The 72,089-nt window shown below is 43.6% G+C and overlaps 3 protein-coding genes across 3 annotated transcripts; 2 read left to right on the top strand and 1 right to left on the bottom strand.

The window, feature by feature from the left end:
* Positions 1 to 37,503: 37,503 nt before the first annotated feature.
* On the bottom strand, positions 37,504 to 38,442 carry LOC308467115 (olfactory receptor 2A12-like; the record flags this gene model as incomplete). Its single annotated transcript, XM_080988537.1, has 1 exon — positions 37,504 to 38,442. One exon carries the CDS (start codon positions 38,440 to 38,442, stop codon positions 37,504 to 37,506), a length of 939 nt encoding a protein of 312 aa, XP_080844663.1.
* Positions 38,443 to 50,307: 11,865 nt separating this feature from the next.
* Positions 50,308 to 55,924, top strand: LOC308466239 (olfactory receptor 2A5-like). The gene is made up of 2 exons (XM_080986968.1): positions 50,308 to 50,390; positions 54,943 to 55,924. Exon 2 carries the CDS (start codon positions 54,965 to 54,967, stop codon positions 55,892 to 55,894), a length of 930 nt encoding a protein of 309 aa, XP_080843094.1. The 5' UTR covers positions 50,308 to 50,390; positions 54,943 to 54,964; the 3' UTR covers positions 55,895 to 55,924.
* A 6,039-nt stretch (positions 55,925 to 61,963) lies between these two features.
* LOC308467114 (olfactory receptor 2A5-like) lies at positions 61,964 to 63,419 on the top strand (the record flags this gene model as incomplete). The annotated part of the gene is made up of 2 exons (XM_080988536.1): positions 61,964 to 62,010; positions 62,465 to 63,419. The coding sequence occupies exon 2, from the start codon at positions 62,487 to 62,489 to the stop codon at positions 63,417 to 63,419; it is 933 nt and encodes a 310-aa protein (XP_080844662.1). The 5' UTR covers positions 61,964 to 62,010; positions 62,465 to 62,486.
* Positions 63,420 to 72,089: the final 8,670 nt, after the last annotated feature.

Below are 72,089 nucleotides of genomic sequence, written 5' to 3'. Positions count from 1 at the left end.
ACAACAAAATGCTATATTTTAGTTGCATTGTATTCAAGAATGTAGGCAGTATTTTCCCAGATGGCTGGTGTTTGTCCACTCAAGGCTTCTTGTACGTCTGGATCATGAGTTATATCACAAGGCAGTGGTGAGAGAAGCTATATGTCTTTGCTAGCGTTTATATATACAGATGAAGCTGCTTGCATTACACAGACACACATAGAATGGCGCGTGGTGGTTGGTCATTGAGTGTTGGCTGGTATGCGGCAAGAGGAAGAGGGAGAAATAATATTTTGATTTTATTTTTAGTTGGAAAGCTACTTTTTAGTAAAAGAGGTTTAAAGGCTCACACTGGCACCAGATACAGATAGGTAGCCGTGTTGGTCTGCCATAGTCAAAATAAAAAAAATCCTTCCAGTAGCACCTTTAAGACCAACTAAGTTAGTTCTTGGTATGAGCTTTCGTGTGCAAGCACACTTCTTCAGATACACTGAAACAGAAGTTGCCAGATCCTTCTATATAGTGAGAAGGTGGGGAGGGGTATTACTCAGAAGGGTGGTGGGAATGGGAGATAGGCAGATAGCTGGGATGAGCCTGCTGACGACTCTTAACGACTGTAATGGGTCTTACAGGAAAAGGCAAGGGGTGAGAAGGTGAGAAATGGCTTAGTCATGTATAATGGGATAAGAATCCAATGTCTTTGTTCAAACCAGGTTTCTCCATGGTTTTAAGTTTGGTAATGAGTTGCAATTCAGCAGCTTCTCTTTCCAGTCTATTTCTGAAATTCCTTTGTAGTAAAACAGCTACTTTGAGATCTTGTATAGAATGTCCTGGGAGATTAAAGTGTTCTCCTACTGGTTTCTCTGTTTTGTGATTCTTGATGTCAGATTTATGTCCATTTATTCTTTGGCGTAAGGTTTGGCCTGTTTGTCCAATATAGAGAGCTGAAGGACACTGTTGGCATTTGATGCCATACACAATGTTAGATGATGAGCAATTGAATAGTCCCGAGATGGTATGTGTGATGTTGTTGGGGCCAGTAATGGTGTTGTCCGGGTGTATGTGGCAGCAAAGTTGGCATCTGGGTTTATTGCAGGCTCTGGTGCCAGTGTCCGTGTTGAGTCTGGTTGTAGTATTATTGTGGGTTAGGAGTTGTTTAAGATTGGGTGGCTGTCTGTAGGCAATGAAAGGTCTTCCTCCCAGAGCTTGAGAAAGAGAACTGTCATTGTCCAGGAGAGGTTGTAGATCTCTGATGATGCGTTGTACTGTTTTAACTTGGGAGCTGTATGTGATGACTAGAGGTGTTCTGTTATTTTCTTTTTTGGGTCTGTCTTGCAGCAAGTTCTCTCTGGGTATAAGTCTGGCTCTGTTGATCTGTTGTCTAACTTCATCTGCTGGGTATTTTAGTTCTGAAAAGGTTTGCTGTAGATCTCTTAGGTGAGAGTCTCTGTCTGTAGAATTGGAACAGATGCGGCTGTAACGTAGTGCCTGGCTATATACAATGGACTGTTTGGTATGTTTGGGATGGTAGCTAGAGGCATGTAGATATGTTTGTCGGTCAGTTGGTTTACGGTATAAGGTGGTGTCCATGCGCCCATCCTGTATTTTTATAGTAGTGTCCAAAAAATGTATTTCTTGCATAGATTGATTCATTGTAAGGTTGATTGTGGGGTGAAAATCATTAAATTTCTGGTGAAAGGTGTTCAGGGTCTGTTGACCATGTGTCCAGATGTGGCAGTTTGTGAGACAGAAACCAATGTCTTTTGTAATGTAAACATTTAAAACTAAGTCCTGCAAGTAAAGCCTTATTATTACTTGTGTTAAATAAGTTTGATTAATATTTCTTTAACACTTGTAATTGGCTCTTCAATTGTTAATACCAAGGCATCGGCAAAGGCTTTCACTTTATATTCATTTCAACCGACTGAAATTCTTTTTATTAACTCATTCTTCCTTATTGATCTTAAGAAGACTTCCAGTACCGATATGAATAATAATGGTGATAAAGGACACCCTTCTCTTGTGCCTTTGGTAATTTCAATGTTTTCTATTACTATATTATTCACAATCAATTTTGCTCTCTGTTCCGAATATATCACTTTTATTCCATTTAGGAAGAATTGACCCGTATCCATTAATTCCAAATTTTTTAGCAAAAATTCCCAGGATGAGGAGCAAGCTATTTTCAATTGTTTATTGCATTCAGATACAAATCATATCTGGAAAGATTGTATTATTAAACTGATATCATAAGATATACAAAGATATATAAAATATACAAGATACACACATATATGAAAGAAGGAATACACCCGTTCAAAACCATCCAAATAATTAAAAAAAAGAAAAGTGTTTACAACATTATTAAACAACTAAAATGTTAAAGCAGGCATTGGTCATCCACCTCATTTTGCTATTCCTTTAATTTTATTGTTATGGGCCACCCCAATCTCTGCTGAGCTGTAGCAAGAGATTTCAGGGGTCTTGGAACTTAACCAGAGTTTGTGTTTTCTTGGGGGTCGGGGAAGGGCACAGGGGAGACAGCAGTGTCTTATAAATATGGTTTATTCACACATGTTTACACCTGAAGTCTTCAATGGAGGTGGAGTTCATAGCATTAACATCTCAAGAAGGCCATGTCCTTCCCAGCATTGGATTCAGAGGCATCCAAAGCACCACCCACATGTGTAACAACCTGCTCCAGCCAGCCAACATGGCAGCTACCCTTCAGTCCCCACCTGGAGTTCTCCTCACTTCCTGACTCTTCTTCCCAGAAACTCCTGCTCTCAAAACCTCTCTTGTAAGACAACAACCCCTCTTCCTGTGGTTACCCTGGCAACCTCCCTGTGTGCCTGGCAGAGCCTTCTGTCTGGTTGATGCCTTCCCTTGAGGGTCTAGTGGCTGACCATCAGCTGCATTGTTTCTTCAATGTCCCACCATCACCAGCCTGGCCAGATGAGAAAGATAGCCGGTGTAATTCCTTGCTTAGTCCAGGAGTCCATGAACAGCTGAGGCAACCTCAGCTTCTTCTGACGGGGCTGAGAATGGAGCAACTGCAGGCAATGGGTCCTCCATCACCTCAGGAGCCAGCACAGGTGAGGACCCTTCAGGCTCATGCCCCAGCCCCAGCTCAGCTGGATCTGGAGGCGGGGAATCCTGTGCAGGCTGGGATCCCTCAGGTTCAGCATCCGAGTCTGAATCCCAGCCCATCACACCGACCCTTCACTGAATGTAGAGATTATGAGGAGGGCCCGCCCCATTTATAACATTATTTTAAATCTTCATTTTTAATAAAGAATTTCCTTAAAACTAGTAGAATTTCCTTAAAATTACCAACCTAACTTCAAGGGCATACCCAGCAGAATGACACAATGGGTGAAGGGAAGCAATGGGTGAGTGCATCTGGCTGTTAGTCAGAAGGCTGGTGGTTCGAACCCACCCAGGGACAGCTGTGGCCAAGACGAGCTTCGGGGTCCCTTCCAACTCAACAGTTGTAGGATTCTACGATTCTATGTCTGCCAGGGCTTGGCAGTCTTGTGCAGCAGAACTTCTGCTAAACTGTGTCCTCAGCACATGTGTGCACCTGCTCACCCACAGGCAGACAATATAGTTCTTGCAAAAGAGAAGGCTGAATTGGTAGCGAACAGAGAGATAGGCAGCATTGTTCTTGCAAATGAGGATGCCACTTCCATAAGGTCTTGGTAGCCTTTGAGATGGTGGCGTCATTCAGCATTTTAGTTGATGTAGCATCTTGACTGATTCCTGTTTCAGTTTGGGACTAAGGAAGATCAGGATAATGGCATGGCCAGAGGAATATGCAGCAGTAACATCAGTAAACCAAATAGTCATCCCAATGCCAGACATGCCCATCCAAGAGAAGTACAACTGCAATATATCCACAAAAAAGCTAGATATGTAGAGAATGGAGAAAGAAGCTAGAGCTTTGATGGCATTCAGGTGAACTTCTGTGCTTACATCCCTTGCACTGTTTTGTAGAAGATTTTTGTGTCTCCACAGAGAAGTTAGTAGTAAAATTGATGAGAACAAAAATATCAGGAAGGGAAAGAACTCTGGAACAACAAATAGAAGCGTGGAATACTTACAAAAGTTAAATGTCTTCATTCCTGAGTCAGTGTTATTGCTTAGAAGTGATTCAAATGTATTGCATTCAGACTTGAGTCTACTGCCCATTATTGCCTCGATGGTGGTGGTGATTGCAGAGAAGACCACTGTCCCCAGAAGCAGCCAAGGCACCAGCCCAGGGAATCTCCGCTTCATTTGCAGGAAGAGAGGGTGGGAGAAAGTGGCAATCTTTACACAATACAAAACACTGAGCCAAGTGGCAAACCAAAGGTTAGCAGTATTAACAAATAGCCATGAGGCATTGTATGCAATATGTACGTTCTTCAGAAAAGTATCTATGAAAAAGAGGAGAAAAATTGCATTCTGTATCGCGAATGCATGAAATGCAAATCTGAACAAGCTAAGACAACTCAGGATCATGTCGGCTGGGGACAGTTTTCTGCTTCTCTGCCAGTCAATGAAGTTAACGATAGCAATAAATCCATTTCCCACCATTCCTATGAGGGTTTCAATAACCAGAAGAATGAAGCCAAACAATTCAAATAAGGTAGACATCCTTCTGAGCCCAAAGTAAAAGTGTTTCTTCCAGTGTAATATTAGCACAGTCTGGTGCTTATGCTGCCTTGTATATGAGCAGTGGAGAGCAGAATACTTCTGCCTTCTTTCAAGACCAGAACAATTTGCAGGGAGAGGAGCGAGCTATTTTCAGTTGTTCATTTTACTCAGATGCAAATCACATCTGGAAAGATTCTCTTCCTAAATCTATATCATATTACCTGTTGTCATATTTGCAAATTCGACAGTGGTTCTAAATATCCTCTTTGCATCTGGCTTAACAAAGAATGATAGGTGATTCTTTTATGATTTCTATATTTTGATTATTGTTTCTTCACCAATATTTAACATCTAAAGTTTGGCCTTCCCAACACTGGATTCAGAGGCACCCAAAGGACCACCCACATGTGTAACAGCCTGCTCCAACCAGCCAGCATGGCAGTTGCCCTTCAGTCCCCACCTGGAGTTCTCCCCACTTCCTGATTCTTCTTCCCAGAAACCCCTGCTCTCAAAACCTCTCTTGTAAGACCCCTCTTCCTGTGGTGACATCATGCACCGATTTTACCCTGGTAACCTCCCTCTGTGCCTGGCAGAGCCTTCTGTCTGGTTGATGCCTTCCCTTGAGGGGCTAATGTCTGATCATCAGCTGCATTGTTTCTTCAGTGTCCCACCATCACCAGGCTGGCCCCATGAGAAAGTTAGCTGGTGTTATTCCCAGCCCTTGCTTAGTCCAGGAATCCACAAACACTGACCCTTCACTGAATGTAGATATTTTGAGGAGTTCCTCCCTAGCCCCCATTCATAACATTGTTTTCAATTACTTAAAACTACCAACAGATTGATATATTGTGACTTTAATTGCACATGAAAAATGAGGTCACTGTATGCTCCCCACTTTCCTCACTCTGAGAGCCCCGTGGATTCAGATCTGTTTGGGTAAATAAGGAAAGAAAAGCACTAGGGATTTACAATTGCTATTTGATTTGGAAATATGCTGTTAAAAACACACAAAATATCCAAGCATGAGACATTTCAGAGATTCTAGTGTTTTCTTGGTTCATTTCCTTTGGAATGAAGTCAGTGGGGGCTTGCTGGTATTTTCTGATTTAGAAGCATACAGGTAGGAGACAGGTGAAAGCTAATCTTTAAACATTCTAACATGTCTCATATTTCTTGGCTCCCCCACCAGATTTTCAGAGACAAAGCCAGCACCACCAGCTCCTTTCAGAGATCCACTCTGTGCTCTCCTATTACTGGTAGAACATCACACAAAAAGGCCGGATCCTCCACTTTTAGCTCACTCTGTCCTTTCCCATTTCAATGCAGCTTGCTCTCTCTGAGGCACATATTTCACAGGTGAACTGACCGTTCAAGGAAATAGACACAGCCATTAAGAAACACCAACATCTTCACAGCTCTGTTGTCTCAAACAGCAGGCAAGTCACAATTCTGTGTAAAGAGTAGGTTAATATGGATATATGAAAGCAAAACACAGAAATGGGAAGGAAATTCCTTTGACAGAATAATTGCTGCTCCATTAAGCAAACAGAGTGAATGTGGTATCAAAAACCCCCAGAAAAGGGCACACGCGGCAGAAAATTCTCCTGTGCAAACCTGTATACGATGGCTTGGCAGTCTTGCGCAGAGGAACATCTGCTAGACTGTCCTCAGTGCATGTGTGTCACACGCAGACAGGCAGGAAGCAATCTTCTTGCAGAAAAAGAAGTCACTTCCATACAGTCTTGGTAGACTTTGAGATGGTGGCTTCAATTAGCATTTTAGTTGATGTAGCATCTTGATTGATTCCTGTTTCAGTTTGGGATTAATGAAGAGCAGGATAACTGCATGGCCAGAGGAATATGCAATAATCAAATTGAAAAGAAAAAATTGCTTACCAATGCCTTTCATGCCCATCCGAAATAAAACTATCGCCAAAATTTCCATGAGAAAGCTAGCTACGTAGAGAATGCAGAAAGAAGCCAGAGTTTTGATGGCATTCCGGTGAGCTTCTGTGCTGACATCCTTTGCACTGTTTTGTAGTAACTTTTTGTGCCGCCACAGAGAAGTGAGTAGTAAGATGGACGAGGACAAAAATATCATGAAGGGAAGGAAATTCGGAACAACATATAGAAGCAGAAGATACTTACAGGAGTTGAAAATTTCATTTTCCGAGTCACTATTATTGGTCAGAAGTGATTCAAAAGAATTACATTTAGAAACCTTGGCACTGGATGTACCTGTGGCAATGGTGATGATTGCAGAGAAGACCACTGTTGCTAGCAGCAGCCAAGGCACCAGCCCAGGGAATCTCCGCTTCATTTGGAGGAAGAGAGGATGGGAGAAGTTAGCGATTTTTACACAGTACAAGACACTGAGCCAAGTGCCAAGCCAAAGAACAGCTGTATTGATAAATGACCATGAGATGTAATGTGCCACTTTTAGGTGCTTGAATTGATCAGTCTTCATGAAAAAGAGGATAGAAATTGCATACTGTATGACAACTGCATGAAATAGAAATCTGAAGAAGCCAAGACAGCTCAGGATCATGTCAGCTGGGGATAGTTTTCTGCTTCTAAACCAGTCAATGCAGTTCACGATAACAATAAATCCATTTCCCACCATTCCTATGAGGGTTTCAATCACAAGAAGAACAAAGCCGAACAATTGAAGTAAGGTAGGCATCTTTCTGAGCATGAAATGAAAGTGTTTCCTCCACCGTAATGTGAAATATCTGCAAGGTCTACTGCTGCCTTCTCCCTACAACAGTAAAACATGTAGAGAGAGGAGGGAGATAGTTTCATTTGTTGATTCTGTTCAGATGCAAATGACACCTGGAAGGAGTCAAATGCTGAATCTGTAATATCTCTTCTGATATCATATTTGCAAATTCTACAGAGGTGCTAAATATCATCTTTGCATCTGGCTTAACAAACAAGGATATGTGATTCTTTTATGATTTGTTTATTTTGATTAATGGTTGTTCACCAGTATCAACATTTCCAATCCATCCAAAAACATACTTTTCTTCTTCTTCAAAGGTTCAATAAGTTGACTTAGTTTCTATGTCAAGTTGTTCTAATTGGTTGAATAATTAAAGCAGGGTGTTATATTTGTCAGGCCAAGGGAGGAATGTTTACAATTACACTCCCTGGTAAACAGGAATTGGTGGAATTAAACATCAGGAAGTGTAGAGAGATTTTACAGACGTGTAAAGGAGAGGGGAAGTCAAAACCTGCCCAATACAGTTTGCTACCTGAGGTCAAAAAGAAAATGCCTCCCCTGCCCTGGTAATTGTAATTAAGGGTGCTGGGTTAGATCATGGATAAGGAAGATCAGACCCAGGGACTAAATGTAGCCCTCCCAGGCTCTCTGTTGGGTTTCAGGCCATCCCTCTTCAGTCTTGATATGCACTCTCCTAGAATTTCCTCATAACTATTAACGTATTGATATATCTTGGCTACGAGTCTTGGGTGACCTGCTCCCGGCCTTGCGGGCCTCTTCCGCCTGGCCTAGCAAGGTGGGCCCACACTGACTACAGCTTTGAAAGCTGAGGCAGCTGAATAGGCATCTGGGTTGGGACATGGTTTAGCTGGTTTCAGGTTTGTTATTATTGTTCCCATTGCCTAAAATGTTTTAAATTTTTAAAACTGGTTTTAACTAATAGATAATTAAATTGGAGGGCAGTTGGGGGGATGTGTGGCAAGAGAGGAGCTGGGGAGAAGAAGGGGGACCTAATTCCAGTGGTTTGGGATGGGGGAGGTATGGTGTGGGAAGTGGGGCAGGCTGGGTAAGGGGCACACAGCACAGGCAGTTGGTGTCTGTGATGGATGCCAGCCCCTCTTCCAACTTGCAGAATGCCTTGCCTCGGGTCTGTAGCTGTTGCTCCTAAATTCCAGGTTGGCTAGGAGTAAGACCTTGGAGGAAGGCCTTAAATGTCTCAGGGGTGTAATACTTCAAGGATCGCCTCTCCTCATGTGAACCGACCTAAACTTTGTGATCATCACGTAATGCCCATCTTCATGTGCCTCAACAAGAGGTCTGGAGGGTGGGTAAACAGGAATGGGCCTTTTCTGTGGTGGCTCCCTGTTTGTGAAATGCCCTCCCATGGGAGGCTCTCCTGGTGCCTTCAAAATCTTTATATGCCAGGCGAAAGTGTTTCTCACCAACGAGGCATTTGGCTGATTAACATTCTGTTGCCCTTAAATGTGTCAATGGAAGGAGGGTTATTGGTATGTTTTGTTTTATTATGTATTTTGTTTTTCCATTTTGTATTCTTATGTTGTGAACTGCCCTGTGATGTTCGGATGAAGGGTGATATACAAATGAGGATGATGATGATGATGATGATAGTAACCTTTTATTGTGCATGATAATGAGGTCTAGTGTTTATTTTGTTTTTGCCACATTCCTCATTCTGAGAGCCCCATGGGTTCAGTTTTGTCTGGGTAAAAGAGAGAGAGAGTGAGTGAGAAAGGCACCAGGGATTTGCAATGACTTTGCAATAGGTATTTTAATCAGAAATATACTGTTAAATACACACAAAGTATCCAAGCAGTGAGACACTTCAGAGGTTCCAGTGATTTGCTGGCCTGGCTCCTTAAGAAGTAAGTCAGTGGGGGCTTGCTGGTATTTTCTTGTTTTGAAATATACAGCTAGAAGACAGGTGAAAATTCAACATTAAACACCCTAACATGTCTCATAGCTCTTGGTTCCCCATCAGATTTTTAGAGAGAGAGGGAGCACTATAAGTTCCTGTCAGAGATCGACTCAGTGCTCTCCCTCTCCCTCCCCTTTTCCCCACCACATTTCTCAGAGTTGGGTTATGACATATACATGAGTGGCTTGAAATACAACAAGGTTATTCTCTCCCTGCATTTCAAGACACATTTTTCTGTTGATGCACAGACCAGAGAAGGGACAGGGATGTTTTCATTTGTCATTTGGGGAGGGGAGACACAAGAGCAGCGTGTCTCAATGCTGCTCTCTCACTTAAAGAATGCTCTCCCCAGGGAGGCATGCCTGGCACCAGCTTGTTGGGGGGTGTTTTTCTTCCTCCTGCAAATCTTGTTATCTTTGTATGCCCCACAGATGCTTCAGTCAAGTGGTTAAACTCACCAACACAAATGAGTTATTTAAGGAAAGTTGTTTTACTTGGTACACACAAAACACACAATCTATTTATACATATACACTTTATAAAGGTTACATGGTGCCTTCTCTCTCTGAGCCCAGAGAGGTCATTTTGCTGCTTCAAAGTCCTTGCTGTGTTAAGGTTCACAGCTAAGTCCAAATTCAATTTTTTAAGAGCCTTGCAACTGATGGAGTTTTCTGAGTTCTGAAGTCTGACAGTTTTCCAAGTTCTTTCTTAGACGATCTCTTCAAAAAGTCTTCCCTCAAATCCACAGTTCCAAAAGATAGCCTTCAACAATAACTGTTATCATGACCCACACAGTATGTTGTAAACTGTGCCCTTTTATACAGACAGTTAATGACCAAATGTGCCCAGTAACAAAGATAAGAGAGTCACAAAATGCCTACAGCTGCATTGTGGGGCATGAGTAATCTCTACTGACTCATAGAAGATTAACCCATTAATTGCCTTCCTTAACACACCTTTATCCAATTTTAGGTGCCAGGTGCTGGGTCCCCCATTTTTAGCTTACTCAGTCCATTCCCATTTCAATGCTGCTGGCTCTCGCTGAGGCATTTACAGCACTGCTGAACTGAACATTCAAAGAAAGAGGTAGAACCAACTTTTCCACAGCACTGTTGGCTCATACAGCCACGCTGTAGAAATAATTAGGAGAAGGTTAATATCGATATCTGAAATCAAAGCACAGAACAGGGAAGGAACTCCCTTTGACAGAACAATCGCCGTTAAATTTTGACATAATAAGAAATCATTAAGCAAACAGAGTAAAATGCAGAACAGGGCATACCCAGCAGGAAGTTCTCCTGTGTAAACTTCCTTACAATGGCCAGGCAGTATTGTGCAGGAGAATGTCTGGTAGACTGTATCCTCACTGCATATGTATGGACACACACACACACACACACACACACACACACAGATAGTATTGTTCTTGCGAGGGGATGTCACTTCCATAAGGTCTTGGTGACCCTTAAGATGTTGGCTTCATTCAACATTTTAGTTGATGTAGCATCCTTATTGATTTCTGTTTCAGTCTGGGATTCATGAAGATCAGGATAACAGCATGGCCAGAGGAATATGAAGCTATCACAATTAAAATAAGTATGAGTACCCAAGCATCTGTAATGCCCATCAAGTCGAAGAGTATGCTCAAAATTTCCATGAGAAAGCTAGATATGTAGAGAATGAGGAAAGAAGCCAGGGCTTTGATGGCATTCAGGTGAACCTCTGTGCTGGCATCCCTAGCACTGCTTTGTAGAAGGTTTTTGTGTCTCCACAGAGAAGTTAGTAATAAGATGGACGAGGACAAAAATATCATGAAGGGAAGGAAATTTGGAGCGGTATATAGAAGGGCAACATACCAACAGTCGTTAGGCATTTTAATTCCCGAGTCACTCTTATTGCTTGGGAATGATTCAAATAGATTACATTTAGTCATTTTGCTACTGCCTATTACTGCCACAGTGGTGATGATTGCAGAGAAGCCCACCGTTCCCAGAAGCAGCCAAGGCACCAGCCCAGGGAATCTCCGCTTCATTTGAAGGAAGAGAGGGTGGGAGAAGTTAGCAATTTTTACACAGTACAAAACACTGAGCCAAGTGGCAAACCAAAGGTCAGTAGTAGTAACAAATGTCCAGCTGCTGTAGCCTGCCATTTTTACGTCAGTTACTCGAACAGCATCCTTGAAAAAGATGTTGAATATTGCCGACTGTATCACAACCTCATGAAATAGAAATCTGAACAAGCCAAGACAGCTCAGGATCATGTCAGCTGGGGAAAGTTTTCTGCTTCTATGCCAGTCAATGAAGTTAACAATAGCAATAAATCCATTTCCCACCATTCCTATGAGGGTTTCAATAACAAGAAGAATGAAGGTGAACAATTCATATGAGGTTGGCATATTTCTGAGCACGTAATAAACGCGTTTCTTCCACTATAATGTTGAATATTAGCCCTGTCTGCTGCTGATGCTTCCCTTTATATGACCAGTGTAGAGCTCAATCTTTCCGCCTTTTATCTATAACAGAAATGCTTGTAGAGAGAGGAAGGAGCTATTTTCAGTTGTTGATTCTCTTCCGATGCAAATCACACCTGGAAGGATTTTATTACTAAGTCTGTATCATCTGTCCTGTTGTCATATTTGCAAATTCTACAGAGGTGCTAAATATCATCTTTGCATCTGGCTTAGCAAACAATGATGCATGACTCTTTTTTGATTTGTTGATTTTGAAGAATGTTTGTTCGATGGTGTTACTATTTTTAATCCAGCTGAAAACATATTTATCTAATAATTTAATATGTTTATTGTGTTTGTGTTTGTGTGGGAACGTGATTTGATTATTTGGATAATTAAAGCAGGGTGTTTAATCAGCCGGCCAACAGCAGGAATGTCTAGAATTACATTTCCTAAGGAAAATGGAAACTAGGGGAATTAAACATCACGAAGCTGAGTATTGGTATTTGTCAGTCTGGACTTTTTCTACAGCTTATTTCTGTAGATGATGATATTAATAAAGTTGGGATAAGTTGATGGAAAAAGAGATTCCAATTTTGACAACACATTTCTCAGACCTAGGTTATGACATACACATTAGTGGCTTGAAATGCAGCGAGGTCATTCTCGCCACTGCCTTTCAAGTCACATTTTTCTCCTGATGCACAGACCAGACAGGGGACAGAGATATTTCCAAGTGATGCACTTTGTCACTCCACACCGGCAGCACTCACAACTCTAATTCAATGGCTGCCCTTTGTGCATGCACAACAGCATACACACCTCACATTAACGGTGTCTCCAGACATGAAGCAAATTCCTCTCCTTGTGCCACCTCCTCCATTTGTCATTTGGGGAGGGGAGACACAAGAGCAGCGTCTCTCAGTGCTGCTCTCCCACTCAAAGAATGCTCTCCCCAGGGAGGCATGCCTGGCACCAGCTTGTTGGGGGGGGGGTGTTTTTCTTCCTCCTGCAAATCTTGTTATCTTTGTATGCCCCACAGATGCTTCAGTCAAGTGGTTAAACTCACCAACACAAACGAGTTGTTTAAGGAAAGTTGTTTTACTTGGTACACACAAAACACACAATCTATTTTTACATATACACTTTATAAAGGTTACATGGTGCCTTCTCTCTCTGAGCCCAGAGAGGTCATTTGGCTGCTTCAAAGTCCTTGCTGTGTTAAGGTTCACAGCTAAGTCCAAATTCAATTTTTTAAGAGCCTTGCAACTGATGGAGTTTTCTGAGTTCTGAAGTCTGACAGTTTTCCAAGTTCTTTCTTAGACGATCTCTTCAAAAAGTCTTCCCTCAAATCCACAGTTCCAAAAGATAGCCTTCAACAATAACTGTTATCATGACCCACACAGTATGTTGTAAACTGTGCCCTTTTATACAGACAGTTAATTACCAAATGTGCCCAGTAACAAAGATAAGAGAGTCACAAAATGCCTACAGCTGCATTGTGGGGCATGAGTAATCTCTACTGACTCATAGAAGATTAACCCATTAATTGCCTTCCTTAACACACCTTTATCCAATTTCAGGTGCCAGGTGCTGGGTCCCCCATTTTTAGCTTACTCAGACCATTCCCATTTCAATGCTGCTGGCTCTCGCTGAGGCATTTACAGCACTGCTGAACTGAACATTCAAAGAAAGAGGTAGAACCAACTTTTCCACAGCACTGTTGGCTCACACAGCAGCCACCCCACGCTGCTGTAGAAATAATTGGGAGGTTAATATCGACATCTGAAATCAAAGCACAGAACAGGGAAGGAACTCCCTTTGACAGAACAATCGCCGTTAAATTTTGACATAATAAGAAATAATTAAGCAAACAGAGTAAAATGCAGAACAGGGCATACCCAGCAGGAAGTTCTCCTGTGTAAACTTCCTTACAATGGCCAGGCAGTCTTGTGCAGGAGAATGTCTGGTAGACTGTATCCTCACTGCATATGTATGCACACACACACACACACACACACACACACACACACACACACTTACACAGATAGTATTGTTCTTGCGAGGGGATGTCACTTCCATAAGGTCTTGGTGACCCTTAAGATGTTGGCTTCATTCAACATTTTAGTTGATGTAGCATCCTTATTGATTTCTGTTTCAGTCTGGGATTCATGAAGATCAGGATAACAGCATGGCCAGAGGAATATGAAGCTATCACATTTAAAATAAGTATGAGTGCCCAAGCATCTGTAATGCCTATCCAGTAGTTGAGTATGCTCAAAATTTCCATGAGAAAGCTAGATATGTAGAGAATGGAGAAAGAGGCCAGGGCTTTGATGGCATTCAGGTGAACCTCTGTGCTGGCATCCCTAGCACTGCTTTGTAGAAGGTTTTTGTGTCTCCACAGAGAAGTTAGTAATAAGATGGACGAGGACAAAAATATCATGAAGGGAAGGAAATTTGGAGCGGTATATAGAAGGGCAACATACCAACAGTCGTTAGACATATTAATTCCCGAGTCACTCTTATTGCTTGGGAATGATTCAAATAGATTACATTTAGTCATTTTGCTACTGCCTATTACTGCCACAGTGGTGGTGATTGCAGAGAAGCCCACCGTTCCCAGAAGCAGCCAAGGCACCAGCCCAGGGAATCTCCGCTTCATTTGAAGGAAGAGAGGGTGGGAGAAGTTAGCAATTTTTACACAGTACAAAACACTGAGCCAAGTGGCAAACCAAAGGTCAGTAGTAGTAACAAATGTCCAGCTGCTGTAGCTTGCCATTTTTACGTCAGTTACTCGAACAGCATCCTTGAAAAAGATGTTGAATATTGCCGACTGTATCACAACTTCATGAAATAGAAATCTGAACAAGCCAAGACAGCTCAGGATCATGTCAGCTGGGGAAAGTTTTCTGCTTCTATGCCAGTCAATGAAGTTAACGATAGCAATAAATCCATTTCCCACCATTCCTATGAGGGTTTCAGTAACAAGAAGAATGAAGCCGAACAATTCATATGAGGTTGGCATATTTCTAAGCACGTAATAAGAGCGTTTCTTCCACTATAATGTTGAATATTAGCCCTGTCTGCTGCTAATGCTTCCCTTTATATGACCAGTGTAGAGCTCAATCTTTCCACCTTTTATCTATAACAGAAATGCTTGTAGAGAGAGGAAGGAGCTATTTTCAGTTGTTGATTCTCTTCATATGCAAATCACACTTGGAAGGATTCTATTACTAAGTCTGTATCATCTGTCCTGTTGTCATATTTGCAAATTCTGCAGAGGTGCTAAATATCATCTTTGCATCTGGCTTAGCAAACAATAATGCATGACTTTTTTGATTTGTTGATTTTGAAGAATGTTTGTTCGATAGTGTTACTATTTTTAATCCAGCTGAAAACATATTTATCTAATAATTTAGTATGTTTATTGTGTTTGTGTGGGAACTTGATTTGATTATTTGGATAATTAAAGCAGGGTGTTTAATCAGCCGGCCAATAGCAGGAATGTCTAGAATTACATTTTTTAAGGAAATTGAAACTAGAGGAATTAAACATCAGGAAGCTAAGTATTGGTATTTGTCAGTCTGGACTTTTTCTACAGCATATTTTTGTAGATGATGATATTAATAAAGTTAGGATAAGTTGATGGAAAAAGAGATTCCAATTTTGACAACACATTTCTCAGACTTAGGTTATGACATACACATTAGTGGCTTGAAATACAGCGAGGTCATTCTCGCCACTGCCTTTCAAGTCACATTTTCCTGCTGATGCACAGACCAGAGACGGGACAGAGATATTTCCAAGTGATGCACTTTGTCGCTCCACACCAGCAACCCTCACAACTCTAATTCAATGGCTGCCTTCTGTGCCTGAACAACAGCATACACATCTCACATTAACGGTGTCTCCAGATATGAAGCAGATTCCTCTCCTTGTGCCACCTCCTCCATTTGTCGTTTGGGGAGGGGAGACACAAGAGCAGTGTGTCTCAGTTCTGCTGTCTCACTTAAAGAATGCTCTCCCCAGGGAGGCATGCCTGGCACCAGCTTGTTGGGGTGCATGTGTTTTTTCCTGCTGTAAATCTTGCTATCTTTGTATGCCCCACAGATGCTTCAGTCAAGTGGTTAAACTCACTAACACAAAACAGTTGTTTATTTTTTTTTAATAAGATATTTATTAGGATTTTCAAAATATTACAAAATAGAAAAAGTAAAAAGAAAAATACAAAATAAAAATAGTTAAAAACAATTCAATCTTTCAATCACTTATCTTTCATTTGCTTGTTTCCCGGACCTCCTGATACCTCCTTTTTTGTATTCCAGTTCAGTTTGTTGGTTCAGCAAATCCTTACCCTCTTTATTTGTCGTAATCTTTGGTCTTAAAATAGTAACGTTAGATTTTTACCTCTTAACAACCCATTTTTCATATTCCCTTAAAGCATTACAGCTGAAAACCACTTAATTTCTATCCAACATCGTTCTAACATTCATTAATTTTACAATATTTCTGTAGATAGTCTTTGAACTTCTTCCAATCTTCTTCCACCGACTCTTCTCCCTGGTCTCGGATTCTGCCAGTCATTTCTGCCAGTTCCATATAGTCCATCAACTTCATCTGCCATTCTTCCAGAGTGGGTAGATCTTGTGTCTTCCAATACTTTGCAATGAGTATTCTTGCTGCTGTTGTGGCATACATGAAAAAAGTTCTATCCTTCTTTGGCACCAATTGACCGACTATGCCCAGGAGAAAGGCCTCTGGTTTTTTCAAGAAGGTATATTTAAATACTTTTTTCAATTCATTGTATATCATTTCCCAGAAAGCCTTAATCCTTGGGCACGTCCACCAAAGGTGAAAGAATGTGCCCTCAGCCTCTTTACATTTCCAACATTTGTTATCGGGCAAATGATAAATTTTTGCAAGCTTGACTGGGGTCATGTACCACCTGTATATCATTTTCATAATATTCTCTCTTAAGGCATTACATGCCGTAAACATCATACCTGTGGTCCATAACTGTTCCCAGTCAGCCATCATTATGTTATGTCCGACATCTTGTGCCCATTTAATCATAGCAGATTTCACCATTTCATCCTGAGTATTCCATTTCAACAGCAAGTTATACATCTTTGACAAAATCTTAGTTTTGGGTTCTAATAGTTCTGTTTCTAATTTTGATTTTTCACCTGGAAACCAATTTTCTTATCCAACTTATATGCCTCCATTATCTGATAATAATGAAGCCAATCTCGCACTTTGTTTTTTAATTTCTCAAAACTCTGCAATTTCAGTCTATCTCCGTCTTGTTCCATAATTTCCCAATATTTCGGCCATTTGGCCTCCATATCGAGCTTTTTCAGAGCTTTTGCTTCCATCGGTGGCAACCACCTTGGAGTTTTATTTTCCAATAAGTCCTTGTATCTTATCCAGACATTAAACAATGCTTTCCTGACAATGTGATTTTTAAATGCTTTATGTGCTTTGACCTTATCATACCACAGATATGCATGCCATCCAAATACATTGTTGAACCCTTCTAGATCCAAAATGTCAGTGTTTTCAAGAAGCAACCATTCTTTCAACCAGCAAAAAGCTGCTGATTCATAGTAAAGTTTAAAGTCTGGCAGGGCAAATCCACCTCTTTCCTTTGCATCTGTTAATATTTTAAATTTTATTCTAGGCTTCTTGCCCTGCCAGACAAATTTAGAAATATCTCTCTGCCACCTCTTGAAACAGTCCATTTTGACCACAATTTGCAGTGTTTGAAACAAAAACAACATTCTAGGCAATACATTCATTTTTACCGCAGCAATACGGCCCAGCAGTGAAAGCTTCAAATTTGACCAAATTTCTAAATCTTTTTTCACTTCAGCCCAGCATTTTTCATAGTTGTCTTTAAATAAATTCCCATTTTTTGCTGTCATGTTAATCCCCAAGTATTTAACTTTCTTAACCACTGTTAAACCTGTCTCATTCTGAAACCTCTCTCTCTCCATTGGTGTTAAATTTTTCTCTAAAACCTTGGTCTTTAACTTATTCAACTTAAATCCTGCAACTTGACCAAATTCTTGAATCAGTTCTAAAACTCTTTTAGTACTAGATTCTGGCTCCTGTAACGTCAAAACTAAGTCATCTGCAAATGCTCTCAATTTGTACTGTTTGGCTCCAACCTGTATACCTTTAACCAACCGGTCGCTTCTAATCATGTTCAGCAGAACCTCCAGGACAGATATATATAAAAAAAGGGGAAATTGGGCAACCTTGTCTTGTCCCTTTTTCTATCCTAAATTCTTCCGTCACCACATTATTTACAATTAGTTTAGCCTTTTGTTCTGAATAAATTGCACTTATACCGTTTTCAAAACCTTGGCCTACCCCCATCCCCTGTAGGTTCTTCATAAAACTCCAAGAGATATTGTCAAAAGCTTTCTCCGCGTCCACAAATATCAAAACTGCTTTAGTATTTATGTTCACTTCTAGTTTTTCCAAAATATCAATTATATTCCTCAAATTATCGGACAAGTGTCTTCCCGGGAGAAAGCCCACTTGGTCTTTATGAATCTCTTCCATCAATACTTTTTTCAATCTCTTGGCCAAAATGTCTGCAAAAATTTTGTAATCCACATTAAGTAACGATATGGGGCGGTAGTTCTTAAGCTGAGTCTTTTCAGTCTCTGTCTTCTGTATAAGTGTAATGTACGCCTCTTTCCAAGACTCTGGTGCCCTTTTCCCTTCCAATATTTCATTGCAGACTTCCTTTAAAGGTTGTAATAACCACTCTTTCAAAGATCTATAATATCTAGAAGTCAGCCCATCCGGTCCTGGAGATTTGCCTAATTGCATATTTTGAACAGCACCTTCTACTTCCTGTTCAGATATTTTATAATTCAGCATTAACTTACTTTCTTGGGATATTTTCTGTAATCCATTTGTCTTCAGAAATTGGTCTATAGCCATTTTCTTCTGTGGCCCTTGTGTATATAGTTGTTTAAAGTACCTCTGGAAACAATTTCTAATCTCAGTTGGGTTATGTATATTCTTTCCTTCCACTTCTAAATTTGTAATAGTATTTAATTTTTGTCTTTTTTTCATTTGCCAGGCCAGCAATTTCCCACATTTGTTAGCTGATTCAAATGTTTTTTGTCTCATTTGTTTAATTTTCCATTCTATTTCATGATTCATCATTTCCATATATTGTACTTGATATAACTTTATTTCTCTCAAAATCTCCTGCGACTTTGGTTTTGCTCTCAATTTCTTTTCACTTTCTTTTATTTTCCCCAAAATTTTATCTTTCTTCTCATTTTGACTTCTCTTCTTTATTGCATTCTGTTGTATCAGAAACCCTCTCATGACAGCTTTACTTGCGTCCCAGATTACTCTTTTTTCTACATTAGTATTCATATTTATTTCAAAATAGTCCTTCAAGGTTTTTTGGGCCTTTTTATAAACTTCTTCGTCTCTAAATAGGGTGTCATTCATCCTCCATCTGAAGGAGCCAGTTGATGTTAGTTTCAACTCCATCCTTACCGCATTATGGTCGGAGCAGGTTTTTGGGCAGATTTCCACTTTCTTTATCTTTGGTGCCATTCCTCTAGTTACCCATATTTGGTCAATTCTAGTCCATGTCATCTTAGCTTCAGAAAAGAAGGTTCCCTCTCTTCCCAAGGGGTTCTTTGTTCTCCAAGTGTCCACTAAATCAAAATTGTCTATCATCTCAAAAAATGTTTTCGGTAGTCTACCATCCTTGGTAACTACCTGTCTCTGTGCCTTATCCATGTTTGTAGATACTACTCCATTCATATCCCCCATCAAAATCAGATTGTAATCCAAATAATCCAATGAGGTCTCATGCAACTTTTTAAAGAATTCAGATTTCCCCTCATTCGGTGCATAAATTCCTACTATCAAAAATTTCTCTCCTTGAATTTGAATTTTAATTGCCAAAAATCTTCCTTGGTCATCTTTAAAAATTAATTTCGGTGATAGTCTCTCCTTTGCATATATCACAACGCCTCTTTTTTTGACTTTGTCAGATGAGATAAACTCCTGTCCCAATCTCTTATTAATCAGTAGTTTCCTGTGTAACCTTGTTACATGTGTTTCTTGTAGACAAATCAAGTCCAATTGTTCCTTTTTTAGTAAATGAAAAACACTTTTTCTCTTTTGAGGAGAGTTCAAACCATTACAATTCCAACTTAACAGTTGCAGAGCCATGATGGGGTTACTTCACTTTACCTCCAACTGCGCCAAGTGTCTGTTCTTGTTCTGTCAGTGGTATCCCTTTCTCTGGACCATGCAGTCCAAAAGATAAATTTGCTATGTCTAGTATTCCTTTTTCCAGTGCTTTTGGCTCTTCTCCGGATTCCACTTCTTTCTGTAGATCTTCTCCGTGATCCTTCAGAAACCTGTCTTTGTCATTGACTGATCTTATTTTTATCTTTCTTCCTTTATATTTAAAGGACAGGCCTTGAGGGAATTCCTACCTAAAGATGATTCTGTTTCTTCTCAGCAGGGCAACCAGATCTCCGTAGTTGAGCCTTAAGTCCAAAAGATGTTTTGGAATGTCCTTGAATATCTCCACACTTGAATCGTAAATTTCCAAAGTCTTTTGGTAATGCAGATTCAAAATTTTGTCTCTCTCCTCTTTTGTTCGAAGGGTAATCAGGCAGTCTCTCACCTTATTCCTCCGGCCTCCTCTTCCAAGTCTAAATGCACTCTCTATCTTAAATTCTTCCTTCCCCAAATCCTGTTGCCAGAAATCTGCGAATTCCTGTGTAAGAAAATCAGCCAAATTGTCTTTCTCACGTTCTGGTACAGCCCTGATTCTTAAATTTCTTTGTTTCTCTTTCAATTCAATCATAGACAATGTCAAGCCGTGGTCCTCCAGTTGCTTATATACCGGTGGTATCTTCTCTTGAGTAGCCGTTGCTATATCTTTTGCTTCTTCAGCTATCTTTTGAGTCGAAGCAGATTCCTGTAGTAATTTTTCAATAGACTCTGTGTTGGTATTCACCTTCTGTCCCAAATTATTGATGCTTGTAGTATTCTGGTCAATGTTAGCTAATGCTTCAGCTACTTGTTTATTTGTTTCAGCTACTTGTCTAGCTAAATTTTCCAAAGATTCATTAATTTTTCCAAGTGCCTGTGCCAAAACGTCTTCGGACGACATAACTTTTGGTTTAACCTGTGGAGGTGCAGCCCCTGGTATTCCAGATAGTCCAGATGTTGAAGCCCTTTGCTGCAATGCAGTATCTGTCCAATAGGGTCTGCCAGACCTAGTAGTTTTTTCCTGTGCCAACTCTAACTTTCCTCTTCCATCTGCCATAACACTCTCATGAGAATTCAAGGTTGATCCCACGGCTGGAAATTTGTTTTGAAATGGAAAATCCCTCTAGCCCAGTTGTTATTGTAGCAATGTCAAGCCTCCTCTAGGGGGACACAGTAACAGCCAAAGCTTGCAACTTTTAAAAAAGAAAATAGTCCTTATAAGTCCCCCAATTCACATAAAAACAACAGTTTCAGTTGCACTTAATCAGTTACTTTAAAGCCAGGAGAAGTTCAGAAACACTGTATCTCTTTTGCAGAGTTAGCTGTCAAAAGTCCTCTGTTTACCGATAGGCTTTCCACAGAACGGCATTCCTTATCTCAGGGCAGTCCGTTCCCAGGTTTTAGGCGGTGGATTTTAACTTCCTTTTCCCCTTTTTTTGCAGATAAATACAGTTCAAGCCTTTCCCCCCCCCTCTCCTGCAATCCGGAGGGGAGATCTCTTTCCAGATGTTAAGATTTAAGTCTTTTTTCAAACGTCTTTCCGAGTTTCCGCTTACAGTCTCTTTGCTTTGATCTATTTACAAAAAAGGAAGGCAGACTTCCTGTTTATACCTTCCCGCTTCGGTGCCGAATTAACTTGTTTTCCCCCTTTAAATCCAATTTAATCCTACTCACGGGTAGTTGCTTTCAAAGTCAAATTGTCCCAGGAAAAAGTCAGCGCTCTCCGATAACGGCTATGCGGCTTCACTCCGCGGAAGAAGCAGTCGACTCTCAGCACCGCGCCACTCACCCCGTCCCGCTCCGGAGCCCTTAAAAGGGTCCCTTCGCAACTTGGGGGGGCGCAAAAGGTGCCCGCTGAGTCCCCACGTTCACAGGCTTCGCCCGCCTGTGATTTTTAAAGGGCCCCCGCTTCGCCGCAGCGGTAAGACCCTATCCCGCGGAGCTGGTCCCTCAGAGACTCAGAGGGAATCCGCCATTATTGATGGCGCCAACCCGGAAGTCTCCACAAAACAGTTGTTTAAGGAAAGTTGTTTTACTTGGTGCACACAAAACACACAATCTATTTATACATATACACTTTATTAAGGTTACATGATGCCTTCTCTCTCTGAGCCCAGAGAGGGCATTTTGCTTCAAAGTCCTTGCTGTGTTAAGGTTCACAGCTAAGTCCAAATTCAGTTTTTTCAGAGCCTTGCAACTGATGGAGTTTTCTGAGTTCTGAAGTCTGACGGTTTTCCAAGTTCTTTTTTTAGGCGATCTCTTCAAAAAGTCTTCACTCAAATCTCCAGTTCCAAGAGACAGCCTTCAACAACTCCAGGACCCACACGGCATTTTGTAAACTGTGCGCTTTTATACAGACAGTTAATTACCAAATGTGCCCAGTAACAAAGATAAGAGAGTCGCAAAATGCCTACAGCTACATTGTGGGGCATGAGTAATCTCTACTGACTCATAGAAGATTAACCCATTAATTGCCTTCCTTAACACATCTTTATCCAATTTTAGGTGCCAGGGGCTGTGTCCCCCATTTTTAGCTTACTAGGTTCATTCCCATTTCAATGCTACTAAAACTAATTAAGCACAAATATTTCTGGGGTAAACAAATTGAGAACTACAAAGGGGTGGTAAATAAGTTGAGAACTACAAAGGGGTGCATCTGGCAACCCCAAGGGTGAGAAATAAACATGATAAGAAGGATGGCCACAAAGACCAGATCACTACCACCTTCATGTGAGATCTGTTTCCTGGCTCCAAGATTAACATTTTAAGATTATATATAAGAAACTACATCAAAGAACCTGCCCACTATCTTTATGGCACAGGATGCATGCCTGGCAAAGCAACTGCTGCGTACGTGACATGTGGGGAAGAGAGGAATGAAACGGGGATGCAGGGGTGTAGATTGATCAAGAATCGTATCAAAATAGTTTAAACCCATTCAACAAAATGCTTTCATTGCTGACACAGATGGCTTAGTCTATATTTGCTATAATTCCTCATAGCAATCCCACCTGATCACTACATATATGTATACAGTGGTGCCCCGCAAGACGAATGCCTCGCAAGACGGAAAACTCGCTAGACGAAAGAGTTTTCCGTTTTGGAGGTGCTTCGCAAAACGAATCTCCTATGGATTTGCTTCGCAAGATGAAAATGTCTTGCGAGTTCCTGCGGGTTTTTTTCCCTTTTCCTCCCCTGTTTCTAAGCCGCTTATCTGCTTATCCGATAAGCTGATAAGCCGCTAAAAGCCGCTAATAGCGCTAATAGCGCTAATCCGCTAATCCGCTAATCCGTCAATGGGCTTGCTTCGCAAGACGAAAAAACTGCTAGACGAAGAGACTCACAGAACGGATTCTTTTCGTCTTGCGAGGCACCACTGTAAATAGATTGTGTGTTTTGTGTGTACGAAGTAAAACAAATTCAGTTTTTTCAGAGCCTTGCAACTGATGGAGTTTTCTGAGTTCTGATGTCTGACGGTTTTCCAAGTTCTTTCTTAGGCGATCTCTTCAGAAAGTCTTCACTCAAATCCACAGTTCCAACAGATAACCTTCAACAACTCCTGCAGTCTCCTACCAGGACCCACACAGCATTTTGTAAACCGAGTGCTTTTATACAGACAGTTAATTACCAAATGTGCCCAGTAACAAAGATAAGAGAGTCGCAAAATGCCTACAGCTGCATTGTGGGGCATGAGTAATCTCTACTGACTCATAGAAGATTAACCCATTAATTGCCTTCCTTAACACACCTTTTTCCAATTTAAGGTGCCAGGTGCTGGGTCCCCCATTTTTAGCTTACTCGGTTCATTCCCATTTCAATTGTGCTTGCTCTCTCTGAGGCACTTACTCCACTGGTGGGGGAATGGGGAAGGAACCCCCTTTGGCAGAACAATCGTCGTTAAATTTTGACATAATAATAAATCATTAAGGAAACAGAGTAAAATGCAAAAAAGGGTATACCCAGCAGAACATTCTCCTGTGCAAACTACCTTTCAATGGCCAGGCAGTCTTGTGCAGGAGAATGTCTGGTAGACTGTATCCTCACTGCATATGTATGCACACACACACACACACACACACACACACACACTTAGACAGATAGTATTGTTCTTGGGAGGGGATGTCACTTCCATAAGGTCTTGGTGACCCTTAAGATGTTGGCTTCATTCAACATTTTAGTTGATGTAGCATCCTTAATGATTTCTGTTTCAGTCTGGGATTCATGAAGATCAGGATAACGGCATGGCCAGAGGAATATGAAGCTATCACATTTAAAATAAGTATGAGTACCCAAGCATCTGTAATGCCCATCAAGTAGAAGAGTATGCTCAAAATTTCCATGAGAAAGCTAAATATGTAGAGAATGAGGAAAGAAGCCAGGGCTTTGATGGCATTCAGGTGAACCTCTGTGCTGGCATCCCTAGCACTGCTTTGTAGAAGGTTTTTGTGCCTCCACAGAGAAGTTAGTAATAAGATGGACGAGGACAAAAATATCATGAAGGGAAGGAAATTTGGAGCGGTATATAGAAGGGCAACATACCAACAGTCGTTAGACATATTAATTCTTGAGTCACTGTTATTGCTTGGGAATGATTCAAATAGATTACATTTAGTCATTTTGCTACTGCCTATTATTGCCACAGTGGTGGTGATTGCAGAGAATCCCACAGTCCCCAGAAGCAGCCAAGGCACCAGCCCAGCGAATCTCCGCTTCATTTGTGGGAAGAGAGGGTGGGAGAAGTTAGCAATTTTTACACAGTACAAGACACTGAGCCAAGTGGCAAACCAAAGGTCAGCAGTAGTAACAAATGTCCAGCTGCTGTAGGCTGCCATTTTTACGTCCGTTAATCGAACAGCGACCATGAAAAAGAGGTTGACTATTGCCGACTGTATCAAAACTGCATGAAATGCAAATCTGAACAAGCTAAGGCAATTCAGGATCATGTCAGCTGGGGACACCTGGAAAGATTCTATTACTAAATCTGTATCATCTGTTCTGTTGTCATATTTGCAAATTCTACAGAGGTGCTAAATATCATCTTTGCATCTGGCTTAGCAAACAATGATGCATGACTCTTTTTTGATTTGCTGATTTTGAAGAATATTTGTTCAACAGTATTACTATTCTTAATTCAGCTGAAAACATATTTATCTAATGATTTAATAAGTTTATTGTTTTTGCGAGGGAAGTTGATTTGATTATTTGGATAATTAAAGCAGGGTATTTAATTAGCCAGCCAATAGCAGGAATGTCTAGAATTACATTTCCTAAGGAAAATGGAAACTAGGGGAATTAAACACCAGGAAGCTGAGTATTGATATGTTTCAGTCTGGACTTTTTCTACAGCTTATTTCTGTAGATGATGACATTAATAAAGTTGGGATAAGTTGATGGAAAAAGAGATCTCAATTTTGACATATTTTAAGATGTTTATCTTAAATGTGACCTTGCAGGCATGTGTGAAATATCCTGACCTCTTAATACTTTAAACAAAGATCAGCAGGCTAAACTGGTGTTACCATTGAAGTTTAATTATCACATCCTGTAAAAAGAATAGGTTTCACCTATACAATATTATCAGGGCTTTTTTCCCCAGCCGGACTCAGTTCTAAGAGAACAAGGGAGGTGTTAATGGTGAATTCTAGTACCCGTTTTTTTCTAGAAAAACAATGCTGGATAGAATCTTCTACCAAAGTTAACCTTAGGATTCAGGAAACAAACAAGATAACCACTTCGTCATTTCTCACTAGGTTTGTCCTTTCAACTGCAAACAGGACAAGGTTAACAAAACAGGAAACAGACAGGAACTTGTAGGAAATAAACAATGGTACAAAGAACAAGACTATAATGGCAATCACTCATCCAAAAATACTCCCGTCGCTTTCATAAAATATGCTGATATTTGTAACTTTGCTATCTGAAAGCAGCAACCTCACATCCAACGATATCTTTTCAGAAAAAGAGGTGCCGGAGCTCAACTTGAACTTCTCCCTTGTTCTCTTAGAATGGCAATGGCGTCCACCTGAGAGATGCTGGAGCTGAGCTAAGGGTTAAGGGTAAACATATATTCGTAACAGACACATGTCTTAATTCCAGCAAAAGATTCTAAACCTCCTGATAGTGTGTGTAGAAATACATGGGAGTGCTGAATACAAGTCGGTTCAGGTGCACACCTTGTAAAAGCTGACAGTTAAACTTCAACACAGTAAAGGGAAAGGGACCCCTGACCATTAGGTCCAGTCGTGACTGACTCTGGGGTTGCGGCACTCATCTCGCTTTATTGGCTGAGGGAGCTGGCATACAGCTTCCGGGTCTTGTGGCCAGCATGACTAAGCCACTTCTGGCGAACCAGAGCAGCGCACGGAAATGCCGTTTACCTTCCAGCTGGAGTGGTACCTATTTATCTACTTGCACTTTGATGTGCTTTCAAACTGCTAGGTTGGCAGGAGCAGGGACTGAGCAACGGGAGCTCACCCCGTCGCGGGGATTCAAACCGCCGACCTTCTGATTGGCAAGTCCTAGGCTCTGTGGTTTAACCCACAGCGCCACCCGCGTCCCTAACTTCAACATACTCTATGGTTAATGAAATTAAAATATTTTTCTGCTTTTGTAGAGAGGTTTTACAAGATGGTTGAAGTTGGGGAAAGTGCCAAAAACAGGGTTGCAGCTATAATGCAGGAAGAGAGTAAGGCTGAAAGATTAAAGAAGGGAATTTGACCAAGAAAAATGGTCACGCAGGTCGCGCTATCAGAACAGTGATACACAGGTCCTGCTATCAGAAAGCTCGTTATTCGCAAATTCAGTTTTCCGAACACAAAGGATTATACCCAAACTTGGTTGGCTGCAGCCATTTCAGGAAGAAATCATTGGGGCGGTTGGTGGAAAGAGAGAGATTTTGACAAATCATGGATTAGAAATGTTTCCATTGGAAATAATGGAAATTGCCAACTTGTGAGGTAAATGCTTGCCTAAGGTACCATTTTCTGGGAATGCATTGTGTTCTGTGATAGGAATTTTATGGTCTTAGATATATGGAAATGTTCATAAATGTACTAACCAAGCACGTACATAGATCAGCACAGGAAGGCCAACCTGGAACCATTTTGATTCCTAAACTGAGCCAATGTTTTCTCTGTAAGGTCAAAGTGGGAAACCTCCCATTGTCTCTTTCCTCACAAATCCTGTCTTAAGGGCACATTTTAGATATGAATAGGGTGTGAGCCTGTGACCTGGCCCAGGAACTAAATATTTATCATTACAAAAGACCGGCCAGGCTCCCCAGGAAATCCAATCAAGTAACCTGCCAGACAGGAGATCAACAACAACAGGAGAAAAACAATATTCAAATTTCTGTTTTAGACCGCCTTTTCTGTGATGTAGGTGTGATGTATCTGAGGGGTGGTCTTAGGTTACACCCCTTCTGTGATGTATGTATGATGTTTCTGGGGGTGGTCTTGATCTACAGGGTGGGAATTTCAAAAGTCTTTATAAGGCCTTGCACACCATTTTTCTGGGTTCCTCCTCTCTCCTGCGGGTGAGGGGAGCACCCTGTTGCAACAGATCAATAAAGATCAAGCTTACTAGCTGCTTTGCTTCTCAGTATTCTCTGGTTGGCCTCTGTTATTTTCTCCTACCAATAGGGAACCTATGTAAGGACTCTATATGGGCTCTTGGATACCCCATAAGGGAAAAGGGCAATTTTTGTTTACAACAGTTCAGCAAGCGGAACCTACATGCAGTTGTCACTTTATGCATGTGACTATTAACTATTAACAAAGCAGAGTCTGTATTTAGCCCTTTAAAGAGGTTCTAACTGGGCACTCAAGAAGAATTCCAAGCTGATCTGTATTTGTTTATAAGGGCTTCTGTCCTTAATATCCTCAAGGCAGGGACAGCATTCCAGTATCACATCAAGAAGTTACATTTATTATGTACACAGCATGAGTGAATGACAGTACACAACAAAGCAGAACAAGGGCTGCCGCATCCCACTTTGTTTTTATTTCGCAGCCAGAAACAGAAAATGGTTTCAAAGGCTAAGCAAAATAAATAGAAATCGGAATAGCTCAGATATTTGCATCTGTCGTGCTTCTGATGGAAATAAGTGCAGCTTCTCTTCAAATATCTCCATCAACATTATTTGCTTCTTCGCTTGGACCCCCATTCAGCTGTCACCGAATATTGGCAGTACAACTGGCATACTCGAAGGCACCAGGTAGAAGAGGACCAGTTACCCAAGTAAGGGGGCAAACATGCCGTCTGTCTCTGCCATTTTTCTCCTCATCATCTATGTGTGCCAGTCCCTTGTGGGAACAGCCGCCAGCACGTTTATTGTAGCAGTGAATCTTGTCAGTTGGGCTAAAGGCATTGCCCTGACCCCTAATGATCAAATCCTGCTCTCACTCGGACTGTCCAGCCTCTGTGTACAGGGCACCTCAGCCACAGGCGTGTTTTCGTTTTTCTGCTTTGGGGAGCTCATCTTCACGGGGTTCTGCATGCTAGTGTTTTGGTTGTTTTTCCTCTTCGGTAACCACAGTAATTTCTGGATTACTTCTTCATTATTTGTATACTACAACCTGGAGATGATGAATACCCAACAGCCCTTCTTGCTGTGGATGAAGACAAAGTGCATTAAGTATACGTTTCAGCTAATATGCTTCAGCTTTGGGCTAACTTTTGGGCTTAGTCTGCTGGCAGTTTACCAAGTTTTCCGTAACACGTTTCTTGAAACTTCAGCCAATCTCACCAGCAATCATTCAAAGTCCTTTTCCCGCGCCTACGACAACATTCCTGGGAAGCTGTTCTTAACTTTAATGGACACTACTTGGCCCCTTGTTGTCACATCCTTCCATTTAATACAACTTCTTCAGGGTATTTGGAAACATGTCCAGAAAATGAAGAGGACCATGACAGGATCTGGAGTACCCAGTCTGAGTGCTCACAGAAATGCCAGCAAAACTTTGATGTGCCTCCTGATTCTCTATGTTTTATACTACGTCGCGTGGTGTGTAATTAATTTTGATATTCCACTTTCCAGCACTGGTTTTTTCATGTGTGTGGCAGCATTCTCCATCTTATCTTCAGCACAAGCAGTCACCTTTATCGCAAGGAAACCTAAACTCAAGAAACAAGCACTGGGGGTCCTCCAAAATTTCAGATCGCCTGCAGCTAAAGCTCAGGGTCATTCTACAGGTGACATTTCATGTGTGACTTCTCCCCGGTAAAATATGAGGTGATAGAATTTTTATCACTTCTCCATTAGGGATTTTCTACATAAAATGAGAGCTCCTCAGGAAGGTGTTCAAGAGGAAGGCTTTTTTTCCCTGCTCCCTCCCCCCTTTCCAAGCTATAAGGTAAAGGGACCCCTGACCATTAGGTCCAGTCGTGGCCGACTCTGGGGTTGCGGCGCTCATCTCGCTTTATTGGTTGAGGGAGCTGGCATACAGCTTCCGGGTCATGTGGCCAGCATGACTAAGCCGCTTCTGGCGAACCAGAGCAGCGCACGGAAATGCCGTTTACCTTCCTGCTGGAGCAGTACCTATTTATCTACTTGCACTTTGAGGTGCTTTCGAACTGCTAGGTTGGCAGGAGCAGGGACCGAGCAATGGGCGCTCACCCCATCGCGGGGATTCGAACCGCCGACCTTCTGATCGGCAAGTCCTAGGCTCTGTGGTTTAACCCACAGCGCCGCCCGCGTCCCTCCTTCTCCAAGCTATAGAGAAGAGCTAAACTTAAACCTTGCATAAATCCAGCATTTGGGAACACTTCAGAATTAGAATTTGATACTACTTCAGAAGTTCACATTTGATATAAACTTTTTTAAAAACAACAACACCCTGTTCACATTTGTTGAAGTTTTGTTTAGGGTAATATCCTCAACTATCAATTAGCCAACTGCAATATTTTAAAAGTGTATTTTGTTGAGTTATATTAAATTATCAAAGAATCTTAAGGCACCTTAATGGCTACTACATTTAATATGGCATTTGTTAGTCTTAGTTGTTCTGTTTTTGCTGCAAGAGACCAACACGGTTTACCTGTCTGGAAAATCTTATCAAATTATGTTATATAGTTTCGGTAATAAAGAAATGTCATATTTATAAATGTAGGTACTTTGTTTTGTCAACAATAAATAAAAGGCATCTAAATTGGAATAATCTTTTTGTATCTGTGTCTTCTCTCTGGCGTCTAATATAGTTGATTGGTTTGATGTGTTGGCATTTCCATATAGTTTGCTTTCCAGTTCAGTTACTGATGGCAGAGAGAGAAATATCAAATGCTTAGCATAATTTATTTAGGCTGCAGTTTTATAGATAGGTAGATATAGATATAATTTGTTTATGAAAACTGACACATATTTTATATAATTTTATTGTAATTTTATAATTATAAAGGCTGTTTGGAGGATCAGTGGGTTTTCTTTGTCCTCTCTGAAGGCTATTTTCAATAGGAATGGCTTGGGAAAACAGGGTGTTTTTATTTTTCTGGACAGTTATGGGAATGGGCCACAACAATACGGAAAGAATTATTTGGGGCACTGTTTTCTGCTTCCACTGCCATTGCTTTCTTATTATGGGCATTGTGGCCATTGGTGCAAATTGGGCATGAATGGAGAGGGCAAAGAACTGGTAGTGGTAACAGTAGAATAGAATTGGGACCAATTACCTTGCCCTTGTTCCCCACACCAAATGGGCACTGCACTCATGTGCTATGTTTTCAAGACATGCCCAAAGCCCGTGGAGATGATAAATATTCAAATCCTGCTTTTCCGAAATGAGATCTTTAGGGCAGTTATAACGTGAAGATAAAATAAAGAAAATAAGGACTCATTTTAGTGTAATTAGCCACAACACACACTGGTGATTTAACAAAAAAATAATTAATGGCTTGTCGATGAACAACTTCACTTACTCTCTGTTAACAAAGCCCACTGCAGCTTCTTATTACGGTTGGCTTCATAGCATTGTGGAAAAGTTGTTTCCTTAATTGAACCCTTTGTGACTTGTTACAAATATACCTGAGAAATTCTCTGTGCGACATTTGTGCCGCATTTAATGAAGTAAGATGCACTAATGAACTACATCAGAAGTTTAGTTTGAAAACTAGGATGTGTCGCTAATAGACACATTTTGCCTTGAATATCTATTGTACAGTGGTACCTCATGTTACATATGCTTCAGGTTACAGACTCCACCAACCCAGAAATAGTACCTCTGGTTAAGAACTTTGCTTCAGGATGAGAACAGAAATTGCGTAGCGGCGGCGCAGCAGCAGCAGGAGGCCCCATTAGCTAAAGTGGTGCTTCAGGTTAAGAACAGTTTCAGGTTAAGAATGGACCTCCGGAATGAATTAAGTACTTAACCCGACGTACCACTGTATACGGTTGCCACTTTTCAAAAAGTAAGAATGCGTTATCGAGCTTTTTTTTAGGAAGACCCCAAAAATGTTGAGCCATGTTATCTTCAGTTGTGTTCATGTAGAGTAACTCTGAAGCACCGTCCCCATTCCTTCTTCATGCAGGGAAGCTCTCTTTGATGTAACTTGATGGTATTGATGTATATCATCATCTTCTCACCAATGGCTGACCTAAGGCATCATCAGTGTCGGTCCACTGCATTATTTGCCCCATATCACATTCAATCCATAATACAGTTCAATCCATTATACATAGTTCTCAGGATTGACTTACTCTGCCTGGTGTTTAACACCCACCCAATACTGAATTGGATTATGATTAGTTATGAGCTTCCTTGACAAATGTTAAAAAAGAAAGCAATTTAAAAATCTAAATAGTATTGCAAAAGTTGGGTGCCTCCCCCTCTCTCTGCTGAGTGGTGGCACACCCCAGGTCTTTGTTCCTTTGGAGACATGGTGGAGACTGTCATAGTTTTAAGAAATATGGTTTATTCACCTATTTACATCTTCAGCCTACATGGAGGGAGTCCAGATCTTACAGCACGGTCATTTCAAGAGGGGCTTGTCTGCCACAGCAGTGCAGCCCGCCTTCAGCCAGCCAGCCCAAGATGGATCCCAGTCTTTTTCTTCCTTCTTCTTCTTCCCAGCAACGTTTGCTCAACATCTTGTCACCACTCCTGATGCTGTGGTCCCTGACTGGCTGCTTGGGTGGCCACACACCTTACTTTATGGAGGACAGTCCTCTGTTTGAAAGGCTGATAAGTCTTCATCCAGTTAAAAGATGAAACCACAAGAAGGGAGAGCAGGGGCAGCCCAACCATTAGGCAAAATGAGGACACCACCAGTGTCCAAGAAAGACTCAACTCAGCTACTGTACATGGAATGGGAGGAGAGCACAGTCTTGTCATTGGTCTCAGGCAGCAAAATGTCTTAGACCAGGCCTCAGCAGGGGCCTTAATGGAGTTGCCCACCAGCTGTTATTAGAGAGTGGACTGCCAGCTGGACCAAGCAGATAACTAATGCCTCTCTTAGAGCAGGAGGGCTCCCGGGCCTTTGAAATAATCAGGCAGTAAGACTACTTCTTTAAAAAATCCTTCTTGGACCAGAAGACTTGGCAGGGCAGGGGGGACACACTATAGGCTGGTCGCAAATGGTCCCAAGGTTCTTGAGTGAGTAGTTGCTAACCAGCTATTGACATTCTTGAATAAGACTGATTTTCTAAGCATTTTAATCAGCATACAGGTATGATTGGTACTGAGACTGCCTTGGTCACCCTATATGATGAGCTATGTTGGGGGAGGAGTGTGTCTCTGGTGGCCCTCCCCCCAAAAAAGCTCAACAACTTTTTTGTCCGGATTTTCACTATATGAAATATGGCAACCCTATTCTGGGAGATAATCTGAGTTGGGAGTAGGAGATTCGGCTTTGTAGTCACATCCTGGAGGTGGTCCTTGAGAGATACTGCATGGCCCTGTGTAGCTCCAGTGTTATTCTCTGGGCTGTTTCACATGTACATGAAACCACTGACTAGGGTCATTTGACATTTGGGGGATGTGACATAGCAGCCAACTCCAGGCATTGTGGCGGTGGGCACCCACAATCCTGAGGGTGAGATGGCGCCCCTAGAGTGTGATGCCAACAGTTTGATGTTGACATGCTACTCTGCTTCTCCTTTACAGCCCAAGCAAGTATAGTGGTGGATGTTCCAGATTAGTGCCTGGTCCTGGTGATGGACTGGATGAGAGTCAACAAACTGAAGGTCAATCCAGATAAGACAAAGTCATTGTTACTGGTCAGTTCTGCTGTCTAGATGAGTGGATTGTGTCCAGTTCTGGGTGGATTACACTCCTCTTGAAGGAGCGCATTTAAAGCACGTTCATTCCCTCAATGAATTCTAGGCACTGTAGTTCAACCCTCAAAAAATTACATTTCCCAGAAATCCTTAACCAAGGGCCCAAAATTCTTTTAGGGAAATAATGTGTTTTGAACGTGCTTTATAGGTATAGAGCAGAGCCACACAACTACACACCACACAACTACACACTGCGGCCAACACACTAGCGTGTCACAACACACAGTTTGGAAAGCTCTGTTATAGAGTGTAGGCAGCCTAAATTACAAGCTATGTACAGTTTATGAATAGTTTTTTTTTTAAAAAAAACCACCCACAAATATTTTGAGGGGAAAACTATGTATGTATGTATGTATGTATGTATGTATGTATTTATCCACCCCAATGTTACTTTACACTTCCTCTTAGAACATAGTACATAGTACAGTGGTACCTCAGGTTACAGACGCTTCAGGTTACAGACTCTGCTAGCCCAGAAATAGTACCTCGGGTTAAGAACTTTGCTTCAGGATGAGAACAGAAATCGTGTTCTGGTGGCGCGGCGGCAGTGGGAGGCCCCATTAGCTAAAGTGGTTAAGAACAGTTTCAGGTTAAGAACGGACCTCCAAAACGAGTTAAGTTCTTAACCTGAGGTACCACTGTATGCTCTTTTACTTTCACAAATGTATGAGATAGGTTAGGTTGAAAAAGAGTAATTTGATGAAAGACTCTCTGTTAGTTTCATGGCTAAGATAGTGTTTATTATATTTGTGAGTCGAGGACCTGCCACCCGCTTAGAGAAAAAAAGACACAAGGAACATGTATTTTAGGTTAATGGGCTAAATATGGCCACAACTTTATTGGTTACAGCATGTGAGTGGTATTGTTGTTGTTGTTGTTTTTTTGAAGATAACCTTTATTGGTTCTATGATTACATACTATACATATACGCATTAATTTACATTTACATTTACATTTACTCCTAAGAGCTGACTTCCCTTCTTCTGGCTTTTTAATGTCATCTCTAAGTTTTTCGCATGATCTTTATTGATTTTCTATATTGTTGTTCTTCTTTCAACTTTATCCATACAGTGTTTATATACAAATAAATATTTCTGTATGTACACGTCTTGTTTGTCTATATTCATTTACAGGTACAATTAGTTACCTTCATTGTATTTTACGTTTTAATTCATATTGTCATTAACATCCAATAAAGTTTCTTTTAATTCCCATTATGAGGTTTACGTCCATTCTACTGATTTCACTGTTTCCCCTTATCCTATGTATAACATAAATTTCCCCCATTCTTTTTGAAATGTTTCATCGCCCTGTTGTCAAATTTTCCCCGTTAATTTGGCTATTTCCACATATTCCATGACCTTGTACTGCCACTCTTCTACTGTTGGCAATTGTTGTTGTTTCCACACCAGAGCCAGCAGTAACCTCGCCGCTATTGTTGCGTATAGGAACAATTTCTAATCTTTCTTATCAATATCCTCTCCCACCATTCCCATTTGTTGATGCAAATACAACTGGAAGCTTCCCCTGATGTCACCGGGGTCGTGCCATGGCCCTAGCCACCAGCAGGGCATCGGATAGGATCCACAACCGCTGGATCCCTTTAATGGAATACCCAAAAGGTGAGGGGTAGGTGATGGCCACAACCTGCCCTCCAACACACCACACATATTCCAGTGCCTAACCGCCAACACCAGAAAAGTTGTGACGATTTGCTATGAGGTAGGCGAAAAATCAAGAGGTTGGTGCCAATTTGCCAAATGGAAAAAAATCCTACCAGGTGCCCTGGGCAACCAAGACAAAGGCATTTGTCCTTTTTTCAAGTATTCATTGATCTATCTTTATAAACATTTATGCACATGGATCTGCTTACGTAAGTTGTGTTGTACCTTTAAGATAATCGAGCACTGATACAGAATTCTTTCCATTATGTAGACACCAGTCATGTCTAGCTGGAGTGCAAAAGATGATGTGGAATAAGGCCAGGATCACAGCAGCAAATCAGCTGATCTCTTCCTCCTTGGATGCTAAGATAAAGTGGAATGCATGCTCCTCTTAAACAGGATTATAATGTAAACCTGTAGAGCAGGCATCCTCAAACTCGGCCTTCCAGATGTTTTGGGACTACAATTCCTATCATCCCTGACCACTGGTCCTGTTAGCTAATGTCAGGGAACTGACATCGGAGCTCGAGGCGGAGGGAAGGCTCTCAAATGATGCTGGAGAAGGGCCCAGCAGGGAGAGAGGCAGCTCCGCAGAGGGGGAAGCCAATCAGCGCAACACCAGGGAAAGAGAGGGGCTGATGGGGGAATCGGCGAGAGGGCTCCAAGACTCTTCACCGGACACCAGCGGGGAGAGCACGGGTCCTCCGCTACCCACGCCCACCCTGCGCAGAAGACTTCCGCGCAGAGAGAGTAGGAGGAGACTGGGTGTCAAGCAACTTTTATGTTGGAAAAGATTTAAGAAACGCCCACTGACGGATTCTGCTAGCGACTGAGGCAGCCATGAATTGAAGGGCTGTCCAGACAGAAAGGTTTAACAAGGCAACATAGCAGGGAGAGAGGCGGCAACTTACGCACGAGCAACCCCATACCATTATAGCAATCCGTCAGTCCCTGACGTTGCTTGTGCACAGCGGCAGGCAGCATCATGAGTAAAACCGGAGAAGCTGGCGCCACGGAGGGAGCAGCAGGAGTGCAAAATCTGGTGGAAAGGAACCAAGATTTGGAGCAGCATGTGGCTCTTCTGACGGCGCGGCTGGACGAAAGGCGGGCTCAAGATGCACAGGTCAGACCCACCCCCGTAGCAAGGAAGGTACTGGGACTGGTACACAAATTTGGAGGGAAGCCCCAGGACTATAGTGCGTTCCGAACGGAAATAGAGTACGCGTTAGAACTGCAGCAGAATGATTTTGCAGACGACGGGGAACGGGTTGCTTATATTGTCGGGCATCTGCAGGATGGGGCCAGGGAATGGATCAGGCCCCTAATGGCAACGCAGAATGCCGCCTTGAAGGACCTGAGGAAATTCTTCCAGGCAATGGACGCAATGTACTCCAGTGATGTACAGCAAAGTGTGACTTGGCGGGAACTGATGAACTGTAAACAGGGGCACCAGTCAGTTAGAGACTACTGGTCACGCTTTGCCATGTTAGTTCACCGGCTCGGGTGGGAACTGGACTCTGAACCCATTCAAATGTTGTTCGAGGAGGGGTTGTCCCCAACGGTGAAGGACGAGCTTTCCCGCGCACCCCGCCCGCAGTCGATGGATCAGCTGACCAAGGCTGTGCTTGCGATTGGTGTAAGGCAGGAAGCGCGGGCTCAGGAGAAGCGGGAAGGGAGAGAGCAACATTACCATGACTACCGCATTCCTGAAATACCAAGGCAGCCTTCCCCGCCGGCGGAGCCAATGGAAATAGATGGGGCGCGCGCGGGGGAGGTTTCAAATTTCAGCAACGGTCGCAAGAAGGAGGGAAAGGATTGGAAAACTAATAAGAAGTGTTTCCTCTGCCAGCGGCCAGGACATTTTGCCAGGGTCTGCCCTCAAAGAAAGGCCTGGCAAGGAATGGTGGGAGCTGCAGGGGGTGAGGAGGAGGTGCAAAAGGGAAAGGAGCAGAGAAATGACAACGCTTGGCTGCCACTCAGCGGGCACAGCAGCCAGGCCAGCAACCAATAGAAGTGCCCCAACCAGACCCCCCCAGGGCGGCTATAGCCATAGAAGCGGTGCTAGAACTCCCGAATGGGCACCCAGTCAAGGTGAAAGGGCTGTTGGATTCAGGCAGTTCCTGCAATTTCTTCAGCAAGGACTTACGCACGAGCAACCCCATACCATTTATAGCTAAGGATGATGGGAGTTGTAGTCCCAAAACATCTGGAGGGCCGGGTTTGAGGATGCCTGCTGTAGAGAGACAGCATATGCATGACTTTACCCTACATTTACCTTCCTCTCCAGGCAGACTTTTCAGATATTTGTCCCTAAACTCTGTATTCTCCTCTGTCCTTTTTCCATATTTTCAGCGCTTTTCCATCCAGCTGTCATTTTGTATTTTCCAACTGGTGGGACTGTGCAATCTGATTACACTTGCCCCCCCCCCTGCATCTGGAGGGACCACCGTTGGCCACAGGCCATCTGCTCAAACATTATGTTTTACAAGCCATTGGAGTCCTCCAAGTACAGTAACGTACAGATCATCTCACACCTTGTCACCACGGACAACTAACCCTCGCCCTCAATAACATGTCATGCTCCATGAGAGGGTTTGCACCTCTGTATCGCTTTCACCAATGCCCCCTTTACTTCCTTATTCCTTAGACTATAAATCATGGGGTTGAACATGGGAGTGACAACGCTATAGAACAAGGAGATCATTTTGTCGTGCTCTGCAGAGTGGCTTGAACCAGGCCTCATGTACATGAACATAGCAGTTCCATAAAACAGTGCCACCACAGCCATGTGGGACGCACATGTGGAGAAAGCCTTGCGCCTGCCTTCGGCAGAACGGATCTTCAAGATGGCTGCTAGGATGCGGACGTATGTGGTGAGTATGAAGGAGAAGGGGCACAGAAGAATGAGGACACCAACCACAAACACAATGATTTCGTTGAGTCGCGTGTCAGCACAGACCAGTTTCAGCAGAGCCAATATGTCACAGTAGAAGTGGTCAATGACATTTGGGCCACAGTAAGGCATCTGTAGAGTCTGAACTGTGTGCACCATGGCAAGGAGGAAGCCACACATCCAAGATGACACCGCCAACATGACACAAACTCTAGGGTTCATAATGAGTGTGTAGCGCAGAGGGTGACATATTGCTACAAACCGGTCGTAGGCCATCACGGCAAGGAGCACACATTCCGTGATGGCAAGGCCCAGGAAGAGGTAGATCTGAGCCCCACAGCCAGCAAATGAGATGGTCCTCTTTGGGCTCCAGAGATTGGACAGCATCTGAGGAACAGTACTGGTTGTGTACCAGATGTCCACAAACGAGAGGTGGCTCAAGAAGAAATACATGGGCGTGTGGAGTTGAGAATTCAGCCAAATAAGCATCAAGAAAATTCCATTGCCAGCTAGTGTGATGCTGTAGACCACAGAGAAAATCCCAAAGAGAACAATGCGCATCTTTGGGCTGCTTGAAAGACCCAAGAGGATAAATTCTGTCACTTCTGTTTGATTCCTCATCTTTTCCTGACACTGCAGAGGAGGAAACAGGCACCATGTAAAATATAACAGCATACAGCAGGGGTCCCCAGCCCTTGTGGGCCTCAGGAAACATTTGGGAATCTAAGATGTCATTGTGGGCACTGCAAAATACAATTTCATAGAAGAAGAATTGGCCATGTTCAGACCCAGAGCCAGTGTGGTGTAGTGGTTAAGAGTGGTAGACTCATAATCTGGGGAACGGGGTTCGTGTCTCCGCTCCTCCACATGCAGCTGCTGGGTGACCTTGGACCAGTCACACTTCTCTGAAGACTCTCAGCCCCACTCACCTCACAGAGTGTTTGTTGTGGGGGAGGAAGGGAAAGGAGAATGTTAGCCGCTTTGAGACTCCTTAAAGGGAGTGAAAGGCGGGATATCAAATCCAAACTCTTCTTCTTCTTCTTCTACCCCCCACCCAAAACAGGCAAAAATAAAAATAAATCCTGTGTCCAGGATGGAAACCTAAGGAAAACAGAAACAGAACTCCAACCTGTGGGGGTTGGTGGGGTGGGTCAAAATCCAAATAAATATGATCTAAACATGTTCTGGAGCATCACATCAACATACCGAATCATTGCTGTAGCACCAAAGAGATGCTACAGCAAATGCTGTCCACCAGAAATTTAATAAATGAACTCAGCATGGAGTAATAATGCCTCCCTCATATTCCACCAGGCAAATGTATGGTTTGCCTAAACTCCAGGCTATATGTCAAGTTAAAAGAAGATACCTCACTTACTCTTCCCCTTCATGGATCACTGCCTTGCCGTGGCGAAGGGGCTTGAAGAACTCAGAGAAGCTATGAGCCATGCCGTGCAGGGCACCCAAGACGGACAGGTCATAGTGGAGAGTTTTGACCAAACATGATCCACCTGGAGCAGGAACCGGCAAGCCACTCCAGTATCCCTGCCAAGAAAACTCTATGGACAAAGACAACAGGCATATAAAAGTTATGACGCTGGAAGATGAGCCCCTCAGGTTGGAAGGCGTCCAACATGCTACTGAGGAAGAGCGGAGGACAAGTACAAGTAGATTCAGAGCTGATGAAGCGGCTGGGCCAAAGCCGAAAGGTCACTCAGTTGCGGATATGCCTGGAAGTGAAAGGAAAGTCCAATGCTGTAAAGAAAAATATTGCATAGGAACCTGGAATGTAAGAACCATGAACCTGGGTAAGTGGGATGTGGTCAAAAATGAGATGGCAAGAATAAATATTGATATCCTGGGCATCAGTGAACTAAAATGGACGGGAATGGGCGAATTCAGTTCAGATGACCATCATATCTACTACTGTGGGCAAGAATCCCATAAAAGAAATGGAGTGGCCCTCATAGTCAACAAAAGAGTGGCGAAAGCTGTACTGGGATGCAATCTCAAAAATGATAGAATGATATCAATACGAATCTAAGGCAGACCTTTTAACATCACAGTAATTCAACTTTATGCACCAACTAGTGGGGCTGAAGAAACTGAAATTGACCAATTGACTTACAACACCTTCTAGAAATGACACCAAAGAAGGATGTTCCTCTCATTATAGGGGATTGGAATGCTAAAGTAGGGAATCAAGAGATAAAAGGAACAACTGGCAAGTTTGGCCTTGGAGAGCAAAACGAAGCAGGGCAAAGGCTAATAGAGTTCTGTCAAGAGAACAAGCTGGTCATCATAAACATGCTTTTCCAAACAACACAAGAGACGACTCTACACATGGACATCACCAGATGGGCAGCATCGAAATCAGATTGATTATATTCTCTGCAGCCAAAGATGGAGAAGCTCTTTACAGTCAGCAAAAACAAGACCTGGAGCTGACTGTGGCTCAGATCATCAGCTTCTTATAGCAAAATTCAAGCTTAAACTGAAGAAAGTAGGAAAAACCACTGGGCAGGTAAGATACAATCTAAATCAAATCCCTTATGAATACACAGTGGAAGTGAGGAACAGATTTAAAGATTTAGATTTGCTGGACAGAGTGCCTGAAGAACTATGGATGGAGGCTCGCAACATTATACAGGAGGCAGCAACGAAAACCATCCCAATGAAAAGGAAATGCAAGAAAGCAAAGTGGCTGTCCAACAAGGCCTTACAAATAGCGGGGGAGGGAAGGCAAGCAAAATGCGAGGGAGATAGTGAAAGATACAGGAGATTGAATGCAGATTTCCAAAAAATAGCAAGGAGAGACAAGAAGGCCTTCTTAAACGAGAAATGCAAAGAAATAGAGGAAAACAACAGAATGGGAAGAACCAGAGATCTGTTCAAGAAAATTCAAGATATGAAAATAACATTTTGTACAAAGATTACCATTATAAAGAACAAAAGTGGTAAGGACCTAACAGAAGCAGAAGACATCAAGAAGAGGTGGCAAGAATACACAGAGGAATTATACCAGAAAGATATGGATGGCTTGTACACCCCAGGTAGTGTGGTTGCTGACCTTGAGCCAGACATCCTGGAGAGTGAAGTCAAATGGGCCTTAGAAAGCACTGCTAATAACAAGACCAGTGGAAGTGATGGTATTCCAGCTGAACTATTTAAAATTTTAAAAGATGATGCTGTTAAGGTGCTACACTCAATATGCCAGCAAGTTTGGAAAACTCAGCAGTGGCCAGAGGACTGGAGAAGATCAGTCTACATCCCAATCCCAAAGAAGGGCAGTGCCAAAGAATGCTCCAACTACCGCACAATTGCACTCATTTCACACGCTAGCAAGGTTATGCTTAAAATTCTACAAAGAGGGCTCAAGCAGTATGTGGACCGAGAACTCCCAGAAGTGCACGCTGGATTTAGAAGAGGCAGAGGAAGCAGAGACCAAATTGCAAACATGCGGTGGATTATGGAGAAAGCTAGAGAGTTCCAGAAAGACATCTACTTCTGCTTCATTAACTATGCAAAAGCCTTTGACTGTCAACCACAGCAAACTATGGCAAGTTCTTAAAGAAATGGGAGTGCCATTCTGATCACCTCATCTGGCTCCTGAGAAATCTCTATGTGGGACAAGAAGCTACAGTTAGAACTGGATGTGGAACAACTGATTGGTTCAAAATTGGGAAAGGAGTATGACAAGCCTGTATATTGTCTCCCTGCTTATTAAACTTATATGCAGAATTCATCATGTGAAAGGCTGGGCTGGATGAATCCCTAGCCGAAATTAAGATTGCCGGAAGAAATATCAACAACCTCAGATATGCAGATGACACAACCCTGATGGCAGAAAGTGAGGAGTTGTTAAAGAACCTTTTAATGAGGGTGAAAGAGGAGAGTGCAAAATATGGTCTGAAGCTCAACATCAAAAAAACGAAGATCATGACCACTGGTCCCATCACCTCCTGGCAAATAGAAGGGGAAGAAATGGAGGCAGTGAGAGATTTTACTTTCTTGGGCTCCATGATCACTGCAGATGGTGACAGCAGTCACGAAATTAAAAGACGCCTGCTTCTTGGGAGAAAAGCAATGACAAACCTAGACAGCATCTTAAAAAGCAGAGACATCACCTTGCCAACAAAGGTCCATATAGTTAAAGCTATGGTTTTCCCAGTAGTGATGTATGGAAGTGAGAGCTGGCCCATAAAGAAGGCTGATCGCGGAAAAATTGATGCTTTTGAATTATGGTGCTGGAGGAGACTCTTGAGAGTCCCATGGACTGCAAGAAGATCAAACCTCTCCATTCTTAAGGAAATCAGCCCTGAGTGCTCACTGGAAGGACAGATTGTGAAGTTGAGGCTCCAATACTTTGGCCACCTCATGAGAAGAGAAGACTCCCTGGAAAAGACCCTGATGTTTGGAAAGATGGAGGGCACAAGGAGAAGGGGACGGCAGGACAAGACAGTGTTCTTGAAGCTACCAGCATGAGTTTGACCAAACAGCGGGAGGCAGTGGAAGATAGGAGTGCCTGGCGTGCTCTGGTCCATGGGGTCACGAAGAGGCGGACACGACTAAATGACTAAACAACAACAACACTTACTCTTTTACAGACAGGAGGTGAGGTCTGTTTTAAGGCATATTGTTAGAGACATACAATAAACTTGACATAATCCAGAATTGTCTCTGGACAGAGGAGTTGTAGCTGAAACCAAATGGGAGCTGCAGAAGAATAAGATTCTGAGACTGTGTTAAAGTAACACGCACAAATTAGCAGCTGAGCTAAAATTGCTTAAGGCACTATCATTATACTGGAAAAGTAAAACACATACCGACTTGAATGAATGAGAAACAGCAATCCACTAGCCTATCTATAGTTCAAACAGCTACATCCTATTCTTGATTAGGTCGGTTTTGTAGAAGACCTTGGATGGGAAACTGAAAGCCATTGGTCTCAAGCCATCCCAAGACTACAGTAAGTTTTATGGAGAATGCAGCACACAGAAAGAGGTGCTTTCAGTTATTCACATTTTTTAAATGAAATGTAAACTTGGCTTTCTCATTACGTACCCAGATTACAGAGGCTTGAAAGAAATTGCCAAGTTGTTTCCCCTTCTTGGATTTGTACTGTTGATGGCATCCATCAAGACCATAGAACGCCTCTGCCTCAAAATTACTCTGGCAATTATGAACCTAGAAAAGCATGTCAGCAGTGACTCCTAAAACAGTATGTATGTTTACATTTCCTTCTGGGCCCATCCAAATGGGGACCAGGAACAAATTATTAATCCACAGGGACAGGAAGAAGAACATGACTAGATTGCGTCTACGGAGGGTTTTGCCAACATTTCTGAGGGATTTCTTGTTCCTGATTTTTGATGTAAACATCCTACTGCTTTAAAGAAGCCGCAGAGATCCCATTCCAAACTAACTTTCTGATAAAACTTTCGAATTCCCTGGGCATTGTGTAATAGACTTTAGTCTAATCTAAACCAACATTTGAGGCAAATGTGGAGGTAGCTTGTTGCCAACTGAGAAGTTAAGGAGGATTCGTTGTTGTTTAGTCGTCTTAGTGGTGTTCGACTCTCCATGACCCCATGAACCAGAGCATGCCTTGGAAACTCTCACTTTCTTCTCAAAGCTTCTCCTTTTTTATGTCCATGGAGTTTTCTTGGCAAAATACTGGAGTGGTTTGCCAGTTCCTTCTCCAGGAGGGTCACATTTAGTCTAAACTCTTGGCTATGACCTGTCTGTCTTGGGTGGCCCTGCACGGCATGGCTCATAGCTTCCTGGGGTTATTCAAGCCCCTTCACCACGACAAGGCAGTGATCCATGAAAGAGTAAGGAGTATTAGAGACTCTTTAAAGTTTAAACCATCAGCATATCATGTGGGAAAATTGTGCCTGGATTGTACCAATGGAGGCTACCAAGAGGAAGTTGTGTAACAGGCAAAATCAGGTAGCTACCATGTCAGCGTGAAGGTTGTGTATTCTTTTACAAATAACTTTCAGAATCCAGGAAGTCCATAAACATAAGATAAACTGTATTAATTATTTTCAGAATAAAGAGGCTCTGTTCAAGGAAGCCATAGCGTCTCTGTTGCTGAAACATTCCTCTACCCAGAGACCCCATCCAGTCTCATTTTGTTCACTTAAGCAAAAACCACATAAAGTGAAAGTGTCTCACATCTTTCCCTCCCACAAAAGAAAGGAGCATATCAACCAATATGAAATATACTCAGAGTAAAGAGTGGATATCATGCTCTTTATTCAGCTCATAGTGGTGAGGAGGAATGAATGTCCCCTCAAAGTATCTGCTTTATATACATTATTTACATAATGGGCTGCAGTTGATTGGCTAATTCCAGAATTCTCCTATAGGCCAATCAGGTTGTGGATTCACTTCCATCTGGAGCCGGATTGGGTGGCTCTTGCAGACCAATCATACTGCTGCATTGTTCTAGGACCAATCAGACTGCTGCATTCTGAATCCTATTGTTCTAGGACCAATCAGACTGCTGCATTTTGGATCCTATTGTTCTAGGACCAATCAGACTGCTGCATTTTGGATCCTATTCAACTCAGTACATAACACCCCTCCCCTCTAAGTTCTAGTCCTGCCCGGGAGGTCGCATTCATAGTCCTCAAGGTACGCCAGCGGCCTACGTGTGTGTTGCGGCCTGGGGTGTTCCCTGGTCCAGGGTTCAGGATCTGGCTCGTGTTCCAAGGATGCTGGCTGTGATGGGGCCATTTGGTCTGGCGCAAACGGCTCGCTCAGTCGTGGTTCTGGTTCCGGTGTCCTTTCGGCCTTGCGGGTCCTCTCTGTATTTACTGATTCTGCCTCTCCTGCTGGTCCCTCCTGTTCTACAGGCCTCACTGCCCCACTGTTCCCTTGGGACTCCTCTGACCTGTCCTCCTCCTGGTTTTCTCCTGGGAATTGTCGCCGTATCTGGTCTCAGTGGCGGCGCGAGCATTGCCCCCCATCCGTTAGCACCTCGTACGACAGGGGGCCAGTGACTCTGGTGACTGTGGCGGGTACCCATGCTGGGCCTGCCCCAAAATTATTTGCGTACACTGGGTCCTGGGCCACGAAGGTCCGGGGGTTCCTGCCTTCCCCCACCACTACCTCATCCTGAGCTCTATTGAGGTGAAGGCGGTCCAATGGGCTCCGGCCAGTCGTTGATCTGGGGGTGCTGTGCTGTGCTAGAAGGAATGTGGCAAGGCGGTACTCCCAATCCCCTTGCATCATGCGGCGAAGGGTGTCCTTGGTGGTCCGCACCATGCGTTCTGCTTGGCCATTGGTGGCAGGGTGGAATGGCGCCGAACAGATGTGGCGGATGGCGTTCTGCGCTGTGAAGGTTTGGAATTCTCCTGACGTAAATGCAGTCCCGTTGTCTGAGATGAGAGTGTCAGGGAGCCCGTGGGTTGCAAACAGCCTGCGTAGTACCCGGATGGCTGCAGATATGGAAGTGGACGGTACCAGTGCAACTTCCAGCCATTTGGTGTAGGAGTCCACCACTATGAAGAATGTTTTCCCCTGAAAGGTGCCAGCGAAGTCCACATGCAGGCATGACCATGGTGCCTGGGCGGGCTCCCAGGACTGGACTGGGGCCCTTGGGGGATCTGGGTGGGATTCTTGGCAGGCCTGGCAGTGTTTGACCCAGGCCTCTATCTCTCCATCGATTCCCGGCCACCACACATAACTCCTGGCAAGGGCCTTCATTCTCACTACCCCTGGGTGTGTCTCGTGTAGGGCTGTGAGGACCCTTTTGCGGAGGGGCTGGGGAACAATGACCCTGCTTCCCCATAACAGGCACACCTTGTGGGCCGACAGTTCATGTTTGCGGGTTGTGTAGCCGGCAAATTCTGGCCCAGGGCTGCTGCTGGGCCATCCCCTCCACACCCAGTCCAGGACCCGGGAGATGACCCTATCTTTCTTGGAATGGTGTGCAACTTCTTGTGCCTGAATGGGGCGGTCGGGAAGCAGCTCCAGGCTCATAACCTCTTGCGCGGGTGCTGGGTCGGGGTCTGTTTCCAGTAGTGGTAGCCTGCTGAGAGCGTCCGCGTGGCCCATCACCTTCCCAGGGCGATGAATCAGTGCATACTGGTAGCTGGCAAGGAAAATTGACCACCTGAGGACGCGAGGAGACAGCACTTGGGGGGGTCTGCTTTTCGGGGGCAAACAAGCCAAGCAATGGCTTGTGGTCAGTCACCACGGTAAAGGGCCGCCCGTACAAGAAATCATGGAATTTTTTTACTCCCTTCACGATTGCCAGACCCTCCTTGTCGATTTGCGAGTAGTTCCGCTTGGTTGCATTGAGTGTCTGGGAAAAGTATGCCACTGGCACCTCTCTTCCATCCGGGAGTTGGTGTCCCAGGACAGCGCCGATGCCATAGGGCGAGGCGTCGCATGCTAGCACCACCGGCAGCCTCCCGGCGAAGTGTGCCAAGACTGAGTTTGAGACAAGCAAGTCCTTGACTGCCTGGAATGCGGCCTCCTGGCGCTGGCCCCACACCCAAGGGGCCCGCTTGTCCAGGAGTCTGTGTAGGGGATCCGCTACCACCGCCTTGTGGGGAAGGAAGGAATGGTAAAAGTTCAATAGTCCCAAGAAGGCCTGAAGTTCAATCTTGCTCTTGGGCGCTGGGGCATCACAAACGGCCCATACCTTGTCCCCAGTCAGGTGGATCCCTTCTGCATCCACCATAAATCCCAGAAAGTCCACCTGAGGCACTTCTAGTAGACATTTTCCCCGCTTCACCTTGAGACCCGCCATCTGGAAACGGTGCAGAATGGTGCGGAGGCAGTCCTCAAACTCCTCTGGCGTGGGCCCAGCAATCAACACATCATCGAAGAAGGGGGTGAGGCCAGGAATCCCTTTAAGGAGAGAGTCCATTCGATTCTGGAATATGCCTGGTGCCACGCTGACACCGAATTGCAGCCGCTTTACCCTGAACACTCCTCTGTGCATCATAATCGTCTGTGCCTCTGCTGTGGCCTCATCTACAGGCAGCTGTTGATATGCTTGGGCCAAATCCAGCTTGCCAAATTTTTTTGACCCAGCCAGGGTGGCAAGGACATGGCTGACCACTGGCACTGGGTATGCGTGGGCCATGAGGGCCTTGTTTATGGTACATTTGTAGTCTGCGCAGATGCGGGCTGAACCATTCGGCTTGACGGGTCTGACAGTTGGGGTTTCCCAGGGGGCATTAGGCACAGGCTCCAGCACTCCTTGCTCCACGAGCCGGTCCAATTCCTCGTCTATACGGCGTTTCAGGGCAAACGGGACCCGGCGGGCCTTGAGCCTGACATGTCGTACTGCGGGGTCAAGCTGTAAAGCAGTGGGGCCCCCCCGTATACTGCCCCAATTTCCCATCGAAAAGCCCCAGAAATTCCTTGCATATGGCATCCACGTTCACTTGTAAGCTAGTGCGGTTCACCCCGGTGACGGCTAGCCCCAGTGGTCCAAACCATGCCAATCCCAGTAAGCTAATGTAGGGGCCCTTGACCACAAGCAAGTCCAGTTGCCGCGTCCGCCCTCGATATTGCACCCTGAAGGTCCCCACCCCCATTGTGGGGACCTTATGTTTCTGGAAGTCCCAGCCAGAAGGGGCCAGCCTGAGTTTGGGACCCCCACTAGGACACAGTTTCCTTAAGGTCCTTGCCGAGATTATGGATAGAGTTGAACCCGTGTCAAGCTCCATGCGGCACGGGGCCCCCTCTATCTGTACCTCTGTGGGAGCCATGAAGTCATGGCAAAGGCTTGTAGCGCCACCTGGTGCCTCGCTGACCTCGGTGACCTGCATGTCCGTGCCTTGCAGTGTATTAAGTGCATAACCTTATATGGAGTTATGTTCCCCCTCTGGGCAGTAATTACCTTATATGGCGATGGGTGGGTAAAAGCCATGACCGGATGAGGTAACGTGAGACATTGGCAAACGGCCATGCGACAGGAGAGAACAAAGGAGAATAAAATCGGAGGAGGGTGGTCGAAGGAGCTGCTCATACCATCCTGAAAATATTGCTGGCTCTCTGTGTCTTTTTTCAAATGCTAAACAGCGCCATTTGTGACGGCTGACTTCCGTCATACCTCTACATAAATTTTCTCTACGTTGGGGTGGGGCAACTGGTATACCTGGAAGTCCGTGAGCTCTGTCAAGTTGCCTTGATGCGTTGGGCCCCGGGACCTGGTGCTCTTGGATTGGTCATCGGATGCCTGGCGTCAGGTGGGCTGAGCCCGACACACCCAGGCGATGTGTCCCGATTTTCTGCACTGCCTGCACTCTGCATTGCAGAAATGGCAGTTCCTCCTCTTGTGACTCTCCCCGCAGCTTGCGCAGTTCCCTCCTTCTCGTTGAGGCAGCTGTGGTCTGTGCGCTGATTGAGTGCGCTGCTGTACTTGGTGCACCTCCTCCCTGTCAGATCCTGAGTCGTCGGTGAGGTCTTCGTGGTGGACCCTTGGTTGGGACGGCAAGCTCGGCCGTGCCTCTTGCTTCGACCTCTCAGCAGCTTCTGTTGCCAGGGCCTTCTCCAGAGCAACCTGGAACGTTAGGTCCTTCTTAGCGTAGAGGCGTTGTTGCAGCTTCTCATCCTTCAGGCCACCGACGAGGTGGTCATGAAGCATGTTCTCCAACTCTGAGAAGTTGCAGAACAGGGCCGCTTGGTGGAAAGAGGTCACCACCGAAGTTATGGTTTCCCCAGGGGCTTGCCGCTTTGCGTAGAAGGCATTTCAATGAGTCACCACTGAGGGCTGCAGTGAAAAGTGCCCCTTCAGCAGTTCCATTATTGTTTTGTATGGAACAGTAGTGACGTCTTCAGGTGCAAGGAGAGCCCAGGTGATTTCAAGCGTCTCCGCTCCGCAGACGCTGAAGAATATCGCCCTCTTCTTGGCATCTTCTTCATCAGTGACCCCTTTGGCTTCTAGGAGGAAGGTGAAACAGGAGGCGTACGCTTTCCAGTCTCCGGATGCTGGGTTGAACGGCGAGAAGCTGCTGTCAGTTGCCATTCTGAGTTCCTTGTGTCCCGGAGCTGAAGCCTGGATACACGGTGTGAGGCAGCGGTGCGGCAGGTGGTGGTGCTGCGGTGCTGTGTGTGGCTGTCAGCTCAGCAGGATCCCACCTTCGTCGCCAGTGAAATATACTCAGAGTTGAGAGTGGATTTCATGCTCTTTATTCAACTCATAGTGGTGAGGAGGAATGAATGTCCCCTCAAAGTATCTGCTTTATATACATTATTTACACAATGGGCTGCACGTGATTGGCTAATTCTGGAATTCTCCTGTAGGCCAATCAGGTTGTGGATTCACTTCCATCTGGAGCCGGATTGGGTGGCTCCTGCAGACCAATCATACTGCTGCATTGTTCTAGGACCAATCAGACTGGCCATCCAACGTCTGATTAAAAACCTCCAAGGAAGGAGAGTCCACACCCTCGTGAAGGAGACCGTTCCACTGTTGAACAGCTCTTACTTTCAGGAAGTCTCCTTTCATGTTGCTTGAAGCCATTGGTTTGAGTCCTACCCTCCAGAGCAGGAAAAAACAAGCTTGCTCCCTCTTCCATGTGACAGCCCTTGAAATATTTGAAGATGGCTATCCTATCTCCTCTCAGTCTCCTCTTTTCCAGGCTAAACATACCCAGCTGCTTCAAGTGCTCCTAGTAAGGCTTAATTTCCAGACCCTTGATCATCTTGGTTTCCCTCCTCTCCACACATTCCAGCCTGTCAACATCCTTCTTAAATTGTGGTGCCCAGAATTGGACACGGTATTCCAAAAAACAAGAACAGATAATAAAAACAGTATTAAACATAATATGTTCTCTTAGAATAATTTATTATATTATAATAACTAGTTTTCCTACCGGAATCCCACTTTAAAACAATAACATGAGAACCCATGTTTCATTTAACTAGCTTTGGACTATTCTTCTAGAAACCCTGTGCTGAATAATCACTTGACCAAACCCAAAATCTTGCTCATTTCTTGCAGCAATAAAGATTGGAAGCTTTGACCCAATTATTTGTTAAAAGCTCAAGGAACAGAAGACTACAAGGAGAACCAACGCTGACCATCCCAAAATTTTCTGAGCTTGTTAAGTGTCCAGATGACATCATGGACCTCCTAACAGTGCAGCAATAAAATGGCTAGCACATCTGCAAAGCCACGCAAGGTCCAGTACGGTTTCAAATCAGATGGGGGACCATCTGTTGAGATGCCTTCACTGCAGGGGTGGGGTGGATCCTGGGATCCCTTCCAAATCTACAATTCTGTGATACTCCTCCCTATATGATTACCTCCTTAATACTCATAAAAACAATATTGCACTAGGGAACATACATATCGTGGGATTTGGTGCTCAGTTCAAAAATACTTTAAAAGGGAGTTTGGGACAAGACCTCTGAGGAATTTTGTAGCAAATAGCTATTTCTGTTTCAAATAAACAGGTTCAATAAGGAATGGGTGTATATAGCACCTGCTACTTCATTTCCTGGAACATCCTGTGAGCTGATAAGAGCTGCACCTCAGATGATGTCTCTCACCCTGGAGTGGTGCCACCCTAGCATCATATGTCTGACATATCCAGGTAAACAACTTTCCTAGGACCAGTGCTTTTTTCCCTTAAAAAAATGTTTAGGGGTACTCTCACTGAAATAGGTAAAGGTAAAGGGACCCCTGACCATTAGGTCCAGTTGTGACCGACTCTGGGGTTGCGGCGCTCATCTCACTTTATTGGCCGAGGAAGCTGGCGTACAGCTTCCGGGTCGTGACCAGCATGACTAAGCCACTTTTGGCGAACCAGAGCAGCACACGGAAAAGCCGTTTACCTTCCTGCCGGAGCGGTACCTATTTATCTACTTACACTTTGACGTGCTTTCGAACTGCTAGGTTGGCAGGAGCAGGGACTGAGCAACGGGAGCTCACCCCGTCGTGGGATTCGAACCGCCGACCTTCTGATCAGCAAGTCCTAGGCTCTGTGTTTTAACCCACAGCGCCACCCGTGTCCCACTCTCACTGAAATACTGCCCCTCAATGAGGCCAAACTTAGACTCACAAAATGTTTAGGGGTATGTGTACCCCTGCGTCCCCCCAGAAAAAAAACACCACTGTCTAGGACCAAACACAGGCTGCCTGATTTCATGAAATGCAGACAGGAAGAGGAAGTGGGACCAAAGGACTCTTGCGAACCAGCCAACTCTGTCTCCACTTCCCCATCTCCAAATCCCTCCATAAGGCTGGGGGTGGTGGTTATTGGGAGTCAAGTGAAGTGGAGGAATGATGGGCAGGGAAAGGTCTGGGCACTTCCTCCCCCCCCCCATTGCATCTCCGCCTCTAATTGTCCCCTTGTGCAGAGGTTCTTTCCTTTTTTTTCAAAGGGAATGGGCCAGGAAACTATTAAACACATACAATTTGCTGTTGGGCTGTTACTGCAAACCAGAAAGGCAAGAGAAAACATTTTGGTGGGATGCGAGTTCCTTTTCTCTCTCTCTATTTTCTCTCTGCCTCTTTTGTCATTTAATAAATCTCAAATATTACATGTAAGCTTTATACATAAAGTATATCCCACAAAAATTACCGGTGACATGTTAGACTACGGCAGCAACAGGGGAAACTTAAGGATCAAAAATAGCAAGAACGGGAGATCAATGCAACACTATGTTATATATGTTAGAATCTTGTATAAGAATGTCTAATTGTATGCATTTAAATAGTCTTAGACTAATAAACATTTGTCCCATTTGACCTTTGCTCCAAGTTTCACGAAATGTTTCTGAACAGCTAATTCTAAAAAATTGATTCTATAATGGCTTTAGCTTTATCCCACATTCAGGGTGGTCTCACATGCACTGTGACCCTAACATCATGAGCATTATAACTTTCAAAGCAGAGTGATACACTCATTCTCTGTGTATGCTCGTGTATTTAATGTCATACGGCAGAGTTTTGTTTATACTATATTCTGTTCATGATATTTATATCCTGCTTACCAACAGCGTTGTTTTTCATCAACACAGTAGAGTTAACGCAGAGAGTTTTAGTAAAAAAAAAATGTCTATTCCTCTTTGTTGCATGCCATGCAATTGTATACACAGTTACTGGAAAGCAAGTCCCACTGGGTCCAGTGAGACCCATTCATAAGTATCTTTGCATAACAGTGTATTTTAAAATCCCTGTCTTATACTTGGGGTTTGTCCATATCAGAGTTTACTGCACAAAAACATAGTTTGCATGACATTACCCTCAAACACTGCACATCTTGATGCTCTCCCTCTATAAATTTGAGTTTAGCTGATGCAGGAATAATCTGCTAAATTTGGGGAAAACTGGGGGAAATGTGCTCCGCTTGGGACCACAGATTTTGTTTCACTGTTTCGCTGTTTCCATGTGGGTGTATCAATGGTAATTTTAGATACTGCACTTTCCAAGCCAACTACTTCCTTCAGTGTTTTCATTTCTTTTCTGGCTGTGCTTGTAACTTTCCCCAGTGTACTCCTGAATGGAGTGTACACTTAGAAAAATATTTTTGATTGATTTGCTTTAATATATAATGTTAATGAACCACAGAAAACTAATAAATTGTGTTTGCCATTCTGCGTCTGAAATAATAGCAATTTAAAAGGCACAGATATGGGTGGCGCTGTGGTGTAAACCACTGAGCCTTGGGCTTGCCGATTGGAAGGTCGACGGTTCGGATCACCGCGATGGAGTGAGCTCCCGTTGTTCGGTCCCAGCTCCTGCCAACCTAGCAGTTTGAAAGCACACCAGTGCATGCAGATAAATAGGTACCGCTCCGGCAGGAAGGTAAATGGCGTTTCCATGCACCGCTCTGGTTTCACCAGAAACGGCTTAGTCATGCTGGCCACATGACCCGGAAAAACTGTCGGCGGACAAATGTCGGCTCCCTCGGCCAGTAAAGCGAGATAAGCGCCACAACCCCAGAGTCGTTCGCGACTGGACTTAACTGTCAGGGGTCCTTTACCTTTACCTTTTAAAAAGGTCTAAGTCATAAGCTGATTTGCAACAGGTTTAAGGCAGACACAAGAGCACATTTCTTTACAAAATAGATAATTGACTTAATTTACTGCCATGGGATGTGGTGATGACGGCAGCTGATGTAGACAACATTAAACCAGCTTTCACCAAACTGGAGTGCTTCAGATGTTGTTGGACTCCAACTCTCATCAGCCCTGACCATTACCCATGCTGGTTAGGGCTGAAGTGTTTGTAATCCAAAAGGGCACCAATCTGAAGGGCACCAAGTTGGGGAAGACTGCTTTTAAGCAAATAGACAAATTCATGTTAGACAGTCCTATCAATATCTATGAGCCATTATACCTAAATGGACTTCTTCTATGGAAGCAGTGTTGGGAACAGACAGGGCTGGGCATCACTCTGCATTGCTTTTGAGAACCTGATAGTATCCGGCTTATGTTGGGAACAGAAAGTGAGGTCAGACACGTATATAGCCTAGTCCTTCAGAGCAGTTCTTATGATGGTATCAATAAAGGTGCCAAGAAAAGGTAGGTTCTTAAAAGGCTTCTACATTTGTCCTTCATGCTCTATAGTGAGAATATAACAATTATATTCTCAAAATAATGAATGTTTTAATTCCTCCCCGCCCCCAAAAGTGTTCAGTGTCTGAACAAAGCCTACACACATACCATTTTACATGTCAGACCTCTTTCTGTGTGATTGGGAAGCCTGCTTTTCCATCCAGCTCTGGATAACTATCAACCATGTCTACCTCTCTCATTCCAGAAATGAGAGCCAGGATATGGGGTTGCATTGCTTTGAAGCCCAGTTCAAATTAATTTCCAGCATCACACTGTAAACAGTGATAACAGTGGATTATATTTTTGTCATTACAGGTGAACAAGCCAATCCTCCTTGGGTATTGCAACTTGTACTGCATCCTATACCTTGTGTATGTTTACAATAGAGTAAAAGATCTCTTACAGGTATGATCCCTCTTCATTAGATGATCTCCTCCGCATTTGCATTATTACATGTGCTGGAAGAAGTGAAGAAGTGCCTGCTGGTGCCATCCCTGAACTAACATGTTCCACTTGCCCCATATGTTCAGAATGATGTATGCAAAGGGAAGCCTATGTGTGTATCTTCCATGCAGTTGGGAACTCTGATAATGCAGCGCTCCAAATAGCATGGAGCTAATTCTACCCATGCAGGCTCCCTTCTGCAGACACTTCACCTGATGCATCAAGCTCCAAGACCAGACATACAGCATCTCACGCAGGGTTAAAGGTATGACTCTACCACCTCCTTAACATGTTCATGCACCCATGGGGGAGGGCTATTGTCTATTGATAATAAGTATGACCAATACTTTCCATTCCCTTCATTTAAATGCAAGCATCATGCTATTCTTTTTGTTCAGAAATGAGACTGTAAGGGCATCATGAGAAATCCTTCTCATTTTTAGATGTGATTAAGAAAAGCCTAGGTAAAGGTAAAGGGACCCCTGACCATTAGGTCCAGTCGTGGCCGACTCTGGGGTTGCGGCGCTCATCTCGCTTTATTGGCCGAGGGAGCTGGCGTACAGCTTCCGAGTCATGTGGCCAGCATGACTAAGCCGCTTCTGGCGAACCAGAGCAGTGCACGGAAACGCCGTTTACCTTCCCGCTGGAGCGGTACCTATTTATCTACTTGCACTTTGTGCTTTTGAACTGCTAGGCTGGCAGGAGCAGGGACAGAACAATGGGAGCTCATCCCGTCGCAGAGATTCGAACCGCCGACCTTCTGATCAGCAAGTCCTAGGCTCTGTGGTTTAACCCACAGTGCCACCCGCGTACCTAGATGCTTATTGCCATGGTGAAGCTCTCCACAGGCCAGAAAGAAATTTGCCCAATCCCAATGATCAGGGACACCCACCCCCCAAAAAAGAAAAATTGCTGGGGGGGGCGGGAACGACTGTCCCAACTCTATTATTAAGGGGGAAAGATAATGGTACATGTAGAAATAAATGATATTTTGTAAGTTTATTTAATCCAAACTAAGACAGAACAGGAATCATCTCAGATATTAACCCATTTCATGTTTATAGCACTGAGAGTGAGTAGTATTCTCCACTTCAGACACACAAGCCCAGGTGACAGGTTTCATCTCCTTCTTTTGTATAGGAAATGAGACTAGGAAGCTGCTATGAGGAACCAAACATTTGTGGCTGAATTCCTCCTGCTTGGTCTCTCGAAGAGCCTGAAGAGCCGTCTTTTGTTGTTTGGGCTTTTTTCTGTGACCTACACCATCACTCTGGTGGGCAACTCAATGATACTGATGCTCATCTGGCTGGACCCCCGACTCCACACGCCCATGTACTTCTTCCTGAGCCACCTTGCCTTTGTGGACATCTGCTATACATCCAGCACAGTCCCCCAGATGTTGGTGAACCTACAGAGCCCAAGACAAACCATCTCGTTGGTTGGCTGTGCCGTTCAGATGCACATTTTTCTGACCCTGGCTATTACTGAGTGCATCCTCCTGGCAGTGATGGCATATGACAGGTATGTGGCAATATGCCACCCACTGCACTACACGTTCCTCATGAAAAAGAGAGTATGCATGAAGCTAGCCGTGGCAACCTGGATGAGTGGCCTTTTATTGCCAGTGGCACACACAGTCCTCACCTGGCGGTTGCCATTCTGTGGTCCCAATCTGGTTGATCACTTTTTCTGTGAAATGCCAGCATTGCTGAAGTTGGCCTGTGCCGATACCAAGATGGTTGAAAAGGTCACTTCGGTGGGATGCATTTTCACCTTGCTTATCCCCATCTCCTTTATCTTGATGACTTACATCCGCATCCTGGCTTCCGTCTTGAAAATCCAATCTGCCCAAGGACAGCACAAAGCATTCTCTACTTGTGTCTCTCACGTATCAGTGGTGGTGCTTTTCTATGGCAGCGCCATATTTATGTACATGAGACCAGAGTCTAATCACTCCGCAGATTTGGACAAAATAGTCTCTCTCTTCTATAGCATATTCACCCCCATGTTCAATCCCATGATATACAGCCTGAGGAACAAAGACATGAAAGGGGCTTTGGTTAAAATTCTGTCACAGCACAAGCTTTGTTGATTGAGAAATTGATTCCAGAGTGGGCTACTTTTTTTAAGTTCATGCTGTTGTATGCTATTGTAACAAATATAAGTTGCTACAAAAGTAGATGTACTTTGCCATAATATTATTTCTGCTACGGTTGTCAAGCAATTAAAGAAAATCTTGCATCAAGAGGTTTCATTTTATCTCTCTGGACTGCACTGCAACATTAAAAAAATAATAATCAAGATTTTAGTGAATTTGTTTAAACCTAGCTAAAAGGGGGGAAACAAATAATAATAATAATAATAATAATAATAATAATAATAAACATGTCACACCCTGGAAAGACAAAAGTACAAAGATACAGCATAAAGGGATGGTAAAGTATTAACTCATACAAAAATTCCCTTTAGAAATCATAAAGATATATAAAAACAAAAGTATTATCCACCTGTGAGTTCCATCACTATTGGGAATAAAGGTTCTATAAAGTCTTAAATTTGTCAGATGTTAGCATATGCTGGTGACACTGAATGACTGTGCACCTCAATATTCATTTAACAAATAAAATTATGCCATATTGGGGGGGGGGGGTTACTCAGTCACTGTTCATTAGATACTTTTAGTTTATGAGAAATCTTTTCAAGGAGGGCAATTTGCCAAAGCCTGCAGTACTAGCAATCCAAATTGTTAAGATCACAGGTCTTCCAGGATTTGGCAATGGAGTCCTGGGCTGTTGTTAAATGATGGGAGTTAAATTATTTGCTTTTCAAATCCTCTTCTGCTTCCATATACAGATTCAAAAGAACCAGATGGAAAAGTGGAGTCACAGTATGTTTAGTTATCAAAGTGATACCAGTGAACAACTTATTCCAAAATTTAGTCACCTTTGAGCAGCCCCACCACATGTGCTTATATGTACCAACTCTGCAGTTGACACATCACTTTTATTTTATTTTTATCATACTACACTTTAATTGTCTTAGTAATGCCAGGATGTCTGTGTTATTAGTTTTTGGTTTTGTGAATAGTTAGCGAGACAGTGTACCTTTCATCGCTTTCTGACCTTGTCATTTACGCACACTTCTCCCAATCATAATGTATATGTGTCTGCAACTCAGGACAACACTTTCTGCTGTGACAGATCTGCAGCTTGGGTTTCCGGGATGACTCATCAATTAGCCTAAAGACTGAGATGGAAACATTCAACCTCTCCTGCCGCATTTGTCAGCGCGAAACATCCATGTCTAATGCAACCTTCTCTTTGCAAAATCTTTTCAAGCACAACACATACAAACATTACATTTTATGCATATTAAACATATCTTTAACACCCTACTTAAGACATCATTCTCCTAGGAGGGACTTAGAAACACTTTGCAGTCTTTATTCTCTCTCAGGTAAACCCACCATTTTTCTCTCGTGGAAGAAATGTAGATTTAAGAGCAAGAGTCATTGCTGGCTTCCAGCTCCCAAAACTCCAAATAGTGAATCTCCCAAGTTGGAAGATTTGTGGAGCTTACTTACTTTCATTAACACAAAGATTGCATATTTTGTTCCTGAGATGTTTTAAGTTCAATTAAACTCAGTGGGATATACTGGGCAGCTTGCTACTGGTGAAAACTGCAGTACAGTTGTAGCACCTTGTAGTAACAGAGCAATCCTATACGTGTCTATTCAGAGGTAAGGTGTGATGGCCTGGGAATCTGATTCAGAAGCTGAATCTGAGGAGTCCCAGCCTGCACAGGAATCCCCGCCTCCAGGGCCTGCTGAGCCGGGGCAGGGGCTTGAATCTGAAGGGCCTGCACCTGTGCCGGGTCCTCAGGAGCAGACACCAGATGAATCCACTCTGGCTCCGGAGGTGATTGAGGACCCATTGCCTGCAGGTGCGCCTCTCTCAGCCCTGTCAGTGGAAGGTGAAGCTGCCCGTGGGTCCAGTAACCCTCCAGCCTCTCCTGAGCTGCAGAGGCTGAGGCAGAGAGGCGGAGGGAACTAAGTTCTCTCAGGAGGAGTGCTCGCCTTAAGGCCAGGAGAGGCGGGTCACCTGTGGGCCAGGACTGCCCCTGGCCTCAGAGGAGATAAAGGCCAGTCAGCCCAGTCCCAGGTTGTGGGAGCAACAACGTTGGAAACTTGTTTCTGCCAGCACCCAGACCTGTTTTTCCGGAGTTCCCGACCACGCCCTGCTTCTTGCTTTGGACCCCACTTCCCCCTTGGTGGACAGTCTCCAGACCCTCGGCCCAGGACTGGACTTTGACCACGACTCACGGTAACCCCCCCCCCCCCGGGACCAGCACATAAGGTATACTGAATTTAATGAGATTTACTCCCACAGCTGGATCCTCAGGCACTCAATTATTAAAATAATAGTATTGTTATAGATTGGGGGGGGGACCCCCTAAACCCTAGAAATTAATACATAGTAGGATTTTGATTATTTGGGGTGTGAAGGAGGAAAGATAAGCTGTAGGGGAATTCCTGGATTAGGCTATTCAAAATGACCTGGCCAAGCTAGGGCCATTAAGAAACAATTGAGGGCCATATTTTTTAAAGCTACGATAGTCTCCGCTGTGTCTCAATTCACCAGAGGAACACAGACCCTGGGTGAGTGTCTGGAACCCCATGAATTCTTGCCACCGTTTGGCAGAGAGTGCGGGAGGCACCCCAGTTTTGTAACAGTATATACAGCAGCTCAGGACTGAACTGTGGTTCTGACAGCAGACTCATAATCTCAGAGTCGTGGGTTCAAACCCCATGTTGGGCAAATATTCCTGCATTGCAGAGGGTTGGACTAGATGGCCCCCATAGTCCCTTGCAATTCTACAATTCTGTGATTCTACCTTTCTCCCATAGCTCAAAGACTGCTTGATATTCCATTCAAAATCAACCCAGAGGGAAAGAGCAGTAGAGAACGCTAAATGAATCTATTAGTAAAGGGCTAAGCTCTTCCTATGGGACACGGGTGGTGCTGTGGATTAAACCACAGAGCCTAGGACTTGCCAATCAGAAAGTCAGTGGTTCGAATCCCTGTGACGGGGTGAGCTCCCGTTGCTGGGTCCCTGCTCCTGCCAACCTAGCAGTTCGAAAGCACGTCAAAGTGCAAGTAGATAAATAGGTACCACTCTGGTGGGAAGGTAAGCTGCATTTCCGTGTGCTGCTCTGGTTCACCAGAAGCGGCTCAGTCATGCTGGCCACATGACCCAGAAGCTATATGCTGGATCCCTCGGCCAATAGAGGGAGATGAGCGCTGCAACCCCAGAGTCATCCACGACTGGACCTAATGGTCAGAGGTCCCTTTACCTTTACCTTTTAAGCTCTTCCTACCTACCTAGACTAGACAGCAGAAAATTCATTGAAATATAAAATGTTTCACAAAAGATATATTCTAGCCCCATATTATCTGCAAAAGCTTTCCCCAACTTGTCTTCCAAATGCTTTAGATTACAATTCCCATTCACTCCAGCCAGCATTGCAATGGTCAAGGGAGTTCAAGTTGGAAACAGCGTATTCATTGAGTTCTTTTTAAGTGGAAATAGAACCTGGATCCTTCTGTACACAAATCATGTCTTCTCCCACTTGAGCTTCTGCCCCTCCCCAGATCAACAAAGATTTAAAAGTGGGCAGTGTAACATCTAGTGATGCTTTATTTTTCTGAAGGGATTAAGAGACTGTGTATGCAGGGAAGACTGAATAATCCTTACAACAATGCTGAAAATCAACAGATGAGTGAGTTTTAACACTGCTTGTTTGCTAAAACGGTGATTTGTTTATTTGCTAAACCATACAGGTCCTGATTTTCAACCAACATGTGATTGTGACAATCAACTCAAATCACTAACTATAGACTGAATAAGCAGCAATAAAAGAATCCAAAACTGGCAACAGATAAGCAAAATCTATGTGCTAAAGACACATAGCTATTATATAACAATAGCCAGGGCTCCCCCCCCCCCCGCAAAAAAAAAATGTTTAGAGGTACTCTCATTTTTTTGCTACTCATATTGAAATACTGCCCCTCAATGAGGACAAACTTAGATTCACAAAATGTTTAGGGGTATGCGCACCCCCACGAAAAAAGCATTGACAATAGCTATATTAACAGAGCATGATCAAAAGGTATTTTCATGTATACATGCTAGGTTGCAAGCATATATTCACTTCCCTGTTTGAGAGGAACTTCCTTGAACTTAGTGGGACTTACTTCTGAGTACAGAATTGAACAGTAACTCTTCTGAAAGATGTAATATTTTATCTAAAAGATGCATGCCAGATATTTGTTCTCTCTCTTTATACCAAATATTCCCCCCCACCCGCACACATTAATCATTGATAGAAAGTAGGAATAACCTATAAAACAGTGGTTCCCATATGCTCTCCCTTCCACGGACCATTTGAAAGTTGCTGAGGATCTTGATGATTTTGTTTTCTGCCGGTTGAAGCAGTTGCAATGAGACCAGTGCTAGATGCTGCATGCTATTTAATTGTATTATTTCTTACATTGCATTCTATTGTATTACAATCTGAATTCATGGACTTTTATATAATTCAAATGGTTCTTCACAGACCACTTGAATGAAGCTTGAAGACCACAGTATGGGAACTTCTGCTATGAAGAACATCTCTGGACCAAATCCTTCCATGGTAAGGAAGATGTCCCAATGCCCATAACTCTGATTAGGAGACAGCATCCAAAAGGAGACAAAAGCGGAAGCAATATGGAATGGTAATGCTATTTGTACTTCAACGCTTTCTCCAAAGGGCATATTTCATTAACATATTACTGCAGATCAGTGTCTGAGTCTCTAGTCCACTGTATTAGAGTGTTCAGAGTTGAATAGATATCACAATAGCACCCACAACTAAGGATACAGAGAAGGGCTAAACAGTACAAACTTCAATAATAAATTCTCTATCTATACAGAAAGAGCAGTGGTTCTCAAGTAGTTCAAATTTGCAGCCATTGCTACTAAACCTACAAATTAATTTATGCATGGTGTCAGAGAAGAAAGTGCTGCTTCACCTCCCTCTTAAAAAGGTCATCCAATTAAACTGAAATACAGGAGAATCAGAAGAAGAAAAGCTATGGATTTAGTGATGTCCCTGGAAACCTAATTGGGAATCAAGATCTACTGAAGTGTGAATGCTGTGAGTCCCACTGTCTTATGTCCAGCTTGTATATATGTGTAAATAAAACAATATTTCCTAAAGTTACCACAGTTCCCACTTACCTTCATTCTAAGGAAACTGAACTCTGGGTAAGTACTGGAACCCCCAGAGACTAGAGACTGGGGTATGCACAACAATAGAATTATTATTGCCGTTGTTTCTTCTTCTTCTTCTTCTTCTTCTTCTTCTTCTTCTTCTTCTTCTTCTTCTTCTTCTCCTCCTCCTCCTCCTCCTCCTCCTCCTCCTTCTCCTTCTCCTTCTCCTTCTCCTTCTCCTTCTCCTTCTTGTTAAAAGAAACTAGACTGTATGGAGGAACCAAAATATTCCGCTTTTTTTAGATTTCCAGAAGTTAACATGAATGAAGATCCTGGGGAGAAGGGGAGTGATAAATATGAATGGGTGATTTATAGCTCACCCTAGAGGTTGGGGTTCTAGCCTAGACTTCTCCCTGACATGCAAGTTTTATTTGTGTGGGAATTTATTTACTAAAAAAATAAATAAATACTATAGAGGAGCATTCAGTTATGCAAGCCCTCACCTGCTGTCTAAAATGCTAGAGCTCAAACACAAGTTTACCAGCTCACTGAGAATGCATCAGATACATACAGGGGAGGATTAGGGGTGTGCTATGGGTCCCATGCTAGCAAGGGGGGGCTGTGGGAGGAGTGGAAGGGTAAGGTAACTCCATCAAGGTTTGAAAGCTAGAAGAGCAAATGGAATGGAAGGGGACACCAGTGTCTCAGAAATCAGGATTTGTGTGTGTGTTGCCCTCCAAACATTTTAACAAAGCGTTTATTTAGGAGGCATGTGAAATGGATTTTAGTTGTAAGCCACACCTCTAGTGCATACTTAATATATTATTATTATTATCCTTACCCATACATTCTTAATAGGTTTATTTTCTTCTGCTTCAGGGGTAAGGAAGTTTCTGTTGATTATAAAGGCATCTTCTCCCTTCTTGAGACCATTTATCCCAGTAAATGACGGTGGTGAGATATTCAGCTGCTTCTAGGGGGGTGGATGTCTGATATTTTGGTGGGGCAGTGGTGGTGGTGGGAGGGTTTGGCTTAATTGAGATGACGAGACAAAAGTGGGGTTTCCTTGTCATTTTTAAATGTGATTAAGAAAAGCCTACACAGATGCTTATTGCCATGGTGAGACTCTCCACAGAAAGAAATTTGCCCACTCCCAGTCATCAAGGATGCCACCACCCCACACAAAGAAACATTGCTGGGGGGGAAACTGTCCCAACTCTATCAAGGGGAAAAGATAATGGAACATGTAGAGATAAATGATATTTGTAAGTTTATTTAATCCAAAGACAGAACAGGAGTCATCTCAGATATCAACCCATTTCATGTTTGTAGCACTGAGAGTGAGTAATATTCTCCACTTCAGACACACAAGCCCAGGTGACAGGTTTCATCTCCTTCTTTTGTATAGGAAATGAGACTAGGAAGCTGCTATGAGGAACCAAACATTTGTGGCTGAATTCCTCCTGCTTGGTCTCTCGAAGAGCTTGAAGATCCGTCTTTTGCTGTTTGGGCTTTTTTCTGTGACCTACACCATCACTCTGGTGGGCAACTCAATCATACTGATGCTCATCTGGCTGGACCCCCGACTCCACACGCCCATGTACTTCTTCCTGAGCCACCTTGCCTTTGTGGACATCTGCTATACATCCAGCACAGTCCCCCAGATGTTGGTGAACCTCCAGAGCCCAAGACAAACCATCTCATTGGCTGGTTGTGCTGTACAGATGTATGTCTTTCTGGTCTTGGCCACGACTGAGTGCATCCTCCTGGCAGTGATGGCCTATGATAGGTATGTGGCAATATGCCACCCACTGCACTACACGTTCCTCATGAACAAGAGAGTATGCATGAAGCTGGCTGTGGCAACCTGGATGAGTGGCCTTTTATTGCCAGTGGCACACACAGTCCTCACCTGGCGGTTGCCATTCTGTGGTCCCAATCTGATTGATCACTTTTTCTGTGAAATGCCAGCATTGCTGAAGTTGGCCTGTGCCGATACCAAGATGGTTGAAAAGGTCACTTCGGTGGGATGCATTTTCACCTTGCTTATCCCCATCTCCTTTATCTTGATGACTTACATCCGCATCCTGGCTTCCGTCTTGAAAATGCAATCTGCCCAAGGACAGCACAAAGCATTCTCTACATGTGTCTCTCACATATCAGTGGTGGTGCTTTTCTATGGCAGCGCCATATTTATGTACATGAGACCTGAGTCCAGCCACTCCCCTGGTCAGGACAAAATGATCTCTCTGTTTTATAGCATTGTCATTCCATTGTTTAATCCAATTATATACAGTCTGAAGAACAGAGATGTGAAAGAGGCTTTGATTAAAATTCTCCGAAGGTGCAGAAGACCTTGTTGATCCTCAGGCATACATGAGATGCAAACCTAGCACTTCGAAAGCACGCCAGTGCAAGTAGATAAATAGGTACCGCTGTGGCGGAAAGGTAAACGGCATTTCCATGCACTCTGGTTTCCGTCAGGTGTTCTGTTGTGCCAGAAGCAGTTTAGTCATGCTGGCCACATGACCCGGAAAGCTGTCTATGGACAAAGGCTGGCTCCCCTGGCCTGAAAGAGAGATGAGCACCGCAACCCCATAGTCGCCACTCACTGGACTTACCAGGTCAGGGTCCCTGACCATTTTTAAACCTTATAGTAATAGTCCAGCAGGTCGACTGTGGTTGACTCTTTCTGGCAGTGTCTCTGCAAGGTTTCAGGCAAGGACTTTGCTATCTGTGATACTTGTGGGTTTTTGCTTTTGTTTTACTGGTGATGATAGGAATGGACCCTGAGACCTTCCAAGTACAAAGCCTTTTCTCTGCCACTGAAATATGACCCTGTTATAGGTTTATGGATTTGTTGAAGATAATGGTAACCAGCCAAGGGAGCCGGCGTTTGTCTGCAGACAGCTTTTTCTGGGTCATGTGGCCAGCATGACTAAACTGCTTCTGGCACACGGAACACTGTGACGAGTGCCAGAGCGCCTGGAAAACCACTTACCTTCCCACTGCAATGGTACCTATTCATCTACTCACGCTGGTATGCTCCAAACTGGAGCTCAACCTGTCACGCAGATTCGAACTGCTGACCTTATGATCAAGAACCCCAAGTGGCTTGGTGGTTTAGGCCACAGTGTCACCCACGTCTCTTTAAGTTTATGGGTTTAATGAAGGTTTGGGGCATCAAAGCTAATTTCCTTGGAGGTGATACGTTGACTCATGTGTGTATTTAAGTCAGACCCAATGTGTATCTAAGCCATGTGCTGGACCTTGTTAATGCTTTATTTGACCAAGTGTAAAAGTTCATTAAGTTAGATAATTTTCATTTGAGTTATTAGGCTGGGGTAGAGCCATTTAAGCGACACAAAGGATAATAAAACAATCCCATTTGCAAATGTGTGCGTTTAACAACAACAACCGCAACAACAACAACAACAACAACAACCCGCCCATCTGACTGGGTTGCCTGAACCATTCTGGGAGGCTTCCAGTACATACCCCCAATGAAGGGTTTTGCGTAAAAGACAACTCCAGTGTTTTAGTGTGTTAGGAAAGGTTAGAGTTTAGAATGGAAGTTAGGAATGAAGCAACAGAGTTAGGAAGCTATGTGGACGAGGAGCAGAGAGAGAAATTAGGTGACAAGCAGAGTGCAAGATAGTGCCTGTTTGAATCCAATGCTGCGCTCCTGGAGGAGGCAAGACATTCCTGTATTATAATGCTATGTATACTGTACATGTGTAAAGAAACCATATATCACAACCAAATGAGAACATAGTTTAAGAAATTGCAAGTTAGGGCCAGGACCTCACTCAGGGCTCGTCCACACTTTGCTTGTCTCACATCTAGAAAGCATGGATCTGAGACGTTTTCTGCTTGTCCTCAGCCTTCTCTTCACAGTCTGAGCAGGTGGCATACATGGTTTTCTTCCCATCCTCATTTAATCCTCACAACAACCTTATGAGGTAGCTTAGATTGAGAGGCAGTGACTGGCCTATGGTCACCGAATGATCTGAAACCTGGTCTCCCAAGTCCTCGTCTGACACTCTGACCACTTCACCACACTGGCTCTCTTACTTTAACTGCCATTGTTCTTTCTTATTTCTGAGCTGTTGTGTCTTCACCCAGTCCTGCAAACTGTCCCTTCCTCTCCCTTCTCCTACCCCAAGGTGAAGAAACATGCCTTGGGACAAAGGCAGAAGTGGCAGGAGGCACTCACAGCCCTCAGCAGAGCATCATTTCTCACTGGGGACTGAGGCCACAAGTCAAAGAATTCCTAGCAGGGAACTAATGCTGTGTGTGCCAGTTCCTGCTCAATGGTGGATTATCTCTCAGGGAATGCAATGGAATTGCATATTCTGTTTTCCTTTGGGGGATTCTGGAGCTGGTAGTTGCATTCCCAGTCTCCAGTGGGAACAGACACTCTGCCAAGAGGTGAGAGTGATTTGTACCACATGCCACAAGGTAAGTTTCCTTGGCCTGGAGTAGGGGAAGCAAAAGGTTCCTTGGAGGCTTGTGAATATTCACTTTGAATGTTCATAAAGCCTTAACTCCTTTCAGGTTGTAGAAATAACCTTGATTTTTTAAAAAGGGAAAAAAGAATGTAGAACCTCTGATCAAAGTGCTGATTGTGGTTGATGGTACCACATAAAAAGACAATTTACAGTCATTTTCTTTTCTTTTTTCTTTTTTCTTTCTTTTTTCTTTGCTTTCTGACCAGTCCTTCCCCACAAAGCCCCAAAGCAAGTTATGATATACAGTCTACAGGCATAAGCCTATGTTTGTTTGCCTTCTGTGTCTTCACATCAGAGGTTCTTGGTTAAGTAACATGTTGGTGTTAGAGCTGTAGAAGAAGGCTGTTTTTTGTTTTGTTTTTACAATGTTTGGTGCCTACATAAAACGATACAACAACAACAACACAAAAATATCACTCAGGTGATTTTCATAAAACATACATTTTAAATCTATTATCTGAGTCAGTAACCAGTGATCAGGGCTTGGTAAATCCCACTGTGACAGAAGGTGATAAATAATTACAGTCAATGTCACCATGCAAATTGCAATATGGTCCTTGGCATATACATGATGCATGGCTGTGTCATTTGTAAGAGAAAGCTATTAAGATTTGCATCTGTCTACCCCCTGCCCAACCTCTTTTTTTTGTAGGACAACCTATTGTAAACCCACAGATTCCCTCTCAGACAAATATTAGAAAACTAATCTAATACCCTTATACCCCCAAATTACACTACACCCGCCATACTATTTCTCTGATCATTTTTGGAACTGTGCCCATTGACTTTCCTAGAGGAAATGGACTGAGCATAGTTGGGAACAGCTGCAGCTGGCTTCACACAAGGAAAGTGTTTAATAGCTGAGGTTCCCAAATTCTGATTGCAATCATAATTCAGAATCCGTTTGGGGAATTGCAGGCATAGCTATCTATCCTCGGGGCCAGCCCAGGACATTTTTGCATCTCAGGTGAACCACAACATGTGTCAGCACCGTCCTTGCCCCCACACCATGCAAGCTGAGTAGGACCTTTGCCCCTTTTGTACACCAAGTACTCAACAGCCCCCAGGCAGCATGGCCAATGATCAGGGATGACGTGACACCAAACAGTCAATGTTGGGTAGTGGCTGGAGTGATGGACGTGGGCCTAGGAGACCAGGGCTAAAATCCCCACTTAGCCATGAAACTCATTGGGTGACCTTGGGATAATCTCTCTCTCTCTCTCTCTCTCTCTCTCTCTCTCTCTCTGCCTAAACCTACCTCACAGGAATGTTGTGGGAATTAAATGATAAGGGGTAGAAGATATGGACACCACCTTGAGCTCCTGGGATTAACAGGTGAAGTATAAAGGCAATAAACAAATATGGATCCGAGTGGAGGAGGCGCCAAAGGCAAAAATGAAGCAGCAGGTGGGTGGGGGAAGATGGAAGGCAAACAAGCGAGGGAATGGGTGGGCAAGGAAGGAGGAGGTGATGGGCAGGCAGAAGACCAAAATGCTGCCCTGCAGATTATTTGCATAGTGGGGGTGCTGTCATTAGTAACAGAATCCTTCTGAGATTTCCATTTCTTTCCACACCATGATCTCATCATTTTAAAAGCCCAAGTCTCCAGAGTTTCCAGTGCTGGACATCTGAAAGAAACCAGGAGAATCGCACGCTGATACTTCTTCCACTCAGGCATTTTTGGCAGAAAGTAACAACAATGGGCATAACTACTCCATTTGGCATCCTTTTCCAGACCTTTTTTGCAATTGAGTCCATTGTTGCCTTTTTAGGAAATGGATTTATCATAGTTGTGAATGGGCACCGATGCCTCCAAAACAGGAAGATGGCCCCTTGCGACTTCCTCTTGACCAGTTTAAGCACCTCCAGAATTGTGTTGCAGCTGACCATCATGATAAATAATATTCTGTACAACAGCCTTCCAGAGAACTATTCTGGTACTTTGACACAGGAGATTGGCACATTTTTCTGGTTATTTTTCAGCAATGTTAGCCTCTGGTGTGCCACATGGCTCAACATTTTCTACTGTGTGAAGGTCACCAACTTCCCTGATCACCTGTTCCTCTGGCTGAAGCTAAGGATCGATGTACTTGCACCCAGACTGCTCGGAATGGTAATAATAGCTCTCATGCTCTTCTCTGTTCATCCAACCATTCTTTATTTTGAAAACAAGAAGCTCTGCAATCTCTCAGGAACTCTGGCATGGAATGCCAGTCTCAGCAAGGTTTGCCACGACCCATACTTCCTTTTTAGAACTCTACATATATGTTTTTTATGCATGAGTTTCATCCTCAGCGTAATGGCATCCATGGTTTTACTCATCTCTCTTTGGAGGCACAGAAAGAATATGAAAAAGAGTGGCTCTGTCATTAAGGACCTCAGCACTCAGGTCTATCTCAACGTCATGAAGTCTTTGTTGTTCTCTCTGTTCTTTGGTATAACCTATTTTGCTGCTGTAATCATTCCTACGGCAAATTTGTTCTGGTATGGCACAGATGGCCAATTAGTTTCTGATATTGTGCTGTCTGCAGTCCCTTCAGCACATACCATGATCCTAATATTGTCCAATCCCAAACTGAAAGAAATCTTAATGCACATTCTACATATCAGACGAAGTGCTACATAAAGAGAAGAAGGCTGTGGACATGCATCCCTTGCATCCAAGAAGACAAGATTTTTTCCCTCCCTCCCTATCTAAAACTTGCCTCAGATGTACTGTCTGCTGTATTTCCTAATACAATAACATGAAAATGGAATCTAAGTAAAAAGAAAAACAGATAAAAATAAAGAAAAGAAAATGCAGAGTTCTCTCAAAAAGTAGATCTTGACCCTTGTCTTAAACAGAGTGAAATGCCAGCATTGCGGAAGTTGGCCTGTGCCGATACCAAGGTTGTTGAAAAGGTCACTTCAGCGGGATGCATTTTCACCTTGCTTATCCCCATCTCCTTTATCTCGATGACTTACATCCACATCCTGGCTTCCCAGGACCTGGGAAATTCAACCTGCCAAGGACAGCACAAAACATTCTCTGCTTGCGTCTCTCATGTATCAGTGGTGGTGCTTTCCTATGGCAGCGCCATATTAATGTACATGAGACCTGAGTTGAGCCACTCCCCTGGTCAGGACAAAGCGATCTCTCTGTTTTATAGCATTGTCATTCCCTTGTTTAATCCAATTATATACAGTCTGAAGAACAGAGATGTGAAAGAGGCCTTGATTAAAATTCTCCAAAGGTGCAGAAGACCTTGCTGATCCACAGGCATACATGAGATGCTACCTTCTACTAATACTCCAGCAGGTCCACTGCGGTTGACTCTTTCTGGCAGTGTCTCTGCAAGGTTTCAGGCAAAGACTCTGCTATCTGTGAAGCTTGTGTTGTGGGTTTTTGTTTTTGTTTTACGGATGATAGGGATTGAACCTAAGATCTTCCAAGTACAAAGCCATTCTCTGCCACTGAAATATGACCCTGTTATAGGTTTATGGATTTGGTAAAAGACAATTCATAGTCATTTTCTTTTCTTTTCTTTTCTATTTCTTATTTCTTTGCTTCCTTACCTGTCCTTCCCCACAATGTCCAAAGCAGGTTAGGATATACAGTCCACAGGAATAAGCCTATTGTTTGTTTGCCTTCTGTGTCTTCACATCAGAGGTTCTTGTTTAAGTAAGGTGTTGTGTCTTAAAGCTGTAGAAGGCGGCTTTTTTCTTTTCTTTTTTTACAATGGTTTGCTGCCTACATAAAATGATACAGCAACAACAACAACACAAAAATATCACTCAGGTGATTTTCATAAAACATACATTTTAAATCTATTATCTGAGTCAGTAACCAGTGATCAGGGCTTGGTAAATCCCATTGTGACAGAAGGTGATAAATAATTACAGTCAATGTCACCATGCAAATTGCAATATGGTCCTTGGCATATACAGACAACATGATGCATGGCTGTGTCATTTGTAAGAGAAAGCTATTAAGATTTGCATCTCTCTTCCCCCCACCCAACCTCTCTTTTTGTAGGACAACCTATTACAAACCCACAGATTCCCTCTCAGCCAGATATTAGAAAACTAGTCTAATACCCTTTTACCCCCAAATTACACTACACCCGCCATACTATTTCTCTGATCATTTTTGGAACTGTGCCCATTGACTTTCCTAGAGGAAATGGACTGAGCATAGTTGGGAACAGCTGCAGCTGGCTTCACACAAGGAAAATGTTTAATAGCTGAGGTTCCCAAATTCTGATTGCAATCATAATTCAGAATCCGTTTGGGGAATTGCAGGCATAGCTATCCTCAGGGCCAACTGAGGACATTTTTGCATCTGAGGTGAACCACATCATGTGTCAGCATCGTCCTTGCCCCCACACCATGCAAGCTGACTAGGACCTTTGCTCCTTTTGTACTCCAAGAACTCAACAGCCCCCAGCCCCCACCCAATGGCCAATGATCAGCGATGACGTGACACCAAACAGTCAATGTTGCGTAGTGGCTGCAGTGATGGGCCTGGGCCTAGGAGACCAGGACTAAAATCCTCACTCAGCCGTGAAGCTCATTGGGTGACCTTGGGATAATCTCTCTCTCTCTCTCTCTCTCTCTCTCTCTCTCTCTCTCTGCCTAAACCTACCTCACAGGAATGTTGTGGGAATTAAATGATAAGGGGTAGAAGATATGGACACCACCTTGAGCTCCTGAGATTAACAGGTGGAGTATAAAGGCAACAGATAAATATGGATATGAGTGGAGGGGGCACCAAAGGCAAAAATGAAGCAGCAGGTGGGTGGGGGAAGAAGGAAGGCAAACAAGCGAGGGAATGGGTGCGCAAGGAAGGAGGAGGTGATGGGCAGGCAGAAGACCAAAAGGCTGCCCTACTTCTGATTTACATGGTGGGGGTGCTGTCATTAGTAACAGAATCCTTTTGAGATTTGCATTTCTTTCTGCACCATGATCTCATCATTTTAAAAGCCCAAGTCTCCAGAGTTTCCACTGCTGGAGATCCAAAAGAGACCAGGAGAATTACACTCTGATACTTCTTTTCTTGTGGTAGAGTAACAACAATGGGCATAACTACTCCATTTGCTATATTTTTCCAGACCATTTTAGCAATTGAGTCCGCTGTTGCCTTTTTAGCAAATGGATTTATCCTAGTTGTGAATGGGCACCGATGGCTCCAAAACAGGAAGATGGCCCCTTGCGACTTCCTCTTGACCAGTTTGAGCATCTCCAGAATTATGCAGCAGGTGACGGTCATGGTGAGTTACCTTCTGTACTACAACTCTCCATTGAGCTATATGCGTATTTATGATCAGATTTGCACATTTCTGTGGATGTTTCTCAGCCATGTCAGCCTCTGGTGTGCCAAATGGCTCAATATCTTCTACTGTGTGAAGATCACCAACTTCCCCCATCACCTGTTCCTCTGGCTGAAACTAAGGATTGATGTACTTGGACCCAGACTGCTTGGAATGGTGGTAATAGCTCTCATGCTCTTCTCTGTTCATCCAACCATTCTTTATTTTGAAAACAAGAAGGCCTGCAATTTCTCAGGAACTCTGACACAGAATGCCAGTCTCAGCAAGGTTTGCTATGACCCATTTTTCGTTTTCAGAACTCTGCAGTTATGTTCTTTATGCGTGAGCTTCATTCTCAGTGTAACGGCATCCATGGTTTTGCTTATCTCTCTTTGGAGGCACAGAAAGAATCTAAAAAAGTGTGGCTCTGCCATTAAGGACCTCAGCACTCAGGTCTATCTCAATGTCATGAAGTCTTTGCTGTTCTCTCTGTTCTTCAACGTTACTTATTTTGTTTCTTTAATCATTCCTATGTTTAGTCTGTACAGGAATGGCACAAATGGCCGATTAATTTTTGAGATTGTGCTCTCTGCAGCCCCTTCAGCACATACCATGAGCTTAATATTGTCCAATCCAAAACTGAAGGAAATCTTGATGCACATTCTACACATCAGACGAAGTGCTACATAAAGAGAAGAGGGGTGTGGACATACATCCCTTGCATCCAAGAAGACAATATTCTCTCCCTCTCCCCCCCCCCCCCTCAGCCTCAGATGTACTGCCTGCTGCTCCTTTTTAAAAAATAATAATAAGATCTTCATAATACAATAACATAAAAAAGGAATCTATGTAAAAAGAAAAACAGAGAAAAAGAAAGAAAAGAAAGTGGTGGACCCTCCCAGCTCTGACCTGGGAGCTTTCCTTTCTTCTCCTCTTCTCTCATCTAGGGAGAACTTCCCTTCCCTGTCTCTCCATCTACTACCTACATGTAGCAAAGGCATCTTCCTCACTGCAAGAAGTGAAATTAAAATGAACTAGGCATTTTAGGGAAACCTAATGAGAAGGGCAAGATATAAGAAATTGATGATGATGATGATGATTACTGCTGCTACTACTACTGCTTCTACTATGGCTCACCTCAAATGCCTGCCCATGAGGCAACCCCAACAACATCTCACAAATGCTTCATTGACCCATCTGCTCTTCTACAGTAGTTCAGTAGCATTTCCTATCC

The sequence above is a fragment of the Podarcis pityusensis genome (assembly GCF_964106645.2).
Source record: "Podarcis pityusensis genome assembly, chromosome: 17".
Classification (NCBI taxonomy): domain Eukaryota; kingdom Metazoa; phylum Chordata; class Lepidosauria; order Squamata; family Lacertidae; genus Podarcis; species Podarcis pityusensis.
This window is presented reverse-complemented; position numbering and strand designations above follow the sequence as displayed.

Excerpts from the sequence above, each read along its gene's own strand:
- LOC308466239 (XM_080986968.1), top strand. The coding sequence starts at position 54,965 with ATGAGGAACCAAACATTTGTGGCTGAATTCCTCCTGCTTGGTCTCTCG.